Source organism: Agelaius phoeniceus, chromosome 2 (assembly GCF_051311805.1).
Source record: "Agelaius phoeniceus isolate bAgePho1 chromosome 2, bAgePho1.hap1, whole genome shotgun sequence".
In the NCBI taxonomy this organism is placed as follows: domain Eukaryota; kingdom Metazoa; phylum Chordata; class Aves; order Passeriformes; family Icteridae; genus Agelaius; species Agelaius phoeniceus.
Window position 1 is genome coordinate 37,087,354 of NC_135266.1, and position 72,089 is coordinate 37,159,442.

The 72,089-nt window shown below is 35.0% G+C and overlaps 1 long non-coding RNA gene across 1 annotated transcript; it reads left to right on the forward strand.

The window, feature by feature from the left end:
• The first annotated feature begins 16,618 nt into the window (after positions 1-16,618).
• LOC143693457 (uncharacterized) lies at positions 16,619-41,435 on the forward strand. Its single transcript, XR_013181152.1, has 3 exons — positions 16,619-16,715; positions 41,123-41,256; positions 41,344-41,435. It is a non-coding gene; the product is annotated as an uncharacterized LOC143693457 (long non-coding RNA).
• Positions 41,436-72,089: the final 30,654 nt, after the last annotated feature.

A 72,089-nucleotide genomic window follows, 5' to 3' on the forward strand; every position in this document is an offset into this window, starting at 1 on the left:
ATTTAGGCATTGATGGATCCCAGTTGCTGTATTTCCTATCGCATTAACCTCAGTTATATGGCTGAAAATTTATGGCTAGAATTTAAGTAATTTATTTTGAGCAGCTAAGTAACCACTATCACTTTTTGGCTTCATTTCAATGATAATGATGTATAAATAGAGAGTGGAAACTTGTGTTTTGTTAGCAAATTAGTCAGACTAGGTTAGTTTTATAGGAACTGTATCTTGCAATCTTCCCAAAACATTATTTAAAATAATTCAAGAGTTGAAGAAGAGCCACAGCCTCAGGGAGAAAAAAGCTGAAAAGAAAAAAATGGGTATTCTTGTTGTATGCTTTATTTTTCTTTTTAATAACAAATATACTGACTATAATCCACTTCCAAAAAGAGGTTGAAGTAGGAAGGAAATGGGATTTATTTGGATCTTCTGTGTCTCATATACAAAAAGACTGTGAGAATTAGACAGAGTATCCAAAGTCACTCAAAAGACAACCATATACTAATAGCCTGTTCAGCAGTTCCCTTGAAGTTAAGAGGTACCACTGTCATCCAGCAGGGATGAACATCTGTGTACTTGCAGATCATGAATTGAGCCAACTGAAACTCAAGAGCAGATCATATAAATATGTGCTGGGATTATAGTTGGTTGCATGAAAGCAGCTGATTCTGATATGGATAGAAAGTTTTGAGACTCTATGGCACAATATGGGTTCTTGCACAATTTCTTATCTGAGCATGAGCTAAGGAAAAAATGCATCTGGAAACTGAAACAGTGAACACTGCTAGCAAGACGCAATTGGGTTTTGGTTTTCTGATAAGAGAAAATAATTTGGATTTTTTTGCTTTAAAAATATGATTTTTTTTTCTTTGCATGCTTTAAAGGTTTTCAGGAGAGACATGATACAGTATACACCATGTAACCATTTAAGTACTGAAAGATCAAAGGAGAAAGTGTGGTCTTACATACATGCATTGAGATAAAGTATGCATACACTATGTCAAACTATATTTTCAAAGCCTGAATTATTGTCCAAAGTTTATTCTCATTATGTTAGGTAGTAATAACACTGTATTCCAAAATTCCTGGTTAGGGAGGAAGAAGTAGAAAAATCTAAAAAAACCAACCTTAAAAAAAATTATTCATTAGCTTTAGCATTTCTTTTGGGTTATTTAAAGACACTGCATAGGTACTCCACATTATTATTAAATTTTATTTTTAGCAAACATCTGTGTACTGTTTATGTAATGCTGGTCAGAATGTATTGCTAATATTACTGTTTCAATTATAGGTTTTGAAGCCTGTAACAACAATTTCTTAGAAATTTCTTTGAGAGTGGAATTTTGTTCTTTTCTTAAACTCACTTAAAAGAACTATAAAAAGTAGAATAGTTTCATAATACTATGATTATCAACAATTGTATAAGAATGCTAAAAGAAAACAAAATCTGCTTAGGGACATAAAAGAACATTTACAATAAAACTAGTTCCAAAACTAAAAATAGAATTTTGACTAATATCAGGTCTTGACCTTGAATCTCCTGAGTCTGAGCTCTGATCTCAAGTCAGGACCATGTCTTTGTAAAAAAAAATATTGTCTAGACCACAAGCAGTGGAAAATTCTTCAAGCTTACAGTTAACTATGTCGAGGAGAAATGAACCCTGAAAACTACTTAAGGTGTTTGCAACTGTCAGACAAAGTAATTTGTATTTTAGTAAGGTTTAAATGTCTCTTAGTGAAATAAATTTCACCAGTAATTTTAGTTGAAACATTCTTTTGGGTTACAGACTTTCCCTTTTGGTCTGTGTCTCATGTAATATCTGATGAATAAGTGAACAATATATAGTGAAGTCTTCTATTTTAGGGCAAAAAATAGCTTTATATGCTCAAGAAAACTTGTAGACCCAAGAAGAGAAATCAGAAAGAAGTCATTTAACTGGACAGAAAACTTAAAACTACTATTTAACAAACAAAACAAAATTTGTCTCTGAAAATGGGCATGAATGCAATTCACTACATGAATTGCTGATGCTGCAGAAGCAGTGGTCAAGATCTCTACAGCTTACTAAATTTCATTGGGGTTTTATGTAAGAAAGCATGCAACAGCCATTGAATTGACATTGTTGAGATCAATTTCAAGTCAACTGTATATTAAAAAAAAAAAAAAAGAAACCAAACCAAAAACTGGAAAAGTTTGTAGAAGAGAGAGGAATAAGATAAAGACGTATCTGTGCTGGAGTTTGTCAAGAAGGTAGATTGCAGGGGATTTCTTTTGGTTTATGAAGGAATAGTAAGAGGAGGGTATGACAATAGGTAAAGAATATTGTTGGGATGAAAAAGTTCTAAATTCACTTTAGGTCTTTCAAAAATTTAGTTGCCTTCTTAGAATTAGCTCTGATAAATCTGCCTTTGCTATTCAGAATGAAGACATTGAATAACATTCAAAACCTTTAGGTCAAGTTAGGAATATATTATTTCTTTTATCCTTTTCAGACTTTTACTGAAATATCTTAACAACTTCTGAAGTAATTGCCATTCAAAGTGCATCCATGGAGAGAAGGTCTTGATTTGGTCCTATTTAAAAAAGATATTTGTTCATTTCTTATCTTTTACTTATTACCCCAGCCAGAGAGTTGACATCATTGCCTGCACAATAAAGATATATCCTGTCCTTTGTAATTTTATAAGAGCATATGATCTGCAATTAACTTAGCTTATTCTGAAAAATCAAGAGTCACTGAATCATGAAACCTTCTACCATGACCTAGAGCTGAAAGAATACCCACTGTGAAAGAATTATATAAGCTGACTATCCAGAACAGCTGGAATTGCTTAATTGGTTGCAATTCTATTTTAAATACTCTCCTTCATGTCTGTCTCTTTGAAACACACTCATCTTAAGGAAACTTCCCAGTCTGACCATTCATGACATTCTCTGGTAGTCACACTCCCAAGGCCAGAGACTTCTGCTGCTGGGATTGAAGCCCCTTCAGAACAGGCAGCTCCAGGGAGTGATGGGAGCCCTCCCACACATCACACTCTCACACAGTCAGACCAGGTTTCCTCACCATTTTGAGCCCAGGTTTGCCATAGTGGAGTCTGAGACGTCTCATTCCATAAGGACATTTATTCACAGTGCATAAACACAAACAGCCTGAGCTGGTGCCTCCAAGGATGACAAAAGAAGTTTGCCTGCACACAAGTCTTGCTCTTCCTCCCGTCTTTTGCTCCAGAGGTGTCTCTCAGTGTCCACTCATCTGGCTGGTGCCACTGGGCTTCGTGACCTTTCTTAGCCAAAGGATTTTCAGTCACAGCCTCTTGTCTATCTGGGCTCCACCCAGAGCTCAGTCTGCATCTCTAGCTTGCAAATTGAGCAACCTTCATCAGATGTATTCTCCAACACCAAATCTCAGAGAAGCTCAAATAAGCAGTCACAACTTCAGCAAAAAGCAAAATTAATCTTTTATTTGTATTATCAGAATTATAATTTGCTGTTTGCTGTCTAAGTTCCTCTCTAAATTTTTCATCTTTGTGCTATTAAATCATAATATAACAATTCTGGTTGGTGAAAGCTATACTCCTTTCTTAAGTTTTATTTTTTGTTTTCTTGCAATTGCTCTGGTACACAAGGAAAAAGATGTTTCCACCTCTTTGCTTTGCAATTTTATTGCATACTTAGATAATTTTTTTAGGAAAACAGAAGGAGACAACCAGATGATGCAGACAAGAGCACAGTGTAGATGCTTGATGCAAACAACATTCTTCTGAGAGGTGGTAAATGTGAATTTTGAATTCTCTGGGCTTTATGAGATTTTAAATATGGGACTGGTCTTTTAAAATAAACTGCTCCTTTTCTTTAATTTCAAAAGAAAGTAACTAGGTTTTGTGTTATCTGAGAATCCCAGGCTAGTCTTTATGAGTTAAGTTTTCTATAAAATTTCTCATAGGGGCAAGAGTCCTCTCTCATCTCTCTAAGAACACTAATATTGAATTAACAGGCTTGAATTGTCACACTTGGTGTCAGTTTAGGTTGCTCAGGATGGCAGGAATTGCCAATATGACACAATACTCATGCTCTTCTGAAGCAGCCATTAGAATGCCAACAGGATACAGCAAATCCTCAGAAATACCAGAAGGCAATAGTCAGGCATATGAATCCTATGCTCGGGCTTAAATAGTTGTAATAAACTGTAGTAAACTTGCTTAGCCAAACTTTAGACCGCATGATTAAAAAATATCTGATGAGGTAGTATTTTGTCTTGGCTAAATAGAAAGAAGCAATATGTTAAATTAATAGTTAAAACTAATTTTTGGATGCCTAGTAATAAAAATCTATTGGGTAGTACATACCCAAAATTGCCTATTTCTTAGTATGTCAGAGCTGATCTGGTGTCAGATGCATCTACATTATGGACTATTATTGCATGTAAAGGAAGGACCATAACTTATTTTTGTATGGTTCTTTGTGGTTCTTGGAGTACACATCCATATTGTGTTTTCACAGTTAAGTCAACGAAGCTAATGACAGCTGTGGGTTCTAGGCATGAATTGCACATATATAGAGTGCTAACTGCTGGAGGATCTTGCTTTCAATTTGCAAGGAGAGATCTACAGATGGCTCCCTGTTGGATGTCTTTGCTTCTGCTTCACCAGGAGGGAAACTGCTTTGAGGAAAACAGCAGCACAGCTCAAGTGTGTATTGTAAGATTTCAACTGCAAACTAAATTTGCACTGAAAAGAAACCCTTCAAAGAAACCCTGCAACACACTAAGAAAATAATGCATCCACTGTTTGAGTTCACAAATGAGCAAGTAAATGTGCCTCTGTACTTTGTATATCCCAGTTCTTAGACACTCACTTTGGAACATTGTCTCTGCTTTTGCTATTTATTCAGACAAATCTTGAATGACAAAGAATACTAAGCTTCTAGTTCCTAAGCAAGACAGTTATTAGTTCAGATAGTCTAGATTCCTCTTTCCATTTTATGGATTTTAAGTCTGGTGTTATTGTGTTCCATTTCAACAGAAGTAATAGATATTGCCCTCCTTCTTCCATTGAAAAATACTATTTATTTTTCAAATGTGCACATGCTGCCACGCCTGAAAAGCAATCTTTTTGCAGCGTTCAAAAAATGTGTTTGATTCTTTCTTCCTTCTGGGATGGGTTTGTTCCAAATCCTTAATGGGTATAATAAAACATCCTGCAGGCTTCCATGCTTCAGCTCTGTACAAATGCTGCATTTCATTTGCACCCTGAAGACAGTATTGCTTGCTGGCTACCTGCTTGCTGGTTGTTGTACATCCTAAAATTTTCTTTCTTTAGTTTGAACTCTAACATGGACACATTTAAATCTCTTTATTCATTTCAGAAACAGATCTAACAGATTGGAAAGCACGTGAAAAATAATAACCATTTCCTTTATAGGTTATAGTTCTTCATACTTACTTTGAATCTATAGAGCTAGATGGTTCCCTCTGTTACTTAAAATTTAATGACCTTTTAGATCTCATGATAACATCACTCAAAACAATAAGACCCTTCTATATTTAAGAAGGGTCTTATTCCTAGCAGTCAGTTTATTATCTTAGAAGAAAATAATTGTTTTCTAGCTTGTCAGAGGTGTTAATTGCAAACTGTATATTTAAATTGTTATTGGCATGCATTAGTGTGGTACATCTGGTAGAAAAGAGATGATATCATTCTCAGCCATTTCTGTAGCACAATTTTTTCCTAATTACTCTCTCATTAATCTGAATAGCTAAATAGTTGGTATTCATACCAATAAAAAAGAATCTTGGTTGCTACCCTGGGGAAGTTGTTTCTTTCTTTACATGATCTTTTTTACTTAGTATCAACACTAGCACCAAAATTAGTTGCGCGCCTCTTAAATATGTGTAACCAGCTGTGAATGTATTTTTTTAGTATGCTGCATGAAAAAGTTTTTCCTTTTCTTGAGCTATAGGTGTTAATTGGTATCTTTGTATCTTGCTAATTAAGTTCTAGCAACACCTTTTCCTTCTTCCTTACTCTGAATTTAATGAGCTCCCTTGTTGTAATAATTTATTAGATAATTAGATAAAACACAACCAAAAGTTTTTTAGAGAAACTTTGAACAAGGAGGTTCAATAGATTTTAGAAAGACAATGTGCACTCACTAGCTTTTGGCTGATTCAGATTGTAAGTCTTCAGGAATGAGCATGAAATACTCTTAAATCATACTCTTCATGCATAAAGTTATTTTTTCTGTTCAGTCTCAGTTACAGGTTCCCAGGCACTGCTCTCCCTCTTTCCCGTTTATTCCCATAATTTGTAAGCATGAACATTCAAAAGCCAGCTTTTGAGCCCATATTCAACCCTAAGACAGGAAGGTGGCTATGAACCAAAATTGAGGGGTTTTCCATAGAATGTGTAGATTGTATGTCTTCTGTCAACTCAGGATGTTCCTTCTCTGCATAGTTTATCCAAGCAGATTAGTTTTGTGGTGATCATCCACCCTAATGGTCAGACACACTTGGTGACCTCCTTGTGGGCAAAAAAGCTCCTCCTTTCTTTTTTACTTGTTGGTCTAACCTTTGAGTCTGTTCAAAACAAACCAAACCAAACCCCCAGGGCAACAACAAAAAAAAATAAATATAAATCATGTATTTTCTGTTTCAGTGAGAATTGTTTCAGACCCTAATGTGAAAAAAACTGCATAAAAGAGAGCAACAAAGGATTGTGCCTGAATTAAACAAACAAATAAATCTAGTATTACAGTTCACTCTTTATCACATATAATTGATTTATAAGGTCTCTAAAGATTATAAGGAGTTATAGAAAATATTTGAAATAGTATGTTTGGCTTCCAAAGTTCAAAGAAATTGAGAAATGCGTACATATAACAACTTTTATTTATAAAAATTCAATTATTATCTTCTCATTTTAAATGTCGTGATTTCTCACCATGTCCTATATGTGATAGCACATATAAGAGAAAAAAAAAAAAAAAGAACAAGAAGAAAAAGAAAATCAAAATCTTAGAAAGACTGCATCAATTAAAACTCCCCAAACTCCAGTAAGGCCACTTTGGGAAAAATATGTGCCAAGCGTGGTTATTTTCCAAGTTCCATGGATACTTTCAACTGGACAAGGTTGCTCAAAGTCCCATCTAGCTTGTTCTGTTCAGGGTTGGGGATGGTGAATCCAAAAATTCTCTAGGTAACTTGTTTCAATGCCTCACTACCGTCACAGTACAGAATTTCTTCCTAATATCTAAACTAAACCCACCATTTTTCAGTTTAAAGCCATTGCCCCTTGTCCTATCACTGCATGCCCTTATAAAAAGTACCATTCCTTCTTGCTTGAAGGCCCCTACTGGGAGGCTGCTAAGAGGTCTCCACAGAGCCTTCTCTTTTCCAGGCTGGATAACCCCAAGTGTCTCAGCTTGACTTCCTAGGAGCAATGCTCAGCCCCCGATTGTCTTCATGGCCCTCATCTGGACTCGTTCCAATTGGTCCATGTCCTTATGCTGGGGGCCACAGAGCTGGACACAGCACCCCAGGCAGGGTTTCATGACAGCAGAGTAGAGGAGCTGAGACTTCCCTCAAACTGTTGGTCATGCTGCTCTGGATGCTGACCAAGTTGGCTTTCTGGGCTGCAAACATACACTTCTGTCCTGTGTTGATCTCTCTGTCCACCAACACCACCACTTCTTTCTCCCCAGGGCTCAATCCATTCTTTTCCCAGCCTGTATTTGTGCTTGGGATTGCCCTGACACAGGTAAAGGATCTTGCACTTGGCTTTGTTGGACTACCTGTGTTCTGCACAAACCCACCTATCCCTCTGGGTGATATTCAGTCCTTCCAGAGAGTGAATTGTACCACACACCTTGGGATTGCCAGAAAACTTGCTGAGGTGCATTCAGTGCCCAGGGATATAGAGGATGACCAAACAGTTCTCCTTTCCTTAAGAAATAAGGCAAACACAGTAGAGTTGCTTTCTTCTTCAACTACTTAGAAAGCATTTTAATATTTTATGCAGTGACAAGGAATTGTAAGATAGTCTTTAAGGCATTAAGTTTATTAGTTTCTTCTCTCTATTATTGCTGATTAGTTTTGTTTGTATTTGTTGATTTTTAAGTTTATTTATAAACAAGCATTTAGGAAGCAGTCAGTGTCTAGACACCTTTGGTTGCTATTCGGGTTTGTATCTTAACATAGATTCATCCCACACAGATCCAAAAAAAAATTTGGACTCTTTTGCTCTCCTCTAGCTTGGACTACTTCCTAGAATTTTCACAAGGCTTACTTGAATCAGTAAGTCTCTTAAGACTGCTCTATCACATATGTTCCACATTATGGGGCACACATTTGCAAAAGATTGTCCACTTTTGTTCTTTTTTGGGATTTTATGTCTCAGACTTCCTGATTTTCCATATTTCTTTGAGTGTCACTTTTTAAGTGACTTTTTTACAGTCTATGTGAACAACAGTAGTACAATTTAATCTTCTCTACATGATTTTGTGAATGCAAAACTAGTCTATCTATTCTCTAAGTCTCTATAAGATTATTAGTTTATGTTGCAATTGATGTATTAGTAAGTTAAGCATGAAATTTGCTCATGTGTTTATTTGCAACTTCTTTCTCCTGCCTTCATGACTATTACATGTTTAGTTTTACTTTCAAGTTTTAATGCAAATTGCTTTATCAGGAACTAGCAGAAAATATTTTGTTTAGTGCTTAGGCTGAAAGTACTGCTGCTTTCTTATATATGACATCCTCAGTATTAGCATAAATTTGAATTTAAATGCAAAAAAAAAAAAGAAAGTTAAGATTCAGATCCGTTTCACTCAACTTTGCTAAATTAATAGTAGATAACTAATTCAAGATTTAAACCAATCTAATTAGTAATTTGTGGATGTCTTGAACTAATATTTAGGAAATATCTTTCAGTCTTATATCCTGTGTCATTTATTCGTTTTCTTGCTTATGATTGTCTTTCCAAAAAGGTTTGCATGCCTTTACTGGATCTAATATCTGCACCTACAGTTACTGGCACAGATAAGATTTAATTCCTCAGCATCCCATTAGTATCCCTTCTAGAGAACCAATTGCCTACTCTGCAGGAGACTACCAATAGTAGAAAATTATCATATCATCTCTTAGGAAGATGCAGAAGTTTGAAACATACAATATGCTGAAAGAAACAAATGTGCTTGCAGCCCAGAAAGTCAACCTTGTCTTGGGCTACATAAAAAAGAAGAGTGGCCAGAAGATCAAGTGAAGTAATTTCTGTTGCTCTTGTCTGCTCTGCTGAGTCTCCACCTGGAGTATTACCTCCATCTCTGGGGTCCCCAGTGCTAGAAAGTTCTGGGCTTGTTATAGTGAGTCCCAAGGAGGGCCATGAAAATGATCAGAAGGCTCATCAGAATGCTAATGATCAGAAGGCTATGTAAAAAGGATGAGAGTTGGGGTTAAACGTGGAGAAGAGAAGGCTCTGGAAGACCTTGTTTTTGCCTTTCAATGTATGAAAAGGGGTTTATAAGAAAGATGGAGAGAGATACTTTTCCAGGCCCTATAGCGAGAGAAAGAGGATTATTGGTTTTAGACTTAAAGATGATGGGTTAAAATTAGGTGTAAGGAAGAAATTCTTTATGGTTAGGGTGGTGAGGCACAGGGACAGGCTGCCCAGAGAAGCTATGGATGCCTCATCTCTGGCAGTGTTTCAGATAAGGTTGGATGAGGCTTTGGGCAACTTGATCAAGTGAAAGATGTCTCTGCACATGGCAGAAGGGGCATAAGGATTTGACCTTTGAAGGTCTCTCCCAGCTGTAGCTTTTCTATGATGAATCTGAAATTGTGGTTTGTCCCAGTTTTCTTATCTGTAAAAAATTAAATATTTTTGATACTGTTATGATGGTGATCTCATCCTTGTATGTTATAACTAGTATGGTTGCCTAGGTTACTGGCCTTAAAAAATTTTGCTCTCCAGAAGGTTTCCCAGTGTTCCCCCTCAACTTCATACAAAATTGAGTCACTTTTCAAGTAACTCCCCCTTACCCACTCATGATATTCAGCTTTTCCTTGTGATGCTAACAACTACCTCTGGGTGTTTTTTAGAATCCCAGAATCCTTTAGGTAGGAAAAGACCTTTAAGATCGTGTCCAACCACAAGCCTAAAACTGCCAAGTTCCACTATGCCACATGACCATCCACCAATTTATGTTCAGTATTTCCTCACATCTTGCTTCACAGAGCAATCTAAGGCCAGGGATGAGTCAGCAGTCTAGTCATATTTTCCCAAATATCCTTGTGACTTACTGTTGCTATGGCAGAAGCCTGAAAAAAACCTGTGTCATAGTCACCTCTGAGTGCTTGTAAGGCTGGGATTGTGTGGATACTTGTAGTATCAGTGTTTGTTCTTTGGTCTAGCCACAAATCTTAACCTTCATGGCCATTTGTTTTGGGTTTCAGTTTTTGACTGCAAAAGTAACCTCTAACTTAACTTTCCTGTGTTATGTGAAGGAAAAAAAAGTTAGATTATTTCAATTCCACTTTTCCTGTGTGTGAAAATGGATGATGTTTCTCAAAGCTCTGAAGTATCAGCTTGACATGATCAGTGCTGTATTCGAGGCTTACACAAATGCTGCACAGATCTGTATTACTTTATTTGCTTGACTCAGAAAGACAGCCTTTGACTCATCAAACACAAAGACTGAGCTTATTCTCTGTGTTTGCTAAAGCATTTTTCATGTTCCTTAGATTCATGGTGCTTTCTATTAACTTCTATCTGCTCAGATATGGCCAAAATAGTTGATGTCACAGTTATAAGTCTGCCAAAGTTACAGTCCCTATGAAGCATTATGTTTATAGAAAGATATCTGAATGCATTAAAGCAGTAATAAATTAATAAAATGCTGTTAAGAGTTGTGACAGATAAACTGGAGTTTTAAAGAAGAAAAATAGATTTTTAAAAAATACCACCCTACCCCATAACTTGTCCCAAGTAAAAAAAAACCAAAAGAAACCCACCCAAAATCAATAAAACCCTTCAAAACCACAGTTTCACTCTAACCAATTAAAATAAAAAAGTAAGGTTAGAAACTTACTAATAGTGGCTTGAAATCTTATATTTGTCTTTTTCATGTGCTTTTTTCTTTATTATTTTCATTGTCATATTTTTCTTAGGATTGCAAAAATTTTGTACCATTTTCAGCTTTCATTAAAACACAAAGATTGCTTTGAGAATAGCTTAATTTTGTACAATTTTTTCATTTATTTTTTTTTTTCCACTGAAATGTATTTATTCTGAGACACTTTTTGAAGATACTTCACTATTTTGAGGGGAATTCTAACATGATAGATTAGGTTTCAAAAATACGGAATCTTATTCTAACAACAAAGAACATGACCAGAACAAGTACTGGTAGCTGAATACAGTCACTAGCAACACAGTGTTAAGAGAATCATGAGAACAGAAAGATGCATACCTGCATACATATGTGGTAGATATTTAATGATACTGGGAAATTTCCTAAAATTATTTTCTTACTATTATATTTTGAAGATAGTTTGAATATGTACTTAGATTTCTACAGGGTTTATGGTGGTTTTTTGGTGGTTTTTTTTTTTAAATATAAAAATAAGTCCTGGTTCTGCAATCATGTACAATAGCAGGTGATCTTGTAAACATCCACAGGATTAGCCACGTGAATAAAAGATGTTGGTTTGGATCTGGTAAAAAATATCAATGTAAGAAGAGGTTCCAGTGAGATTTCCATACAGGTGATTTGTTCATAGAAGCAGTATTGTACCTTTAAGTGTCTTTATATATGTTTTATATGTATGATTGTCCTGCTACTGGACAGTATGAATTATGAGAGGAATGTTATTTTGGAGAAGAAAACTCTTGTTATCTTTATAGCTCTGTATTGTAGTGATAACTGCAGTTCGTATTGAGAATTTAAAAATTGACAGGTTTCATATTTCTAATAATTAGAGCTGTATAACACAATGAAAATTCTACTTCTTCTATGATTTATTTGCATTATTATGTACTGTGATACACTCCATACCCCTTACAAATTACATTTGATACTGAAAACTTTGCATATATTTCTGTGCTAGATTGCAAACTTCATTTTGAATCCTTGTTTCAGTTTATTCTGTACCTGAATATTGGACTAAAATAAACAAATAGAAAATATATGAGAGCAATCTTACAGTAGAAGAGTAGGAAATGAATAAAGAAAGGATTATGGGCTCTCACCTAACAATTTTGTTTGACTAAACAAAAAAATAAATTCGGGCTGGAGCATAATCACAATTCTACATTATTGCACTGCTTCAAACATAGCTTAAACATACAAACAAAATGCAGGATTAAAGTAGTAGAAATTAAAATTTACTATTTAGTTGTGGGATTTGTTTAATTCCTCTGTCTTTTATTGGAGGTGTGAGTGGTGGAGGCTTATGATTTTTATGAAGACACATGGAATGATATTAGTTGAGCTGAAAGGTCTTGGTATCATGGGTGAGTACCCAGTATGCTTGACAAACATCTCACTGAGCATCACTTGCTCTTTAGATTTGTTACTGCTTCATTACTTCAGTTTCTCTCACAGGCTTCTGTCCCACCAGTTGTTTATTTTTCTTCTCAAATAGAGGTTTTCCTTTGTTCTGTCTCTTACCATTTTTCTTTCTACTTCCTTAAGCTCTACTGTTAATAATGTGTCATTTTGCTCTTAAGTTCTCATTTCCTCTAGATCTCTTTTGCTCAAACTCCTTAAAGTCCATCTTTCTACTTACTCAGCTCCAGCCATGGTGAAAAATTAGAAAGAGGCAGTTACTTTGACTCTGTTCCTTTTTTGTTTAGTGAACCTGACAAAGATTTTGCTATTTGAAGACTAATTCCATTCCTGTGGCCAGGGCTAACAGATGCTGGCAGTAGTTCCAATTAAGAGGAAGAGTCTGTGAATTTTGAGAGGGGAAGATTTTACTAAGAGACTTTAAAAAATCTGTAAGCATCAAAAATAAATAAATACTGCCACAAAACTTGTTAATCTTTTCTGATTTTTTTTTCTATCCTCAACTCAAATATGGTTTGTTAGTCCAAAACTAGACTGTTAGCCAGCAAATCTATTGAGGCATTTTATATGATAGATAAAATTTGCAGGCTCTGTAAGCAATGAAGTCTCAATGAAAAACTGAATCAAAATGCTTCATCGTAATAATATTTTTATATTAAAAATACTTAATGGAACTATTAATTTTTGATAAATAGCTAGTAGATTGTAATAAGTAAAAAGATGAAATGTTTTTGTCCTGCATTTTTTCTTTTTAAAAAGATTTTGCCTTGCACCTAGGTTACATATAATCTGAAACATAGCATTGTTACTTTAATTTATCTTTAAATATTTAAGAATTTAGATTACATAAATATTTTTAGGGGCATTTTTGTTGGGTCTTTTAAATTTTTCTTTTTGGGACAAGGAGAAAAAATTAAATTATTTTAGACATTGCAGATTTCAAGCCACTGAACAAATTAAAAAGAAAAACACAGACTTGGTCTAACACAGAAGTAAATTTCATCCATCCGCTCCTTTTTTAAATTCTACTTCCATATAGACATTTTAAAAAAGCTTAGCAAAATTTTTACACAGTCTTTAACTATCATCTATTTCTTTCACTTCATTTGCCTCCATATACAGAGACTTAGCTGAAATGTTACCACAAACTGTCTATTTGTCCCCTCCTTCCAGTTCAGTAGTCAACAAATTACAAAGAAAAAACAACATCTTCATATTTGAATTATTAATAAACAGTATATATACACTAATTTGTACAGTTTATGTTTTTCAGAGAGTTAGTCTTTGGCACATGTGTATTGGAAAAATTGTTTCAGATTTTATGTCCTTTGCACACCATATCAATAGTATTAAAAGTGTTTATTATCCTGAGTAGAGAGTCATGGCTTGTTAGACCTTTTAATCTTCTAGTGTAAGTAATGTTACAGAAAAAAAGTAGACAATACTATATTGTGAAATCTAACATCTGATACTTACTTCAGAAGACACTTACTACCAAAATATTTTTTGATAATTCATTCACATCTCTTCTCCTAGCCACAAGAAAAAAACCCAGTATTTTTAAAATCAAGCCATTTATATTATCTGTCTGCATATTCTCCCTTCAGAGTGCTGCTAGAAATTAGTTTACTGTGTCTAGCCTCTAGAGACAGCCAGCAGGCAGTTTTGCTTTAACTATTTTTAATGTGTGTAAATACACCCCTCAGTTACTCATTGGATCATGTGGAATTTTTATTGCCCCTAGGAAGATACTGCACAGCAAAAAGCTGAGCACTGGATTTGTCTGGGAGTGGAAGCTTTCCTCCCACAGGCATCAGCCTGTGCACTTGGTGCAGTTAACCCACATTTTGTGACTGAAAAGCAGCACTGCTTGTTTGAGATTGCAACATCACCATGAAGCCACACCATATCACAGCATTCAGCCCCCACCCTTGAGACTAAATGGGTGTTCAGACCATCAGTGACTGTCATGATATATAATTTTTGAAAGATTGTACTTTAAAATGGTTAGTCTCTGGGCTGTTGTGAAGTTCATGATATAATTTTACATTATTAGTTGTCCTTGAATAGCTGCTGATAGAAATGAGATGTGAAATAGGGTCCTTTTCACTGGTGATTATTTCAATTCCCCGATGATTTGTACTGGGATGCTCTGTAAGCTGTGGTACACAAAGCAAGCTATTGAAATTCTGGTTACTAAATCCTTCCTTTCCTCTTGACATTGTGCACCAGGATTGCATATTGTAGAAGAGAAAGTATTACTGAAAGTTTATCAGGTTAGGTGAAGGGATTTCTTCCTAAACTGAACAGTTTTACAGACTTTTCTCATGCATGAATAAAGATATGGAAGTTTTAGATCAAAGACCAAACAAAAGCATCTTGTGACTGATTTATTTTTTTCTTTACTGAAATGAAGGCTTTGACAAAATAATGTTATTTCTTTCCTTTTCTCCCAACTTGTCAGAGGCTGTCCAACTATTTCCTTAATAGTTTCAAGAAATTCTTTCCATTCCTATTTCATGTCGTCTTAGACGTACATTCAGGCACGATGGGTTTACCTTCAAGATAAAGCACATTAAAACATATCTACTTACTTTTCTCTTACACGATCAGCAGTTCCCACAGTTAAATAGTTCAGTGCACCATTGGGTGACCAGAATCATGAAAATCCTCTCGTGAGTTTTTTTCTTCAGGTTAACAAAAATATATTTCAATGAAGTGTGAAGTAGAAGCTTGTTCCTTTAGCTGGATGAATACTGTATGAAATTACTTATTAGCCACTCTCCTGGTGAACCACTCAGACTTTATCTGAATATCTTGCCAAATAGATGTCAGATCATGATGTGCAGCAATTTCAGGCAATAAAAAAAATAAATATTTTCCCTAGTTAACTGCAACATCCCATTTTAATTTTGCATGACTTTGACATAAAAAAAATAAAAAAAAGAAAGGTAGAGTTGCTGCAAAAGCAACATTCATACCAATAAATAAACTATGATTTAGTCTTATTCCATCAGGCATTTCATCATCTAACATTTCAAGCACTATATTGGGAGAGGTGAGATATGGTTGGGAGGGATAAAAGTTGATTTTTAGAACTTTCAAGATAGATAATTTTAACTCTTCATTTACTACAGGGAATAGAGAAGGCACAATTATTTCTGAATAAAATAAAGGTAATAAACCAACTGAATTAAAGGTAACATCAGTACATAAAAAAAAACAACCAAAAAAAACCAAGCCAAAACCCACACCAAATCGAACCCATAAAAATCACTGCCCTATTTTTTGTTTGAAATACTGCAGATATTTACTTTCAGCACAAAAAAGTTTTGTATTTTTGCTGTAGGGAATGTATTTATGGTTGACTAAAATTCATTAGTCTAAAAGTTCTAAGACACAATTTGGTTTTGGTGTTTCTTTATTGACACATTCTCTTCTATGGAGGTCTTGCAGATTTGAATCTCATACAACCATATATAATCTATTTCACGTCCTACATAGGAAATTCCTCTGAAAACATATTTGATGAATATATTTGAATTAGTGTTTTGCTCTGTACCTGCAAGGAGAGGAGGAAAACAGATTTGGGGAAAGATGTGCAATTTTACCTGAGGGGATTGCAGGCATGGTAGAACTAGGTAGTAGAACCTCAGCAGATAGAAGATCTCCAGCAGGTGGACTTACTGTGCATAGTCAGCATGGAAGCAGGCATTCCTGGGAGTCCCTGATGGCCTAAGAATCATGAAAGAAGACAGCTCATAGTATTTTGAATATTACTACATATCTGCCTGTTAAAAATTAGGGGAGTTCAAGTTAGGGAAGCAGAAACAAACCAAGGTAAGTTCCCTAAAAGCGGTGTAACCCTAGTCTCACTTCTGAAGCAGAAATCCCTGTTAAAAAACAAGATTTTCCATACCATTTTACCTTTTTTTTTTCTTCCTCTCATGGGAAACAAGAGCAGAAACAGCAATAAAAGCCTTCTACTGGCATACACATGCAGAGTTTTATTGCTACTGCTGCTCATGCTCTGTGAGAGAAGAGAATGAAATAAGGAACTACACACTGGAACAGCACAGGGTAAGCAGGCTCTACTGCTAAGCAAGTTTACCCTCACCTTCAGATATGGCAAATTACAGTACTGGATTTAAAGGTATTTGCACTGCATGATCCCTAAATAATAATGATAAGCTACAATTCTGTTATTTAATATTATATATAACCACATCCTTTCTGATGGATTCATTAATGTATAAACATAGTGATTATAACCCAGACATTTGATGTGGTGTTTGATACTTTAATTTTAAATTGGACAATAATCTTACGTGAATTAATCCCCAGATTTTTCTACTCCTTATACATGTCTCAATAATTTCAAAAGAGTAATAGTAAAAAGAAATTGTACCCTGTTAGGATAGAATTAATCATGAATGTTATGAAGAAATATGTTCATTCTGCAGGGGTTAGTTGCTATTAGTTACTGGAGATAAAATTCCAATGAACAAAGGTCTGTTGGTTTTAACATATGTGCAATGAAGGCTTCCCAGAAGGTTACATGGCTTTTTATTACTACTCAGGGTTTATTCATTTTTAAAAATATTTTACATGCTGCACTTTGGGTTTTGTTTTTATTTTCTTCTGATTTACAACTTAGAGCTTGCAAGAAAATCAAATTGACATTTCATACTTTTCAATTTTATTGAGATACTTTTCTGGCCTTCTCAATAAGGCCAAACCAAAGAAAATACATTCTGAATATGTATTTAAATGATAATTTAATCTTCTGAAAGCTGTTGAATTTTCTTTTTAAAAACTTTTTTTTTCTTGTAACTTTAGAAGTAAATGTGAATTATGATGTCTTATGTTTATATAGATACAGTGTTTATCTGAAAACAGGAAGTAATTTTGCCATAGGTCTGAGTTGGAGATGTAAATTCATAGTTGCTTCTTGTCAAAAGATTAGCAAGAGTATATGAAGAAAAAATGAAACTGGCACAAGCCAATTGATGAAGTTGCCTTCACTTTTATTTTAAATGACTCAATCTAATGAAGTTTTTTGTAATTATGGGACATGGTCATGGTCAGATTTCTGGAACTTGCTGTGCTTGATATGAGAAGTTCCAATGACAAGCAGAACACATTCTTTCTGAAAGACAGGAAATTGAGGATGAAAAATAAGTACTTAAAATAAGGACACAGTGTTTCCTGCTTTAACTTTCCCACAACTGCTCGAGTTTATTTATAATATTTCTATTTAAACTTCAGTTAAAATTTGTATATCTGGATAGAGTTTTGAAGTCTGACAATCATTAATTGAATTGTCTGAATGTGTTCTCAGCAACAGCCCTGTGTAGAATTTGACTGGTTTTCACCTTTTCAAAACATATTGACAAAGAAGTTTTAACTGGAAATCTCATGCATTCTATTTTTGTGGAACTTGACAGAAATATGAATTTTGGTGTTCTTCTGAGTGGTATGAATAACTCTGCACATCTCTGGAAGGTAATTTAGCATGAATGAATTCTTTGCCTTGATATTTATGAGTGCAGCTGTAGGCCATAACCTAAAGTCTGGAATAAATTTTCTGTGAAAGTGAAATACAACAACGGTTTTATGAGCCCCAGATCATATAAAGTGTTTGCAAAATTAGAATGATTAAAGGATGATAAAGCACCAGGCTCAGATAAATTGTTCTGTGACATGTTTGGGAAAACAGAAAAGTCAGTGTCAGATATTTCTGATAACTCACTGAGGTTAATGAAGTAGCAGAGGTGGCAAAATGTGTTTCTCTTTAAAAGTTTAAGAAAGAGTCTATGAAAGTTTTAAAAAACGACATGAAAAGCATACAACAGTTAGAAGAATAGTGTGAATGGAGCACATAAGACAGTATTATGAGCCATTTAAAGCAATGGCATATAAGGGATATTACTAATTTGCTTTATTTCTTTAAAATACACATATATTTGCTAAATTTGTGAACAAAGTGGTAGTAGTGGAAATAATTAATGTGGATTTCAGAAACATTTTTATATGCCATTATACAAAAGTGCATTTCTATGCTAGCAGTGTTTTGGCATAAGAACTGCAGGAAAGGGATTTTGTGCAATAGCTAAAAACTGGGCCAGGGTTACTAACTAACTCTCCATTTTTTATGGAAACATAGGAATTTGGCACCTGAAGTAGAGTGAAAGTTGGCTCCCCAAATATTTCTGAGCTTGCATATTCAGTCAAAAGTTCCAGTCACATGTCTTACTATAGTATGACATGCAGATTTTAGTTAAACTGCATTTTATTCTTGAATATGAAATTCTGTATGGCTATGCAGATTGGAGTTTTTTGCTACATCTGTATTCAGAAATTAAAAGGGTTAAGAGCTCATTCTCTTGCCTTGATTGCTACTGATGCAGAAAATCTCTCCATTCCTTTAAACTGTTTCCTTAACCCAAGCAAAATGGTCAGCATAAATCTACCTAGGAAAAGATTTCAGAATTTTCATGGGATTTTAATTCACAGATTAATAAATTATGGGTGCCCATTAGATAAATATATATATGTGAATGGAAGATAAGGAAGAATGAAGAACTGTACAAGGATATCTGTTTGTCATATCAGAAAGTTTTTTAAGAGAATATTATCTCTGAAGTTGCATTCTCAGGAACTGAGATTATTAATACAAAATTCCTCCTAACTGGGTATGTAAATCTTACTGTGATTAGATTTCTGAAAATATCTGATTCACACAGAATAGTTCAAAAAGTTATGAAATCCCTATATATAATTTTAAAACAAGATATTTTATAATTAAAATAATTCTGTTGTTTCTCTGCACACAGTGTGTGGTACTCATCAAGCTGTAGGGATGCATTCCATGGATTGTAGCATGGTAGAGATGCAATTTTTTTTATATGTGCTAATTCTTGTTTCCATGACAGTTGAAATACTGTAGCAAATAATAATAAAAGAGTATATCAGGTAGCATTCCAGTGACTTGAGAGAGTGTATCATCTAGTGATTAGAAAGATCCTGTCTAATCTTGATGACTAGGGAAGAAGTAGGAGGATTGGGAATTCAATGAGGTATGTCAAATCTTATTAGTCTACATAATTTCCCCTTGCTGAATTCTGACAAGGCAGCACTGTCATTGAAACTGAGCAAATATTCCTAGTAAATAATAATTCAATTACATTTTTAAAACTATGTCAGCAAACAATAATTTTCTTTCAAAAATTTATTTTATTTTTCTTACAAATATGTAGCTTGTTACTCAATATTTAACTGTCGTTGCTTAGCAATTATTAGTAAAACAAAAGATAGTGTGTCAGTTCTGTTACATCATTGGGTAAGGATATTTCAAGTTTATGGCAATATTTAATAAAACAAATATCTCATTTAGGTTTCTGTTGACTTTTCTCAAACAATATCACAGTGAATCATGACACTGAGGGAGAGCATAAACTTGGTTTTATTTAAATAATTAAAATTATATAAAAAAATCCATATCTTATTATAATTAATTTTCTTCTTTATTTGAGACTGATCATTTAAGTTTTTTGTTTTCCCTATAGGGAACACAAAAAATAGGAAATAAGCAATTCAAGAAAGACAGGAAATAAGCAATTCAATATACTCTCTCCTTTCTTCAAAGCATTTCTCTACAGTTTATTTCAATTCCAATGTATTTGCTTTGAAAAAAGAAAAGAATTTACTAGAATTTCAATGTAGTAACATATTAGGCTTAAAATTCTATTTCTTGCTTTTGCCATATTCCTACTGCAATCAGATATACTGTGGTGGCACATTCTATTTGACACTTCTTCCTCTCAGCTGAAATTTGTCTCTTGAAATTCAAAATCTCTGTCATCTGACCCCAGTGATCTGTTATTCATCTATGAACAGGCAATCTGTGAATAAACATTATCTGTTCTTAAATCACCTCTCAAGAGGTGGGCGGATTGACATTATGTTTTTGTTACCTGCTGAAGCTTTGTTTCATTTAATTTTGGGAGTTTCTTCCCTTTACTGGGTACTGAAAGATGTTTGCCAGTGAGGGCATGTAAAGGATCAAGAGCCCAGACGACTGATCCCAAATGAAGCGGAAACAAATTGATATCAGCAAGCAGCAGAGATAGCAACTCGTTGCAAAACAAGAGGTCACGGTCTGAGGTTAAAGGGGGTGGTAGCTGAGAGGCAACTCAAACAGTTTGCCTTTATACAAGGAAAAATTCAAATATAGAGCAAAGCAGCAAGAAACTGTAAAATACACAATGGGAGCTATGAAATGGGGAGAAGAAAAAAGGCATATTTCATAGATGGAATTATAATTAGAGGAAAGTCTGTGAATTTTGTTCGGATCAGAGTTAAATCTCAGAATCATAAGGGGGAATTAGAAACAAAATTAACTATCAAAAATATATTCTTTCCCCCTGCTTAAATTGTAATCTAGGTAACTCCTGCTTTACTTTTATTCTTAATATTTTTGTGGAGTTTGAATTTTATGAGAATAATTTCTCCTACTCATTTTAAATTAGCTTTTAGACTACACCGTATTTCAGACTGATTTAACTTCTTCCTGTTTATATGTGCTCTAAGTCTGATCTTAGGATTAGTCTTTCATCTGCACAATCTCTTTTGACAATAGTTTCTCAGTTTTATTGTAAGGTTCCATGCTCTAAGTGGAAATCTCATGTATTTCCAGATAGCCTATGGACAGATACAGGTACTCAGAAAAAAGAAACAGAAACACATGAAAATATTATGTGTAGTAGGTGGGATGTTAGCTTTTTGCATTTTTTCTTGATTTTATATCTGGGGAAGCATATTTCTATGCAAAGTGATGGTGGCTACAATTGATTTTGTAAGGAATTTTGTAATTGTTGTCAAAAAACTGAAATCTTCTCTGGCTTCCAAGTACTTGTGGACTAATATTTATATAAAATAAAGCCTATGTGGTCTAGTGAGATTAGATGGAATTTATTGCATTTCCCCAGACAAGTTTTTATATATGGCACAAAAATTAATGTCCATACAACTTTTCTCAAATATTCTTCAACATTTTACTAGAAACAATATGATCAGTCAACTAGATGGGTTGAATCATATGTGAATCAGCTGCAAGTGAAGGAAGTAAGGAAAACATGTAAACTGAAATATGTGATACAGCATTACATTATTGTCATGGAAACAGTAATGACAATAGAAGAAAAAGACATAAATCAAAGAAGTTTACATTTAATTTTTCTTTTCAATTTTGTGGCAGACTGACCAAAAATGAGGAGAAAAATTCTCATTGTAACTTTGGTTGTATTCATAACAGGATAAATAATGTTATGCATACTACCAGTATTAACACAGTATTACTTCAGTGCTACCAGTGCTAACACAGTGCTGCTGGAGTTCTGGTGTCAGGTGCTTGTAAAGCTAATATGTGGCATGTTAAGAGATCCATACAGTAGATTACAGACTCACTCATCTGTCTGGCTTGTGTCTCTTCTGCATGACTACAGAATACTGAGTGCAATACAGGATTTGGTTCTTCCTTCCACCTTAACTTTCTCTCAGGAAATTAGTAAAAGAGAATAGCAATGGCTTTTGTGGTATTTGGAATGTATTTACCTAGAAGTAGAGATATAATGTTCAAAGAAGTCCTTGGACAGCCATTTCCAATGAATGCCAATAAATTAATTATGCTATTTTAATTCCTCTTGTTCTCATCAGAGTCTAAGGATCTAAGTAAGACATAGGAGAATCTTAATTTCAACAGACTAGGAAAAAAGGGTGAAAGAAAACACACGGTATGAGAAGAAAGAAGTAGAGCTAAAAAAATTACTAGTTTTAACATAGAATAATTACCTTCAAGTAATTACATTCCTGTAATGTATCTATACTTAAGAGCTGAGAGAAAAACAACAACAGCAACAACAAACTAAAAAACCAACAAAACTACAAAAACATTTCCATGTCAAATGATGAAAATTTTAAGTATCTCTATATTTATATTAGATTCATCATGTAGAAACAGTAGAGAAAACTCCAGCTGAGAAAACATTAAACCAATTATTAGAAATCTTCATTATCATGTTCATTAGTGAAATCAGGGTATTTTATTTGCTCTGTTTAGTTATTTGCTAGCTTTTTTTCCTATTTGTCTATATATAAAGTTCATAATGTTTGTATTTAGAATGCATGTCATTACTCTAGATATTACTAAGAAATATTTTAATCAGGAAGATCTTTTCAAAATATGTTTTTCGATTTGAAAGTTTTAGTTATCCAATCACAGGAAAAAAGAATGTTGAATAATTCAGAGGACCAATCAAGTGCATGGAATGGTAAATCAATTATATCCAGTGAAAAGAGGGAATCTGCAATATAAACACAAAAATTGAATTGATTAGCAGAACGCATTCAGAGATTTAGATACTTTTTAATGCGTAAAAACTTTGGTATGATTGAGGGTGTTTTGAGAAGAATAAAGGACTGAATTTACAGCCAACATTAGTAAGCATATCATTTTACTTTTAATGTTTGAGTTGATGGATTTATATGTCTCATTTATAAAATTTTGTTTTAGAAGAGTGTGACTATGTGAACAAGATTGTGGGATGACATTCTGACAGTACTTATTACTCAGGCAAAATGAATTTGCATTGAAGTAAAGACAGTAAGACTGTAAGGGGGTTTCCATGTCTCAGCTCTGGGTTCCAATTAAATATGCACTCCTACATTCATTGGGTTTTTTTTTTTAAATTTGCTTTTCTTGTGAATTAATTTTGTTTCCCTGAAGTGTCTATATTCATCTGTCTCTTCCTTCTTCTAGATGCCTACTCAGTCTTTTGCTTAATCATAGAATCATTTAGGTTGGAAAAGATCTTTAAGATCTCTGAGCCCAACTGTTGCTAAGGCCATCATTAAACCATGTCCCTAAATGTCATATCTATATATCTTTTTAATTCCTCTAGGGACAGCGACCACCACTTCCCTGGACAGCCTGTTCTGATGCTTGACCACCCTTTCCATAAAGAATTTTTCCTAATATCCAATCAAAACCTCCCTTGATGTCACTTGAAGTCTTTTCCTCATCCTGTTGCATGTTAGCTGTGAAAAAAGACCAACCCCTAAATGGCTACAACTTCCTTACAGGTGGCTGTAGGAAGCAATAAAGTCCCCTTTGAGCGTTCTTTCATCTGGACTAAACAACCCCAGATCCCTCAGCCACTCCTCATAGGGCTTGTGTCCAGACCCTTCATCAGCTCCATTGCTCTTCCCCGGACACACTGCAGAACCTGAGCATCATTCTTGTAGTGAGGGGCCCAGAACTGAGCACAGGATTCAACGTGTGGCCTCACAAGGGCCAAGTACAGGGGCACAGTCCCTGCCCTGGGCTTACTGGCCACACCGTTACTGATAACAGGCCAGGATGCCTTTGGCCTTCTTGGCTACTTGGGCACACACTGGCTTGTGCTGTTTAGCCACTGCTGACCAGCACCAGGTCCTTTTCTTCCAGGCAGACTTTCAGCCACTTTTCCCCCAGCTTGTAGCCATGTATTGAGGCTGTTATTATTTAAGTGCAGGACTTGACTTGTTCAGCTTCATACCACTGCAATGGAGTCCAGCCTGCCCAGGTCCTTCTGTAGATCCTTCCTACCTTCAAGCAGATCAAAACTACAGACTAAGAAGCTGAATAAATAAGTGAAAGACCTCTGAGAAAGAATACTTGTGAAAGCAAACAAACAAACATAAAAGATAATTAATTGTAAGAAATTATCCTTCTGCCACAATTAGACTCCTGGCACACAGAATTCTCATAGAGGAACAATTACAAAATATTCTGTTTTGAAAGGTTTTAATCAAGAAATTAGTATGGGCTTGATATGGTCTAAATGTTTTGTGTTTGCATCACGGTAAAAATAACTAATTTAAAAATACCTCTTGCTTTCTCTCAAGTAGTTATTTGGACTACTGAGTGTTGATACATGGGATCACGCTATTTATAGTTCATGTAAAGAAAGGCTGAGAGTGAAACGTTATAAGAAATAAATTTTTAATTTAAGTTTTCATTTTAATGTCTTAATTGATTAAAACAAAATCTCTGCATATTTCTGCAAATGAGGATATTAAGCTAAATAAATGAACTATAAAGTGTCTTAGCAAAAAACTTTGTTCATTAATTTGAATGGATAAAATAAATCTAACATACATTAACAAATGATGGCTTTATGGCTCATTTTCTAATGTCTGAATTAGAAAGTGAAGCAACCATGAATTGCCTGCTCCTCTGGTGAACAAGATCCACAGTATTTTTACAATTAATTCCTGGCAGGCTTACCCTTCATCATGACCCAGAATGTGTCCTGAAGTCCCAGGATGAAAGCTGAGATGTCTCTGCCCTTGACCCCTAGTCCCCAACACTTCATTTTCAAAAAAGCTGAATATCATTCAACAGAGTTGGTGGGAAACATAAGCTTTCCATGTGAGGGAGCTGACAGTACTGCTGAACCGAACATAACATTCAGCATGAGATCAATAACTCATGGTCTCCTTCTGAATGGGATTGCTTTTCTTTTGTGCATGTAAAGGGAGCCTGGGGCTGAGCTAGTTACTGCCTTGGAGTGATTGAATGCAGAGAAATGAATGAGCAGTAAAGCAGAGCTTGCCCGCCCTCCCCCTTCCCTCTCCCCTTTCTCTTTTCCTTTCTTTTCTTTGCTTTTTTGTTGTGTTTCAGGCCCAGTGTCAGCAGAGGAGGAGAGAGACAGGTTCAGGCAGTAGAGGTGCCCTGGTGTGCCCGTGACTGAGGCAGTGAATGCCATTAAGTGGAGTGGCTGTGCCCTGGGTGCCTGCCCCACTGCAGGGATCCTGCAGCACCGCCCTGACCTGCTGCCCTGGCAAGGTCAGCACTCAAAGGCAGCCTGGGAAGACAAGTTAGAGTTACTAACCTCTCCTCAGGGCACTCTATCAGCATATGACACTGACCTAAACACCTCCTTAACCTAGAAATTAGGATCTTATGCTAGGGAGGTAAAATGGTGGCCAGCGGAGAAGTTTAAATTCTACAGAGGCTTTTGATAGCTGAGTAGGTGTAACTTGTATGACAAAGGAGATACAATAGAAACAAGTAGAGTAGGGCAGAATTAATGCAGGCTTTCCAATTTCTCATTTGTTAATGTATGTTCACTTTAATCAACATTAGTTTTAAGCATTCAGTGGATGAAAATAGTAATAAGTACATATGCTTCTCCTTCCTTTACAAGGTGTCAAAGCATTAAGGATATTTCTGGACTTCCTACAGGATGCTAATGATGGGGAAAGCAACTTCTTTTGGAGAGACCACTGTATTTCTGTAACAGGGATGAGAGTGTTTCTGTTCTGTCACATGCTGAATGCAGAACTTCCATGAATTTCAAATGAGATTTTGCATTTTTCTCAGCTTTACCTGATTTTAATTTGTCTAAAACATTAATGAAAAAGAAAATTAGATTTTACTATAACATAGAATCTTAATAATTTCTGACAGGATCTTTTATTTTATCACCACTTCAAGTGTCAATTTTTAGCATGTTTTTCAAATTGTCTATTTTACTATTGCCACCTAATTCCCCTATAAACAGATTGACCTCTGCTCTGAAGTAAAGGGTTTGGTTTTCTTCTTCCTTTGCCATTGATTTTTGTAATTCTTCCTCTGCCTAATAGAAGTGACAAAGGAAAAGAGTGCTTTGACATCATACATCTTTGCTCAGCAGGCTTTCTTAAGCTTGCCTAACTAGTTAATTAAAAACATTTGACATTGGTCACAGAGTAATGGTCACCTAAGTACATTGATTGGTTACTAGTTCATACACTTGAAGTTAAAAGTACTAGAACTTTTACAACAAAAAACAACCTTTTGGTATTACTATCTGTCAGTTTCAAGCAATGATTATTTCATGTTCACGGTCTTTAATTGTTACATTTTTTTTAAAGTGCAGTACCCTATGTACCAATAAGTATTAAAAGATTTTTGCATGCTGGCTTTAGAGCAAATCTGGAACAATACTAATCTTGTTATAGTTGTATTTTTATTACCTTGGACATAAAAATCTTCCAAAGGTATATTACTAGAAGGAATGGAAAAGAAAGTAAAATACAGTTATATGAATTATAAAGACCATTCAAACAAACTAAACTACACAATGTTTGAAAATAGCTGAATGTCTTTTTTGCCCTCTTTTTCTTCTTTCTGTACAGTAAAAGAGAGTAAGATTGAAAATTAGAATTAGCAAAGTTATTTTTTTATGAAAAAAAACAGTGAAAGAATGCAAGAAAGAAGTTTATAGATTTTTCAGTGTCTAGAAAATCTGGGCTTTTACAGAATCCCAGCCTCAATCTAAGTCTTTTAGAGGGGAAGGAGAAAGACTTTAGGGAAAAATGTTGAGAATAATTAAAACTATTGTTTTCACCCAAAGACATCTATTTTTATGGATACATTATGTTCATAGAATTATCTTTATTGAAATAAATACTCCTCTCTCTTTTTTGCTACTGAATTCTAACCATAGAAACCCCAAACTAACGAGGAAAAACCCTCCAATTCAAAATGCATCTCACTTTTGCAGTGACCAAAATTTAGCTGGTGAAAAAAGATTCTTAGTAGACTTTCTGCAGAACAGATACGGCATATTTATTTTATAATAACTGAGGGAAGGGCTACCAATTCTTAAGGGAGGAATGAAGAAATCCCCATTAATGAAAAATGTATATTCCAAAACTGTCTATAAAAGACAGATGTAAAATTAATTCTTGTGGATACCTAGATTCTTCGGCAAAACACATCTGAGGACCAAAAATACTTTAGGCTTTCTCTTTACAGAGCTTTCAAGGATGATCAAATCATTAGCAAGAGCCAATCAGCAGAGACTGCATCTTCTGCTCCTAAGCTGAACAGAATATTGCAACTGATGTGTGGCAGGGAGAGCAGAGAGGGAGAAGATGCTGAAGTGGCCAGGTCACTCCATCTAATCCATATTCGCACTGAGGACAGCAGAAGCTACAAATGTGCAACCCAAAATTTGTATAACACTAGGGATTCTAGAAAGTAGATGATGAGAGGATATACCTCTTTCAACTTAGTTTTAGAAAGGACTTCTTACCCTATTTGGTGGTGGTAAAAATGTTTAGCTACAGATGGAATCTGGACTTCAGCACTTCCTTCCAAAACAAGGACAGCTTCACAGTCTTCATTCTCCTCTTGTGTTTAATCCTGTATATCATAATGGGCAGGGGGTGGGGTGTGGTGGCAGTTGTTTGTTTATTTGTTTGTATTGTTTACTCCTTTTAAGAGAGGAACAAAAAATAGAGGCCTATTACTGTTAAATGACAATAACAAATTAGGTTTTCATTGCACTTAATCAATCTCCTTATCAACAAACCCAGACTAAGCACTTCTACCAAACAAATTTAACATAAAATATATAGAGCAAGCAAACAAAACCCCTACAGAATATCAGTGGATAGAATAGCTCCAGAGAAACACAAGATATTTGATTTTTCTTTTAATGAATTTTCATGTGCTTTTTGTTCCTGGTATCTGATCTCAATATTCTGAGAAGGGAAACTTTATTAAGAAGGTGTGATTTTGGAAAATCTGCTAAAACATGTTCAAATCAATGTTTCTCTTTCAGGAAAAAAAAAACCAAAAACCCAACCAAACAAAAAATCCCACAAAAAACTCCAAAAACCCTGGGGAGAGAATTAACAGGAATTACTCTATGGGTTGGTCTGCTACTTGTTTTGTATGCTTGACTGCTTGTCAGTTGGCAGAAATCAATGGTTCCCTTTTCATACAGAGAAGAGAAGGAAATGGGGGTCAAATTTTTCCTTATGGATAGTTTCAGTATAGATTGAGTATTGTACCTGTGTGTCTCCAGTGTATCCCCTAAAAATGAAATTTGCTATAGCATTTCAAAAATACACATTTATGCATGCATTCACAGTTGACTTATTTATGGTACATTTCTCTTTCTTAATTTGCTGTAACAGTTATTGTAGGTTATAATAAATAACTATGAGGGCTAAGAAATAGTAATGTATGCTTTACATTTAATACTCTATTTTTTCCCAAAAAGTCAAAAGTTGATTTTATCTAAAATCAAGAGAGTTTGAATTCCTTTGTCTAGAATGCCTTTCTTTTGATCCCAAAATACAGAGCACAACAGATAGGAAGAAATGCTACCTGTCTAACAAGTAAAAGAAATTTCCCAAAGGAGTGTTCATCCAGCATACTCATAGTGCCATGTGGCAGTAACTTGTTTCAGTCATTGATAATAATAATTTAGTAAAGAATGTTTCAAAGTCATTCTATATCTCAAACAAAGAAACTGAATGGGATACTGCTCAAATTGCTAGAATGGCAAATTAAATTATTTTTGAAGATGCAGTAATTTTTGGCACTAAGGTAGGTTTTTAATGTTATTTTCCTGTGAATTTTGTATTAAATAATCATGTGAACATTGTCAGGCTGTGCTAACTATTCCTCCTCTTTCATTCATGATTATCCTGATTTTAAATAGGTGTTCACCTTAAGGTCAAGGGTGCAAAATCTGCTTTGATTGGACATTCATTTGTCTGTCAGGGTTTGTGATGTGGACAGCTGCATTTCCCACTATGGTGTATTCATTGCAGCACAGTCACAGCATCTGAATTATGTTATTGGTTCACAGGCATTCTTCAGGATGGCATATATTTTGAGGACAATTTTCTGTGTTTAACCACTGCTTAGCATGCTCTACTCTATACCCTTTACATTATACCAAATGTCAGGGAAACTATTATTGAAAAATGAATGCTTGCATGGCTGGCGAGGATTGCTGCATTACAAAGGCTTCAGCAAAGCCTGTTGCAATCTGTACTTTGGGCTGAGGTTATAGCCTTAACAATGCTGCAAGACAACCCATTCTTTTGCTGAAGATTATTGTTCTGACAATCCCTTACCCCATAAGAGAAAAGAGAGCTTTGATGGCAGCACTGAGGAATGGGACCAGGAAAAAAAACGTCCCTCAGTTTTATTTTAGTGCTGAAGCGAGAGATGTGGATGGCAAGTGTTGTGAGCTAACATCAAGTCCTGTTCAATTATGTGCTTCTGGAATGTAAATCATTTCAGCAATGTATTAATGTCAAAAGTCATAATTTTACTTCAAGTTATGTTTTCTTTCTTATATACTAATCTGTAGTTTTAGCCACACTGGATTTGAAATGCAATTGCCATAATCACATTTCAAATTTTCTTCCTGCTTGCATTTTGGTCTATAGCACTTATTTAACATTGCTCTCTTTATGAAGGTTTTTGCTAAGAAGTGAGCATATCTTTTTGAAAACTATGCAAACCCTTTTTACTGTAGTCTTCACTAGTTATAATTAGAAAGAATTTGGGGAGCATTGGAGCATCATCTGTTGCTTAAAAAACATGATAAATTATAATTACCCTCCTGATACAATTTCTTGATCTACTCTACTGAAATTTATGCAAGAACTAACTGATTAAGTTGCACCTCTGGTTTACACAGATGCACTGGAAGCAGTTTTAACACATTTAACACACACATTTTGACTCTTCATGTACATCTATAAGTAGTCTCTCTAAATTCCCAGTGAAATTATTTCAGAATCTAAGCTGACTAAATCCATGAAAACCAAAAGGAATAAAAAGGAGGTAATGATTAATAAATAATAAACAGAAGTCAAATTTGCCTTGAGTGTGATTTTTCCATCCTCTGCTAATCACCAAAGCTGTGCCTATTTTACTCCTTTTCCTGCAAATTTCCTCTGAACTATTTATCCAATATTGGAATCCTTAATACATATAATACAATAATATTATCCAATATTGGAATCCTTAATAATAAGCCTTAATACTTATCCAGTATTATGTACCTATTTAGAAGTGAAAGTTATTCTGCTAAATGTATTAAAATTTTTTCCAGTGTACCGTAAGTGCAAGAAAGATAAAAACTAAATCAAAACAAGTGAGTAGTATGGGTCTTGAACAAGAACAATTCATGGCTCTTGAACAAGAACAATTCATGTCTCTTTTTGAAACTGTACATGGATGTATTTACAAAGAGCTAGCTAATTAGTTGCCTTTTTCTTTCTGATTTGGGCTGGTTTGGGGATTTTTTTAGAGTCACATTTATCTTATTGTTTTTACTTTGCCAAAAATACTATTCTTCTTTTTTACTATTATTAAAAAATTACATGCATCTTAGTTTAATTATGAGTTGTAATTACACAAATCTTATGTTTTCTCACACAACTGAAATTCAAAAACTTAGAATTAAAAAAAATGTAACATATTTTCTGTTTACAGATTTATATGCAGGCTATTGGATTTATGTCAAGATACCACATTTTTGCTTTTATTTTTTCTAAACAGAAACTTGGGGGATTGATCACTTCTATGCTTATATCACAGAATTATAGAATCATAGAATGGTTTGAATTTGAAGGGATCTTAAAGCTCACTGAGCTCCAACTCCCCTACCATAGGCAGGGACACTTTCCACTAGACAAGGTTTCTCAGAGCCCCATCAATCTGGCCTTGAATACTTCCAGGGATGGAGTATCCACAACTCTGGACAACATGTTCCAGTGCCTCACCACACTTACAAAGACATCCACCACACTAAAAATACATTTATCCTTCACTCTTTTACAAAAACGCAAAAAAAACAGTTTAAGCTTTCAGTTTTGCAGGATGTAAGTCTTATACAATAGGGCATTTCTCTTCTGTCTTCATTTATTTTCATCACTGCTTTGTTGCCTTTAAATAGGTTAAAAAACCACTGTCATTAATATTGATATGATATTTTTATCCTATCATGTGATCCAGACTAGCATAGAAAATATTGTCTACCCAATCCTTACAGCTGGAATTACTCCAGGTTTCTTGAAATGTGAAATGATTTACCAACCAAGAATGACTGTCTCCAGAATTTTGTCAGGTAAATCATTCCCCAGGCTCTTTGGTTCTTCACTGTAAGTTAATCCAGTTTAGAAATAGTTGAAGTCTTAGTCTGATTTATGCAACGTTATTGGTGGTGTGTGCCAGTTTCTCTTCACATTTTACAGACCCATCTTTGGCAAAATTGAGTGTTTGCTATAATGTATTTGACAAAATCAGTTACAGTAAACATCATGATCTGACAAAGAGCTGGCCAGCTTTGAAAGGCTTAAAGCCTCTGGATAGATACAAATAAGATAAGAAAAAGCAGACACGTGTTAAATCATCCAGCAGCAAAGGGGATACTTTATGGAAATGAACTTGCAAGATAATAATTTGAATTTGACAAGGTGATAATTAAAGTCCCTAGATAGACTCTTTCCACATCTGTATGCCTTTCAGTGAAGTTGGTTAGCATATTAACTACAGTTGGAGAATGATAAAAAATATTCATTGGATGTTAAACTGCATATTGTTATTCATTTCAATTTGTATAATAAATGTAACAGAATGCAATGCATACAGTATTACACAAGAGGTACTTATTGACTTATTTTAAAGAACTCAGATACCATACTAGGCTCTCAGATGCTAGCTTTATCCAGAGAAATTCAAAAGATTTAATATTAATTAGTCTTTCTGGCAAGAACAGCAAGGTGATAAATTTCTTTTGAATGTGAAACACCGAGGCCAAGAGTTTTTCAGTACAGTAGCTGGAACTATTTATATTGTACTTACTGAATAATGACTATCAATAGGTACTTTTACTGGAAATACTTTAATAGCAACTGGCTTCATGGAAGAGCTTTGAAGCTTACATCTGTAATAAAAGGTTTGTTGTTAACTGCTGATAGCTTTTTGGACCAACTTTAAACAAATAGTCCCAAAGAACTATTGGTAGATCATTGAAAAGCCAGTATTCTCTCCCATGGATTTACTGCATCAATGGGAAAGCATTCATATACTTCTATAAAAGACATAATTTCTTTTCAGACAAAAAAAAGAAAAAAAAAAAAAGGGAAGGCAATTTTAAATGTAAACATTACATATCTATGTTCCCTAGCAGATTCAGGTGTCGTTTCCATTTTACCTTCTGTTAAAAGTACATTTTTAAAGTAAGACTTCTGCTTTTCCACACTTAGGTGGAGTCATGTAATGGAGTAGTCTCAGGGTGCTGGAATTGGATTCACTGCAGGTGAGACAGTGGAGGAATACATGTTGGGAGGCTCAGCTAGGACATTCTGTCTGCAGATGGATATTTGGACCCTTGGAGACAGATGAGGACTGATCTGAAGTAAAACCACTCCATATTATCTTCCTGTGGTCATCAGGTCCTTGGCACCAGCTGCTCTGCAAATCTATTCTATGGTTTACAATAATTGTTCCTGTAGGTGTAGTCTCTGTGTGATAGATAAAAGTGGAGTGCACGCACATTAAAAAGTGGGAGCCTTTGGGTCTGGAGAATGACTGGCAGCACCAGCTGGGGAGAGAGGGAAACTTTGCCACTTAAAGTAAAGATTGAGTGTGAAGAGCTCAAAACACTGAGAGAGCAAAGGATTATCAAGTCTGCCGTAGGAGTGATTGTCGTCTCTGAGTCACTGGAGTGAAAGACATAAAAAACACTGTGATATCAAAGTGCTGTAAAAGCCTATATGACCAAAAGGAATGTGTTTAATGTTCTTTTATTTTTCCTTTCTTAATATGCTATGTCCTAAATAAAGGAGAATTTTGCATTGACATAGCTCTTCTCAAAAGTTGATGTTAGTCTGTCATCTTTTACAGTAGCAACATAATTATCATATAGCCAAGAATTTATGAATCATTTTGAAATGCTACATGTTTTTGTTAGCATTTAATGCTGTAACTTAACACATGGTATTCATATTCTGTGGAGTGATTTCCAAGCATCATGATTTTCCCATTTAACTGTGCCAAAACTTATTTACAACTTGGAATATTTTCTCCTGACATTTTATTCTTCTTTTCCAGTCTTCATATCATCATGTCACTAGCTGTAGAGATCATGGATGCCACAATTAGAAAAAAGGCCAATTTATTTTTGCAACTAGATAGATTTTCCTACATCTCTCTTTTGCTTTTTGCTCCAAATCCTTCATTTAAAATAAAACAATGCAAAACATCAACTTCTGTAGCATGCTAAGTCAGTAGTTAGTGAAATACTAAATGACATTTCAGCTTGGTTTTGTTACAGTTTCCAAAAACATAAAACACATGCAATACTTCTTGATCTTGACAGATTTAATTTCATGCAGTTTAAGAGCGTGGTTTTAAAATCTCCATGACTGAGAAAACATCGATCTGATAATAGCTTTTTTTCCCTGGTTAGCTGCTACACAATTGTCCCTGCAGGAGGCTATATAGATGCAGATTTTAAAGAGCTAAAATTCACAGGAAGTAACTATTGTCTATTGCATTAACATCACAAAACATGCATTCATACATGCATTCATGTGTTCATATTTTTAAGGGAAATATATATATGTCAAGTTTACTTGCCATCAGTGAAGTAACTTCAGTATTGTATGTTAAAAAATTCAGTATTAAGTTAACATACATGCCCTCTTAACATTGTATTTCTTTGGTCTCAGTTACAAAGATATAAATAAGGTCTCCTCCTTTATCTCAATTCAGTAATCACCACTCTACTTCCTAACTCCTGAACTGCATTATACATTTAATTTCCAGCTGCTCTGGTGTAGCTGTGAACAGCTGAATTAAAGCTCTAATGCAGAGTCCCACTTTGTTAGAGAATGTCCTTTTGCTTTCTTTACATGTACAATATTTCTTTCAAATATTTTAAGGTAGAGGATGCCATGTCCTGGTTTTAAACCATGTTATTATCATACAATACTTAATACAAAGCATTATTATTAAAAGGAAATATCTCAATTAATTAAAGCAAATACATTTGTTATAAATTAAGAAAAACATAACTAGTTCTCAGAGAATTTTGATTTTCAAATTCTATGTTATCATTAATAAGAGAGAAAAATTATTTTTGCAAATACCCCAAAGTAGAGAATATAATTTTCTGATGTTGAAATTTACTAAACCAAAGTCTCTACAACAATAACCAAAATGGTAGGTCACAGAGGGGAATATAAACAAACAAACAAATAAATAAATAAATAGACACAGTGATATATTTTAATTGTAGATACCATGCAGAATATCATCTGGTGCAGTGTGACAAATCTGTCATTTCTGGTTTTGCTGTTGTTGCCACGGTGTTAATGAGAGAGCTCTCATTAAAATTGCAAAACTTAACACTTTCATTCACATTATTTCAAAACTTATTCAACATTGATAGGCAAGAGGTACCATTCAAATTTAAAATACTTTGCAAAGTACTGACCCTTTCAAGGAAGGAGATACCAATAGGATAGAAATCTAGTAGTTATGAAACAATAAAAATTTAGTAAAAACAGAAAAAAAGTGTTAGAAGAAGAGAGAAACAAATTGAAAATATCTTTATGGTAAGTAGAATTAGGCCACACACTTTCAAACAGACTCTGTTTAGGATCTTTTTGATTCATCTAGAATTTTGGACCTTTCTCAATATACATTCTTGGCTTTGTATTTTTGTTTGGGCATGATAACTGGTTAATGTAGCCTTAAAATGATGGAGGTAAAAATAGTCCACAGCCTCTTAATGTTGTGTCTAGCAACGAGGAAGTCTTGTTTATTAGTTTTAAGAAACCTTAAATGAATATAAATTTCACCTAATGGTGGGAAAAATGATAAGACCCAGGCCTAAAAGCAAAAGCTAGTCTAAGTTGCTTTAGTGGCTATTAATTCTGTATACTTCAATTTGATCTCACAAATAAGTGAAAGTGACTAATATTTTCCTTAATCTGAACCTCAGCTTGTAATGTTTGTAGTGCTGTCTGGGGGACACATTTAGATTAATGGGTTCAACAGCGAAGGTCAATAATAAGCCTGAGGGTCCACTGAAAATCCTGACAGTAACATTTGCCAGGTGTTTTCTGGACACGGCCTGCTATCACTAACTGACCAGTAACCCATAGATAACAGGAACAGTAAGCCTTTCACCACAAAACCTTGCTTATTTGATAAGAAAACTGACATTTCAGTCCTTTTGAATAGCACAATGTGCTCAGTGATTTCTGAGCATGGAAATGTATTTCTGTATATTTCATAAGTCCTGAAAGGTATGGGGCTGCTCTTTCTTAGGAGGGGATCCATTTCAATGTGTGTGTGAATGCATGTGCATATGTATGTGTGTCTGTCTCCCCATTTTTTGTCCCCAGCATGACATCTCACTTAGTCTCAGTGGGACTATTCTTGCTCTGAAGCATCCGTTCAGCAGGAGTGAAACAGCTTGCATCTACCCTTGGAGGGTTTGACTGAAAACAAGAAGAGAAAAAAGAAGCTTGACTTCCCATCCAGTGGTGCTCTGAGGAACAGAAAAATAGGTGTTGTTTATGAAATGGTAGGGGAAAAAAGCAAAAACTTAGGATTTGTGGAGAGTAGAAGTTGAAAGAGTATAAGGTCATCGTGTAACAGGAAACATTTCCAGTATAAGAACAGAAGCAATTCTGTGCTGTTTATTAATTTCTTTTTTTTACCCCTGAAAATTTAAACTCATACTTTTTTTTTTCATTCTTCTGACTTACTTCCCCATCATTCATCTGTTATACAGCCTTCTTAAAGTACTGGCTTTGCATGGAGGGGGGTGGCACTTTAGATTGCCCTCGGGGGAAACCAGCAGAGTACAGTAATAGCATGCACAGCACTTTGGGTTTCTCTGAGCATATCAGGACTTTAAGATGTAGAATTCAGAAACAGGGGACTGTTGGTGAGAAAAGCAGTTGGATATAGTCAACTTGAGCTTCAAAGATAAATCATTCAAGAGCAAGGTCATTATAGCCATGCTGTGAATCTGGGGCCTCTCAGCCTCTTACTTGCCACCCCGCAGGAAGATTTGAAGAGAGATTAGAAGTTTCTAGCAGGATGAGGAAACAAAAAGACACGCTATTCAGGGAAGCTCTGTGCAAACCCAGTTTGTCTTTTCCTTCCCAGTTGTGAGCTTGCAACCCTGATGTCTGCCTTCCCCTCTGTCCCCCGTCAGTGACTGACCGCTTTCAGCTGCAGCATCCAGGAATTCACTCATTTCTAGTGATTAAAATGTTCACTTTCTTCAGTAATCACTGAGGTAGGCTCAGCTGCCTGCTTCTGCATTCATGTGAATATTAACTCACCTGGAAAGCCTTTCTCTGGAGTTGGATGTGGGCTGTAATTAAAGAGTGTGTTGGGAAGGAGCTAGCATTGTATTTTCAACGCTGAAGGTAGTCATAAGGAATGTGTACACAGAGAAAGAAAATAGATGAGCTAATAAGCCAGTAGCAAACGATCCACTTCAAAGCACTATCTAAGTTATGACAGCCACAGGCAAAAAATAGTGGGAGAGGGCTGTAAATCAGGGCTCTGCTTTGTAAAACACACTTCAGCCTGAGGGCCTATAGAAAGAGTCTAGTCCAGGGAGTGCAGACAGGGAAATAAGGCTGCATCAGTTTCTGAAAATGGGATAGGGCAAGCCTATTTTAGCTGAGGTAAGAAAAAGGTTTTGAAAATGTCAATAAACATAATCCACTGACAAATACCTGCTAAATAATTAATTTGCATCCCAACTGCTCAGGTTTAAAAACTTACACTGAATGTGCCAGCATTAAAGCAAGAAGAAATTGCAACCTTTACTGAGCAGTTCGATTTCCCACAGAAGTTTCTGGAAAGTGCCTGCACTCGATGACAATCAAGCCTTAAAACACTGATAAAGAATCTCACCAACTGAGTTTTATAGCATGTAGAGATAATATATCATTGAATATTAGGGAGTTTGAATTTTTTTTCATCATATATTTTCCACTGACAATGCTGATTTGCCCAACCTTTTTTCATTATTTCTGTCAATTCTGAACATTAGGGAGATAAGATTAGAAAATTGTCAGTATGCCTTATTTTGACATTTTTATTGAAAGTATCAAGTTTTATAGTTCAAAATTGCTTTGTTTGGCAATTAAACTAGTTATAACTGTAAAAGTTTGGCATTTACTGAATCCTACTTTTTAGGGTTTTGGTCTTTTTCTGAATCTTAAAATATTTTGTCTGAAATATGGTTTGAGAAAGTTCTCACTATGTTAAGCATAATTAAGGTCATTTTAAAAAAATAACCCATCTAATTCTCAAGCCATCACAATTCTGATCTCTGTCAATATTTGTTTATAATACCTGAGTAAGAGCAAATACCAGATGAAAATATAACTTGAGTAATAACTATTATATTAGTAGATCAGAGTTTCCTTTTCACTTCATTCATGTAAGTCTTATGGAAAAAGCAGTCAAAGTATTGCTTAAGAAAAGCAATACAATATCTGATTCCTTCTGATGCAAAATATACAAGCCTTCAAACACATTCATGAGCACTCACCCAGCTCAACAATAATAGACTAGCTGTGCAAAAACTGTGTAAATATAATTGGATTCTTTGGTTCAGATCCCAAGGCTTCACTCAATTTTGTTCAGTTGTTATTGAAACAAGCTCCTATTGAATGAAAAAAACATTTTATCATAGTTGAAATTTAACTGGGACCTCTGAATTTGACCTGCTTATAAGGCTGTATGTGAAGTATTGCATGCAGTGCATGAGAAATTTTATGTGATAATCAATGCTGACAAAAGTGCTATCAGACCAAAAAGAGTCTGACCAAAACCTGATCATAGTTATCAGTGTCTGAAAAATACCTATTGACTTTTTTTTTTTGCCAAAGTACCTCTATTTCCTTCCCAAAATACAGTTGTTTTCTGTGATTGATAAGTTCACTAGCTTTTAAGCTCATTCACATCCATTAGTTCTGCCTTTTCTCCTCCCTGTTGAAAATCAGGAGCTGTCAGGCTGAAATGTTCTTGACAGACACAAATAGAGTCCCCAGGGGTAGCAAAAACCAGTCTGAATCAGTAAGAGATAGATCTTAATGCATTGCTTTGTTGACACTGGTCACTCCACTGACTTTACAGAAAATGTTGACATAAAGGACAATAATACAAATACTGTTTTTTAATGTCTTGCTAAATTTTGTTGTTGTTGGGCAAAGCAATACATTTGAGATATTTTAAATAAAATTCATGGTGCAACAGTGTAACCTATCTGTTGATCTTTTACAGATCCTTCACAGAATAATTCAGGTGTTGTGCATTTTCAGGCCTGATCCACAGCCCATTAAGGTTAACAACACTAATCTCTTTTTTTTTTTACTTTAATGAGCTTTGGGTCATATCCAGTATGTGAGCAGCAGTGAGCTATTTAAACTTGCAGAATGCATGATCCCATGTTACAGAGCCACGATTAGTCCTGGCTCTGCTGAAACTTATGTGAGTTGTGAAGCCTTCCAGACCAGGATTTTGAACTTTATCTCTGGGATATAAGAGCAAGCAGAGCTTTGGAGGAAAAATAATCTGAATTTACAACAGAATTATTGTTATTTGAGTGTCTTATGTGTGGTTAAGCTCAGAGTAATTGTCTATTTCCATACGTCTTCTACATAAAAGGAACAACTTACTCTCATGTAGGAGTATGCACAGTTCATTTAGTAAAGAATTGCATTTTTTTATTAGAAATGGTGACCCATTAAAAATTATTTCCCTAAGAATTTAAATTATTTTTGTTTTCAATGCTAACATATGTATAATTTCTCCCATTGCAAGAACATTGTAGTGGGAGAAATTACAAAACAAAGTGTAAATACTTATGATTGTGATGAACTCTTTCTATTTTCTCTTTAATATGTGAATTTAATACATTGACGGATCATAATGAAGAAGTCCAAAAGTACAAGAAGTTTGAGAAAAGTGACAAGTGGGCCCACAACCTTATTCATTCTAACAGTGTCCTTTATTCCTGCCCCATCCCCTGCCCCCTCAGCTGTTGGAGTTGCAGTCTGAAAGGCCAGATGCTGGTTTAACATGTTTTCTAAGCTCAGCTGCTTTGTCTCAGCCATGGCTTGGGGGAAATGGTGGCTGAAGAGGTGTAGGCTGGGTTTCCAGATACTTTTGTGACGTGGGTGATCTTCAGTGCTAATTGGGTTGTTGCTTTCTGATACCATTTGAGGTGGTTACCTACACCACAGGAGACAGCAGACGTGACTGGGATAAATATGTGAAAGATTAAGGGACATTAAATGCTGCAGGAATCAGGTTTTAATGTTGATTGGTTGATGGATCATAAATACTGTGGTGGGAAAAATCACTCAGGTTCTTTACAGATATGCAGAAGATAAAAATATGTGTTTCTTCTGTATGAAGAAAACCAATGCTGAAGACTCCACTCTAAATGAGAAAGGGCTAGTCTGGCTTCTCCCATGTATTTTTTAAAGCCACCTAACTGTGATCTATTAGTACTTGACATACACTAACTGCCATCTTCTTTATTAATACTGTTGCTGTCTCATCTGCAGTCATCATTATACTTGTCATTATTTTATAAAGTGAAATTGCTGTTTTCTGGTAACTGGATTGCCAAGACTAGGTCCCAGAGGACGCATGTAATCACATTTTTGGTCTTCAGTATGTGTGGTAGAGGAGAAAGGGGAAAAAATGTATTATTGGATAGGCTATGTTTTCTAAAGTGTCCCCTCAGCATTTTACACCATTCAGAGGGAAGATTTCAGAGCAGATGGATTTCAGGTCAGCTTCAGGGTGGGAAGTTCTGTAGTATGTTTCAATGCAAAAAATTATTATGAAAAACATGCTGAGGTTTAAACAGTATCTGAAAAAGCATAAAGATCAATCATATAATGGTAAAACCTCCAATAAGTAGGATGCTAATATTCACGTGGTATTTAAAAAAATATCTGAAATATTAATCTTAGTACATGTTTAGGAACTTTAATATAAAATATTACTTTACAGTTTACACTAATTTTTATTGTTATTTTCCTATATTTCTCACATGAGTTGGATCCTTAATAAAGTAAGATTAAAATCATCTTTCCTAACACTGTGCTGGAGATTTTCTCCCCAATGTCTGCTTTTGTTGGTCTATTGTTATTGCTAAACTAGTAGATTACCCATGTGTCAGGTAATTAAAATATTTCCTGACATATTTATTAGGTATTAAATATCTTGGGCAATGATTAAATAATACTAAACATTATATTTTTTACAAAATCCTTACTCTTTGACTGAGTTCTAGGAGTAGAGTTGGGGTAAAGAGAGGCACCTTAGTACCTAGTAAGGGGTAGTTACACATTATGTTGTTTTCCATATCTATCTCTTCCATTGTCTTCCCAGAGCCAAAATTTGTTTTGCATCTCTGAGTGAGGAAAAGCTATATTAGCTAGAAAACCTTTTCCCAGTGAGAGATGTCAGAGAGAATTTAAAAGTGGCCATCAGAATCAAACACATCCTGTTATCTATGATATTATCCCAGGATAATGCTTTACAATCCCTCCACCCTGACAGGGCCCTGATGCACAGAACAACAGGGAATCACACACAGAAAGAAGAAATAAAATGACCACCTCACATAGTAATGTTTCTGTCTGCTTTGCAAGGTGACTGGTTTGATGGAGTCAAATTTCTGCACATATTCCTCTCGACAATGAAAGAACTCTGGAGAGAAGAAACAAAAGTGAATGACACTGCCCAGCACTTGTGACTACTGCAGGACACCCCTACATCTCTCAAAGTACATGATGCCACATAGTATGTCTGTGTTTTCTGTGTTTAAAACATAAAAAAAAAAAAAATTGAAAATTTTATTTTTCTTTTCCAGAAAGCTTGGATTAACATAATGTTGCAGTTGAAAGAAAATGAAGAACATAATTCTGATGTACCTGGTCAAAAATAAAAATAAAGGTGGAAATACTCTTATGTCTAATGTCTGTGTTACTGCTTCCCCATCTTCATTAACTTTCTTGCTGCTGCATATTTGTTCATAATCCCCACTGACCAATAGCTTCTTTCCATACTTAAAGGGTGGAAATGGTTATCACATGGTCAAATACACTGTGACAAAATGGCCAAACACAGAGACATAAAACATGACTAAGAGCAGGGAATGGTGAATAAGCAAGCACAAAATTGTCATCAGTGTGTCTTGATTAAGTCAGAGAGCCCAAGAGAGAGATCCCAAGCACAAATACAGGCTGGAGATAAAATGGATTGAGAGCAGCCCTGAGGAGAGGGAATTTGAGAACTTAGAGGATTTGGCTAAGGAGAAGGTCAATATAGACAGCAATGTGCACTTGCAGCCCAGAAAGACAAACATATACTGGGCTGCACCAAAAGCAGCATGGCCAGCAGGGCAAGGGAAGGGATTCTGTGCCTTTCTACTCCACTCATGAGACCCCATCTGATTACTGCTCTGGGTACCCCAACATAAGACCAATGTGGACTTGTTGAACTAAGTTTAGAGGAGAGTGATGAAGCACCTCTCCTATGAGGACAGGCTGAGAGAGTTGGGGTTGTTTAACATGGAGAAGCAAAGGCTTTGTTGGAGACCTTATGACAATGTTCCATCACCTGCAGGGGGCTTACAGGAACAAAACGTTGGATGGGGCATTGAGCAACATGGTGTAGCAGAGGATGTCCCTGCCCAAGGAAGAGGAGTTGGGACTAGATAATGTTCCCTTCCAACCCAAATCATTCTATAATTCCATAATTCTATGATTTTATTATTTCAGTTATCATATGAAAATATAGCCTGAAGTACATTTTCCTCATGTTCAGGGTAACAAGCACACTAATTGACTTGTATAATTTGTTCTTCAGAAAGCATACTAATTTGTGTAACTTAGAAAAGCATAAAGAATTCCTTCTTCAAATAGATAAAAGAAAGATGTATTGTACTGTGTGGTGTGATTAAAGTCCATAAAAACAATCTTGTGTGATACATAACAAATACTGTACCATTTAAAGCACAGCATTTATAGGTCCTCAACTAATATAAATTTATGGAACTATATCACAAGTAAAGTTATGAAGGTGACAATGACTCTTACTGGACAAGTGAAATTTTTTTTTTTTCTTCTTTATGAAAAATTAGTTCAATCTGTGGTTTTTTTTAGGGTTCTAAGAGTTTGCAATCTTCTTCCGAAGGCAGATTTGGTGCATTCAAAAATAACACTATGCCCTGATAAGAAGAGTTAGGGCTCCTAGTGTAGTCAGACAATTGCTTGTAAAACGAAAGGGAGTCTTGGAGCATTAGTGGTTCTTGAAAACTAATTTATTGGCTAGTTTTCACTTTAAGGCAAATATGAGTTGTGCAATAAGATCCCAGGGGTGAGATAGTGCATGTAGTCTGTGTGCAGGCTGCATGTGTGTGCATCTGAGAAACCCACTTTGCCTGATTGACACTTCACTGCTTAACACTTGGCTCTTTGTAACTTGTTTATCCAAGTGGATGATATATTCTTGTGCAGCATGACTTTTTTTGAGGAATAAATTGTGATAGTCCAAGCCTATAATTTGATTCCAGCAGCAGGCCTTCAGGGACTAGAGTATTTGTTCTAACTTGACTTTGCTTCTCCCTTCTGAAGTACTTCACTCAGGATATGCACACCCACTTGCCTCTATGTTTAGCTAAGTGTGCTCCTTGTCCTGTATTGTAATCTCAAAGGTCAGGGCATTGAACCATTAAATATTAAATTTATTCATGTAGGTACTTTACATGTGTTTCAGTGTTGTCTTAAATGATTCGACATTAGCAAAAGAACACTGAGGCAAAAGAAACTGTGCAGAAGAGATAGGCCTTAGGCAATACACAACAACAAATCATAACAGATATTAAAACCAGATTTAATATACATATTGTTGTAAAACCCCTTCCTTCATTGCAGTAGTAATAGCTACTGATGGCTATTACAGCTCATGCAATTTGCTGTACATTAACTTACAAAATTCTATTAAACTTCTTGATAAAAATTCTGTTATAAATTAATTCATTGATGTCAAATCAATGTCTTTATATACATTCAGGCTAGAAATACATAAATTTTTCTTGTGTGATTCTATACCACCCTGATTCTGAGAGCTCTTACTAGAGCTGAACTAAAAGTGATGTGTTTTCCTTTTCTGCATTGAAAGCAGGCTTTCTTTCAGCTGTTTACTCATTTACTGTGTCTGCTTTTCATAAACATTGAAAAGTTAAAATTTATTGAGCCAAACATTCACTATTCGCTATCTTTCAGTTTCTAAGTTATAGATATGAGATTTTGGTTAATGGTATATTTGTAGCTGTGAGTATTCATGATAGAAATTTGTGATTTTCCCTCAAGGGAAAAAATATCACTCCAAAATCAAGACTATTAAAAAAATATAAGCATACATTGCATAATAAAAGCATATTTTAAAAAATGATAAAAGAATAAAAAAATGGACTATAAGATAAAAATTATTTGTAGATATCTTGTGAAAATCATATACCTCTCATCCTCTTCCCTTTCAGGATTCTGCTGGCGTGAAGAATACAAAGACATAAAATAACATTTTTCATAATGGATACATTCTAAAAGGATATAATTTTGCAATTAGAAATATATACTGCAAACTAATGTTCACAGTATTTACTGCTCTGAGAATTTAGCAAAGAAAAAATTTACTAATTATTTCTTTAAACATTTGGCAAGGAACAGTACTGACCTGTAGAAATAGAATGTAAGGAAGATGATAATTTAGAGACAAAATCTACCAACCTGCTTATATTGACCAGTTTTTTACTCTGAAGCTGTCCTAGTGAGATCAATAGGATTACTGGAACAGTAATGCCCTACTTACTGAGGGCATTACTGTGAGAAAGGCTTGCAGAATTTGGCCTTTAATGTGTCTTACTGGCAAAAATCTTCCTTTTTGTCCAATTCTTTTTTTTGTGTGTGCGTGAGTGTGCATCTGTGTGCATGTGTGCATAGATGTTAAACAGCTTCACTGTAGCTTTGGGAAATGTAGCTTTGGAACCTGGAAGTTTCTATACTTATTTCAAAGAGAAGACTTCAGGTTTGCTCATTCATTTTGAAAATGTTTTCTTCTTTTATTCTGCAATTAGATTTATGAAAACCATTTTTAGAAATAACACAATACCAGGACTACCAGGACATTTTTTTTTTCCTGTAAGTATATTTATCTTGCAACTCACAGTAGCATTCTCCACTTAGAAGGATAAGACCTCTTCCTCTCCTTGTGAAACCAGAAAAATATCATCTATGTTTGCTCTTCTTCACTCTTGAACCACTGAAAGCAAAGCAAAAAATGGCATTGATTCAGTAAGAGTAGAGCCTTGACCCTGACATTCTGAGCCCTCTTAGGGACAGTGTAGCCCTTTAGTGGTGCTTGACATAGGCCTGGATCATGCCCAAAGTACATATCATTTGCAAAAGGTGAGTCACTTCACAATTTTTTTCTCTTCAAGAACTGGGGAAGACTTTCTTGCAACAGCTTGGGAGGGAATAGAGACTTGGGTTGAAATAATCACGAAATCTTTTGCTAGACAATAAATTCCATTTTGAAGCTAACGTGTTTTTCCTTTCTCGTATTAGTTGCTGCTGCTGCTGCTGCTGCCATACACTTGTCTTTGTTACAAGTTCCATGTGCCTGAACACGATTGGTTGGCTCCATGTTCTCATGCTATTGTTCAAGATGTTTCTATGGAGAGTGATTTAATTTCACTAGATTTGTGGCTTTCTCCTGCTGTGCCTGTATAATGGCATTGAGGCAGATTGTTGAAAGGGAGCGTCTCAAGCCAGGTGGAGTTAATTAAGCTGAGGTAGGTACCCCCAGTCCTTCTCACATGCAAAAGAGTACAGAGGAAACCTGGCAGCTGATGATATAACAAATGTAAATATATTTTTGATGACAGATTATGTCATGTAAAAATAGTGAAAGCAACTGAAAACTAAGGCAATGTACTGTCTGCTTAAATTGCAATTTCCACTAAGAAAGAAGTAATTTATTTGCTGTGAATAAATGAACAGTCATAGGGCTTGAGAAAAACTCACTGAGTCTTAAAACGAGAGGACTTGATATACATGCAAGAAAGACAGAGGACCCCCCCTCTTCCCCTCCCTGCAAGGGTCCATGTTATGCTCACACACTGTTGATAATGAATTTGGAAATTCTTCTAGCCTCTGACATGATAAAAAGTTACAGAAATATATTAAACAGAAAAAAAAGCAGATGAAGTCCTATATTACTTGTGGCTCATTCTGTTGAGGAATAATTGTGTGAGGTTCAAGATTTTCCTGTAAACAGCTAAAATTTACAAGCTGCAGAAACATAGACTTGCTTAAACTGTATTTGCAATGACGAGCTGACATGAAACAAACAACATAGAGAGCAAAGTACATATAAGGAAATCTCATACTATTTTAAGTAAAATCAATGGAGGAAGTTCTTTAACTTTTGCTTATATGAGCATATTTATAAAATTAGTGTAACAGTACAAGATACTGTGACAGAAGCAGGTGAGAACAAGCAGAAACTTATCGATCATCTGTAGTAAAGAATGGTGCTAAGAGTGGTAAAGAAACTCTGTGGATCTGGAGCTTGAGTGGTTGAGAGGCAGTGAAAAGATGAAACTGGGAAACAGCTAATGGCCACAGCATGCTTTTTGTCTTGATGAACTAATTTCCCCGTGGAATGTGTTTTTTTGCAGGAGTATGTTTGGTATGAAAATTAAATGGAAGTATAAACAGTTTATCTAAGGTATTTTATCTAATCTCTGTGTATATTTTAAATCCATCAGTATAGATTCTCAGCACTAACAGTCTTTTATAGCAAAGCAGTCAGAGGACTGAAATTAACCACTCTGCTTACATAATCTGAAAATAACATATTTTTCCCTTGTTTTATACTCCAAGGGAATACTGTTGGGTCACTCAGAGGTGACTGCATCTATGCAAATGAAACGAGATGGATCTTCACTTTCACTTGTAAGGTCCCATGGTCCAGAACCTTTTCTAATTTTTGATGAAAAGAAATTTTCTGTCTGTAAAGCAGACAAAGGCAGTTGTCAAGATCTTAACCCTGGTCTCCGTCTGTCACAGTTACTAAGACTACAGCTGCCACACTGGGGCAGAGTAAGCAGCAGGTATGAAGGAGTCATGGCCTAGTTCTTTCAAAGCTTTGAAGAATAGGGCCAGCATTTGGCCTTGGAGTGGATTTGATGCCACCCAGGTAGAGAGAACAACAGAAAGATCATCAGAATGACGTGCTCTTTTTGTGCTGCTGAACTTAAGACATGCACTGAATAAGATGATTGCAGCCAAGTGTTTCTCACATTTCTGATTCCTTCTTAAGGGGAGAGAAAAGACACAGTTACTGAAACATGTTTCCTGGGTAATTGATTAGATAATGGACTTCACAGTGATGTGGCAGTGGTACATAGCAAGATATTAAATGTATTTCTAGTTTGAATTGTAGTTCTGGGCTTTCAACTTTCTCGGAGTTCTTATGATAAATACAGGGAAAAGAATCCTGGAGTTCCTGTGCCTCCTGTGTCTGTTGTAACACTAACACATTTCTTCGGTTCCCTCTGTTTAATCTATTGATAATAAACTTGTCAAAGGTAACAGAAGAAAAATTCTTTGGATCAAACAGACTCATGAGCTAGTTAAGCTAACTGCTGGGATTAAGGCCTACTATGAAGTGAGAGAAGTGCTAATAAGCACACAAAAATAAAATCAAGCAAAAATTTGGAGGTGAAAAGGAAGATAAGTATATGAAGCTCAAATAATGTCTTTCTAATGACAAATTTTCCTAGTTGAATTGCTAAATTCATTTTACAAGATAATTTCTAGCCTCCACAATAATTTCTTTGACCAAAATAGTTGAATTTATTATTTTTAAACTAGAGTTTCAATCCCACCCCAGCTATTTTTACATTTAAAATTAGTTTTAAACACATCACTCATTCTTGTTGTACTTAATTCCTGGTGTTCTGAATCTCTTGAAATACTAGGATTGCCCATGAATGCACTAAGTACATTAACATATTATTCAGTATTTCAGACACCTTCATTCCTAATGCAGAAATAACTCATTATGAGTGAAGAAGACAACTTTATGGACCTTCATCAGGACTGGAAATGAGAAGTTTAATTTTCTAGGAATGACAGTAGGTTTTGGAAGTTCTCTGCAGGAATTTTCAGAATCTCAAATAACTTCAAATACTATCAGGTATAAATACATTCTCTGTACCAAACTGCCATACACACAATTGTTTTCACACAGAAACAAGGTCATTTTTTTATATTTATCTGGCTCACACAACTTCTACTCTGTCATTCAGTGGTAGGCTCAATATTAAGAGAACCTTCCAGTTTCCAGAAAATAATTTTTCAAGATACTTTTTCCTCATAATCACGCTGCTGGCAAAAGTAGCCAGCTTGTAAAACTAAGGGTTGTTCTGCCAGAGGGTGAAAATTTACTACACTGAAGTCAATGATAAACACCTAGAGAGATAGTATTTCACTCATGATGTTTCACCATAATATATTATGACTCTAAAAGAAGTGGTGATTGTTCGTAATTGAATTGTGATTACAGATGAGAAGCAATGAGAAGAGACAGTGAAAATGCCACCTATGTTTAGAATAAGGTAAAAAACAATGAGTTAGATGAAAAATTAAAAAGGGAAATCAAATAAATTATTTCATTTTTCGGAGGCTAAGATACCATATTATTTGAAGGACCACATACTTGACCTTTTCTTTCTTTCATTTATCTATTTTCTTCTCTGCAGATTAAATCAAAAATGAAACCTTATTTTGGACATTCATGGGAAAAAAACCCCAGCAAAATGTAGCAATTAGTTTTTAGCAAATCCTGAACTATAAGAAAATTGTGCTATATCACAGTCATTTTTTCCTAAGTCATTTGGGGAAGAACACCTTTAAATTTGGGTGCATATCAGACTTAGAAAAATGAGATCTGCAAAGTGTTTTACTGCTAAAATTGTTGTAATATTATTAAGAACAATTCTAATAAAGTATATTAAAAAAAAAGCAGTCATCTCAGCACTTTCTATTTCCTGAAAATTTTTATTGTAAAGGAAATTGTGTTATCATGACCAGTCTCCCATCTAGAATGATTAGGCATGGAAAGCTATTTCAAAATATAAAAGCAGTAGGAAAAACAATAGAGTTGAAATATAGCATACCATAAAAAGCTGAAAGTATAGCGCATTAGAAAAAATTTGAAGGAAAGAAAGAAAAAATGTGCATCCCTTGAAGAGGCTTGAAAAACTGTCAGCTTTTAGCAGCAAGCTAATATTTCTGTTTGTGGGCTCAAGGGACTGTTAAATAACAAGCAATTATTTCAGGCAAGAGTAAATGTAAATGGCAGCATTCAAAAACCTATGAAAAGATACTGTTAAAACTGGTTTAGTACCTATTAGAATATTATGGCTGTGCAGTCCTACATATCACCAAGAAGATTTATTCCCTGGAGAAAGATCAAATAATAACAGGATATTCATCAGAGAGACAAAATTATGAAGCCAACCAAAGTGTGTTGCAGAATGACATATTCAATACTAAATGATATATTAATTCTCTCTAATGAGTTGAAGGCAACAAATAATTAAGACTCAGAACTTATTTTCTGCTTAAAATTGAACATTACATGAACGTTTAAATTGCATTTTTAGAGTCTTGTTTTAAAGTTGAGTTATGAGTTCGGGGTGTGGGGGTGAAACCAGTGATAATCCTAATACAGTAACTCTGCTTGTACAAAAAATGGAAAAGTTAAGTGCACTACTTATTTTTTGTAGGTCACATCAAAAAATGTAAAATCAGTAGTGAGAAGGAGGTATCAGATTTTGAAAGTTTCTTTTGACATTATATTTTTGGATGTGCATTAAAAAGCTGAAAGTCTTGTAATTTTGGGGACTTGAAACAATACATACAGTCTAGATAGTCAGTGATCCTCTGTTCTATTGACAAATGCAGTAAAGATTCATACAGGTGGAAGTAATTCTGAAAGTCTTGCCATAGTTATGTATATAATTTATTAATTACTTTTCCTTTCTTCTGGTATTTTAAAAATAATAATAGTGGGTCATTTGGGAAAAGAAAAGGTAAAAGTTAGTTGACCAGCTGTGTAAGAAAGTAACTAATGTCTGGGAGTCAATATAAAGTGAATGTGTGCACACAATTAAGTATTTTACTTACATTATGAATATTGGAAAACAGGAAAGGCACTCACAGAAAGAAGAAATATCTGGCAAATAAAATTATGTGGTTAAAAAAAAAAGGAAAAAAGGTAAGATTTAAGACCTTGGTAAATAATGTTAGATATATGTAAATAGAAGCAGTAAATAGCTGCACAATGAGTAGCCACCTGTATCCCAAATATACACAACAGAACTAGCTTCCCAGCTGTATCTGATGTGAATAAAGTATCCATTTGCAAACCTGCTTTAGTCATGAACAAACGTATCTTAAAGGTTGCCAATGTTTAAATTAACTCTTTGGGAAAAGGAATATATTTCCTTTGAGCATGCACAATGCCAAGGTAAATGGCACCCTAATCCCTAATGAAGGCTTATCTGCACTGCCAGAACACAAACGTGAGAGAAGGAATAAAAATCCCCCAATGCACAGCATAAAACTACTTTACTCTGTATTGTCTGTGTTCACAGCTGCAGACCTTGCAGTGAGTAGGAGCAGCTCTCCAGACCCTGTACGTACAGCAGTGCCAAGTGAAGAATTTTGCAACAGAAATCTATTCTCCTCATCAAGCATGTCCTTGCTCACATCCTTTTCCTTAGTGCACAAACAACACAGAGAGTGACTGTCTGGGCTCATATAACAAAAACAATTCAAAATATTGCAGCAATTTGAACTTCATGCTTTCAATCCCCTGTTGATTTGCAATCCTTAATCCCTGAATACTGAAGACCTCTGAGAATTTATAAATAAATCTGTTAATTATTATGTGTTAAAATTAATTTAAATTATTTTAAAATTAATTTAACACTTAGTATTAGACACTGACATTTCTGTCCCAAGTGGTCTTATCAACACCCTCGTGCTGCAATTTCCTATTTACTTAAAACTGGCTGAATTGTTATGCAGGTTATCACTTCTGATTTTTTAAGGATGCAAGGAAGTTTCTCATTTTGTGGAGATTGGAGAGAAAAAAAAAACAAAAAAACCCCACCAACTCAACAACAACAGATAAACAGCACTTATGAAAATGTCAATGAGTTGCCATATCTCACAATGAGTGCTGTCTAAATGCTCTAAATAGTATTGAAGCTTTACAATTTCCCCAGCAAAGGTTTATTTCTTGTATCTCTCTCCATCTTTCTTAATCTTTTAACAACATAAGTTTTCTGCCATTTTCATTTAGAATAAGAGAGGAAATGTATTGCTATTTTGCCTGGTTTTCTCAGTAAGAGGCAGTAAAGATAACCCCTAAAAAGAGATTTAGATGTCCAAGTTTAAAAGTTAGCTTCTTTTTCTTGTTTAAAGTAGTTATCTTCATTTTCTCTATGTAGTAAGAGGCTTTTTCAGAAATTTCTAGAATCATCTAGTTCACTACCTCTAGTTTACCCACTTTTAATTATATAAAACCATTTCTTAGAGTTTACTTTGTAACAATTAATTCCACTTTTGCTTATCTCAGCATTTTGGTATAGATTTCCCCAGACATGACTCAAGGCACTTGATATCTCACTTTAAGCTGTTCTCAGGAGAGAGACTCTTCTGTTATTTATATTGAGAGCCTAAAAGACAACCTTCCTGAAGATTCACTCACAATTAGGCTCTAAAAACCCTCCACCTTTGTCCATCAAGAGGGGAAGAGAGAGAGGGAGGGAGAAAGGACACTTCCATAAATATTTTTCTTTAAGATATACTAAGATCTCAAACTCAGAAACTTAAAAACAAGAAAAGTAGGCAAAGAGTGAAGAACTATAGCACAAACTAGTTATCTGCAGGATACACCTACTTGAATATGAATTCTTTACTGTCACGAAATGATAGATAATGGGACGTATGCCACAGATTTTATTTATAGAGAATCAAAGGATGGAAGAAGGTGGGGAAGGAGGGGGGCAGAAAGCGTAATAAAATATAAACCAAAATAAGGTAACATTATCTCTGGAATTTTGTATTAGTTTGACATTGTTAAATTGTTATACACTATAAATGAAGAAACATCTTCAGTAAAAAAATTAGTTTGAAGGATTAATGTAGTAATTTTGAGCATAATATATTACTGAGGTAAACATAAACAGTTTACTCTGGGACTAGATTTTAAAATTTATCATTTTATGTCCATGACATCCATTTCAGTTGGGTTGGTGATTTATGATGATACAATAATAATGCATAATAATAGTGTTAGGGCTAGAAAGTTTTTTAGAGAATTTCTGTAGTATCTTACATATTATAGTTCATAATAATAGTATGTGTAAGTTCAGGTGATTTATTGAGCATATCTGTATCAGAGACAGCACTTCTAGACATTTCAGAGATTAGGGTTTTTAAGAAATATTGTCACAATGAAAATTAAAAAATGTTAGGCACTATTATCTTTTTAAATTTCTTTAGGGTTGGACAAGTAATTAACTTTAATGAAACATTTTGTGTTTTACTGAAAGGACAAGAACTTTGTGGTGTTCACCCATTTATAATTAATGCAAGCAGTGAGCACTAAAAGCTTTCACTGAGATTTGCAGCGTGGCTTCTGTTTTCTTCTCTGTATCCCAGTGGCTGCTTTCTCTACCCCTGCATTTGACTGGATGATGTCCTTGGTGGTGTAGGGCTGGTTAGTCACTGTCTGAGACTATCTAGCAGACTCTCTCTCTTTATTCTCATGGAAACCATATCTAACAAAATTGCTTTGTCTCAAAAGACTGGAGCCTCCCAGGCAGTATCTGATAGTCTAACACAGCCGGCTAATGCATTATTTCAAAGTTTGTTGCTTACGCTTATGGGTGGTAACAAAGTAAATGAAAAGAGGTTTGCTGCATAATGCTGAAAGATAAGATTCCTTTCCTTTATTATTTATTTATTTTTTTAAATTTAATTCCTTTTTATTTTTGTTAGTCAGCACTGGAGATGCCTAACTCACATTAACAATTATATTGATACCAAGCATCTGAACAATAAGAGAGAGGAGGCATATGCTATGTCAATTTAGGCCATCAAATATCATATTGTATCATCAGTCATTTCTGAATAATCTGTTGAGAGTATATAATCTGTTTTGATATGCGTTCTTTTTTTTTAATATGAAATACAGATTGGAAAATATAGGTGTTATCTGTAGGAGGTAGGGAAAAAAAGGAAAACTGGCAATAAAGATTCAATTGTAAACCAAAATGGTCAAGAATATGAAAAAGCAATAAATTTTCACAGTCAAAAAACAAAGTATGAAAACAGCAAAATTTTTATTTCTGAAAATATGGAAAGATTCAAATTTAATTTATAGAAAGAGGAGTTGTAGGCTATGTTCAGAGTTGGAAATACTATTTTTATGCAAATTATTACGATGTGCCAGAAAAATGAAATCTCTCATCTCAGTACAAAACATGGAGAACTAGAATATCACCCTGAGTGTCTGAGCATAGCATAGTATATATCCAAATGGGATTTCAGATTTTAAAGTTATGCTCAGGGCAAAGAATGAACTTAATACAGCAAAGAATCCTCATTTTTAGCTACTTTCAATACTGAAAACCCCCCACTTTTCCAACATCATTGTTCAAGAAACTCTTAGAAATTATTTAAGGAATCAGTACTTTGAGATAAAAGGCTGTTTAATCAATGCTGTAGGTACATATCCTGGAGGACACTATTGACCAACACTTGTTTTTCATGTTCACATCTCATGAAAAACTTGAGCACAGAAGTACAAAACACTCATTACAAAGGTACTAACACTGCTCACTAATCCACAGGGAATTTTTACCAGCCTAATGAATGTATTTGGACTCCTGTTTATGGGAAAGGTATTTCCTTGATGAGAACTGAGCAGAGGCTTTCTGAAGGAAAATTCTGATCTGTACTGTCACATGCTCTAAAGACAAATGTAACGAAAAATCTGCTTCTTTAGAAAACTAAGCCAAGACAAACCAAAACAAAGCCCCACTTGTTTTAAAAAGTGTTTTTCTGACAACTTTACATAGTTTTCACCTTACTAGGTCTCAATGCAGTCTAATATGAATATAAACCCCAAGAATATGGATGTGTTATGACAAGAAAAAATATGTTGGCATATACACAGAGTCACAGAATAGCTGGGGCTGGAAGGAACCTCTGAAGTTGACCTAGTCCAACCCCTCTGGTAAAGTGTGTCCAGCACTCATGCCCAGAAAAGTTTTGAATATTTTCAGAGAAGTGGACTCCAAACCTCTCAGGGCAGCATATTCCAGCACTCTGTAACTCCCAAAGTAAAGCAGCTTTTCCTTACATTCAGATTGAACTTCCTCTGTTATGGTTTGTGCCTGTTTCCCCTTTCCTCACTGAAAATCACTGGAAAGAGGGACGTTGCTGGGCATATCCTTTTGACACCCACCCTCAAGATGTTTCTAAACATTGATAAGATCCTCTCTCCAGGCTAAAAACGTCCAGTTTCCTCAGCTTTTTATCATAGGAGAGAAGCTCCTGTCCCTAATAATTTTCATAGTCCTTCACTGGATCCCCTCCAGCAGTTTCTTGTCTTCCTAGAACTGGGGAATCCAGAACTGGACACAACACTCCAGTGGCTTCACCAGCAAAGAGCAGAGGGACAGGATCACCTCCCTCCGACTCCTGGCAATTCTGTTCCCAATGCACCCTAGGATACCATTGGCATTTTTGGCCAAAAGAGCACTGCTGCCTCATGGACAGCTTGCTGTCTGCAAGGACCCCCAGGTCCTTCTCTGCAGAGCTGCCTGCAGTGGTGCATGGGGTTGTTCCTCTCCAGGTGCAGGACCCTACAGTTTGTTGCTCTCTGCCCAGCTCTCCAGCCTGCTCCCATCTCACTGACTGCTAGAACACACTCTGAGGTGTCAGCCACTCGTTCCAGTCAGAAAACTTGCTGAGGATGCAGTGTGTCCCTTCACTCATGTTGTTGATGAATAGGATACCTGAAATATCAGCAAAGGTCTTTACCATAGTAAAAAATGCGTCTTTATATGGAATTGCTTTCAGATATGCAAGTGATCTGGAAATGTGTAATGAATGATCTGCCAAAACAATGGATCTTTAAACTCAGTTACAAAGGACTGTTGTTTTGCAGTGATGAGCAGAAACAGACAGGCCACCCATAAAAGGCTGGAAGTGCCAGACACCATGGATAGTACAACATAGGACAATTAACAATGACATGTTTATGCAATATGAAGTAAACCAAAAGTATTAAAATAAAAAATGTTTGTGTGTGCATGTATAAATATAGAATATAAATATAAATTATGTTTGTAACCCTACTATGGGGCTTTTCTGGCAGAAGCATGACCAAATTCAAGAGTCTCATTAAAAAAAGAAAAAAAAAAAAAGGAAAAAACCCAAAAGAGCAAACAAAAAAGAAAAATTCTGGTCAGAAGCCTCAAATTTTATATTCAACTTTTTGTTTTTCAGTGAGAAATTTGCCCATTCACACATATGAATCCAATCCCTAACATGACATTTGTATTAAAGAGAGAAAATAAAATTCTCTGTAGCTAGATCAGTGAGGGAACAGTAACTCATTCTTTAAATGTCAGGGTAAGAATTCATGATCTTTTTCTCGGAAGCGGACATCCTTAGGCAAAGTTCTTTGCACCTTGGTACAACACAGGGCCTCTCTTCTCCAGTAAGTCTCAATCAGAGGTTCCACTGGGTAGTCTGGCATGGTTTAAGTTGATCTGATCCATTTGATCATACCATTGATCCATTTGATCATCCATTGATCATACCATTTTTCATCAGCCAACTCAGCTGTCACCTGTTACTCCCCCAGGCTGCACCTGACCCTGTTAAAGACCTGCGAGTGATGCCATGTCCCAGCACTCACTTGCACATGCAACGCCAAATGACACAGCCATTCCCCAGTGCTGGGGTTTGTGGCATCAGCAGTAACAATTGATACTTTGCTGCTTGCGATTATTTATTTCTCAAGAAACCTTTTTGGTTGTCCTCCAACCATTTTATCTCTAATTTCTGTAATTTTTGTAAGACACACAGAAAAAAAAAAAAGAAAAAAATGGAAAAAAAGTAAAATCATACTTATGTTTTAAAGTTAAAATAAAGTGGTGGTTTTGCACAGTTTAGTTGTGTAGACATTGCAATAACATCAGCCATATATAAGTGAAGTAGCAACAGCCCAAGGGCCTGCCCAGATGTGTTTTCATCACAAAACCATGAAAAGTTTTTAGGCATATATGGCATTTAATACTTAATTATGTGGGTGATTTCATCCAAAGCTCTTTTAAACATTGTTACAATGGATTTCTTGGTTTCAGTTTCCTGTAACTTATTGTTGCTACTGACAGCTAGAGCTGTTAATGAGTAGTCTTTGAACTGCAAGTACTGCTATTTTCCTTCAATGAACGAGAAGCTCTGCTAAAAGAGGCCATGAGTTCCAAAAGCATATAAATGCCAATCAACACTACATATATTTTAATATTTCATGTCAAGTGATCAGACTGAAAATGCCTTTCTTCTATTGTACAGCGCTAAGTCATGACTATTTTCATTGAAACAAGTAAGAATTTTCCTGTGAGTAATCCTTTGCACAGAAGGCCAAGGGAAAAAGTAAGGTTTTCAAAGAATTGTCTAGAAAATTTTTGTGCCAATTAAATTCCATATGATATTGCATAGGGTTTCAAGATAAATATGGGAAAAACAAAGATTTATTTCCTTGATTAAGCTGCTGCACCTGTTCTTAAATGCTGGATCTGTCACTCAAGAGGGAAAATACTTTTCTAGTGGTCTCTGCTGCTTTATGAGTTATGACTACCAGTTTTATGTCCTTGTTTATTATCTCCTGGCTATAGTATTTAATAGGAGTACAGAGCTGCCCACATTCCATTCCGAATGTGGTAGGATTCACAGAAAAAGTCAAAAAAATTCAGTTTCATCTAAATTGATATGTTTACTTTTTGGACCACAAGGAGCTCTGTCTGGCTTTACAATACAGTAATGACACAGGTTTTGGTATCTTACCATGAAGTGACATGATATCCTGAAGCCAAAGAAAACCCCTTATTCCCTAGTATTTCTCAGTAGGCTTTCAATCTGAATGGTTTCTTGTGTTTCTTTGCAAGCTGTCATTTCCAAAGGACTCTAGCTAAAAGATCAAAGCAATCATACTTTAGCAGTTAGCTAAAAAAACCGAGTACTCACTCATTAAACAGTGTTGAAAAATAGATATTTTCTTTTATAACTATAATGAAGTTTCAGAGCCTGAAGAATCAATTCCACATCAAAGAATCACTGTCATGATAAATACGTATTTTTTCTCCTGTCTAACAAAACTTCATGGAAGGATTTGTGACGTATTAAAACATCAATTTGTGAGAAACATTTACTCTGAACTTTTAAGTAATTAGATTCAAATCACACACAAGAAATTTTTATATCAGACATTCCTAAAGGGATGAACCAAGTCAAAACCACACTGCTGCCATCAGTAGGCAGCACTTTAACAATAGAGAAAGGCACTCCTGAGTTTTATTATACATAGTCTACAAATGTGAAACATAATCTACAATAAACAGAGATTCATTTAATTCTGTTTCTGTGTGAGTGTCAAAATAACCAGCTGTACAGAAACATGTGGCTCAAATAGGTAGACAGATCACCTTGGTTAGACAAATTAATAAATTTCACCTCTGTGGTGGCACTCTTTGTGGTCACAGGCAAAGCAATTTAACATGGAAAATATTTTGTTTCCACCTCCCAGTTAAATTCTAATCTATATTTTAGGTAACCTTGTGCATATGGGCATGGGGTTTGTAGTCCTGAAGGTAAATTTTCACTGGAGTAATTTTCACCAGCATATAAATAAAAGGTCAAATACTCTGTTGCGTGTTTTGTGGTGAGCCAGACACATATATATAGCATACATCATATGAATAAAGTGAACAGAATTTGCTTTATAAATTTACATAATCTATTTTGGGAAAAATCCCAAATCAACAAGAAGAGAGTATTTCTTGATTCTGATGATACATTTCAAAATTTGCCTATGCAGACAAAGAAAATCTCTTGTCACTAACTATGAAGGTCATTGATTATAAATGAACATGAATTTTTTTTTCCAACTCATGTGTGGTTTATGCACTGTATTATCAGACACTAGACCTGAAGTACTGTGGGAAATAAAGCATCATCAACACTTAACATATATTGTTTCAGACTGCACATTTTGGAAAACACATAAACCATTACCTTGGATTTTCAAAGTGATCTTTAAAGCCTTACTACTAGTAAATAATTTCTTGAAAGAAAAATGTGTTATTCCGCTTCTCCCCCACCCCATGGAAAAAACCAGAGTTTTCAAAGAAAAATACCTGCTGTTTATTCTCTTCTTAATTGATCCAGTATAAATCCTACATCTGCTTGTGTACTGTTATAAAATCTGTCTGTTCTATTAATGACTGACATTGATTCCAAAATTTGGTATATTTGGTAAAATAGTATAGGATTACTTTAATGAGGAAAACTTTAACAGATTTTTGTAATCTTATTCTAGTTTCAAGGTATCACTAAGTCAAGGTGAGAGAGCCCTCAATCAACCTAACAGTTGCTCTACTTATTTTTGCCAAAAATACTAGAGTAAAGATGTTGTGGTGTATCTGATGAGTGACAGTGCGTGGGAGGAGACCCCAAACACAGATGAAATCACAAAAATACATCGTGATGTGGCCTTGTTACCTTTTAACTCTACTCATAAAAGGTAGTTTAGGACACACAAGAGTATAAGTGGGATAGCAATTTTTAGAGAGTTTACTGTCATCCTCCACAACCCTGAAGAAATGGCACTCCCTACTTCCTTAGGCTGTTGAGATCAGAAAATAATTGCTGTTATGACTATGAATCACAACCAAGTTACTGTCAGAGAAATGTAGTTTATTTAAGCCCCTTTTTAATATCCTTTCCCCCAGCTGCATGGATATATTAGTAACCACTTACATCATGAATACTGAAAATAACTCTTTTCCTGTTATGATTTAGATCACAATCTACAATTTGCTAATTTTGATTTTTTTTTTAATTCTTGAAAAATGAGTTGAAATTTTAAGTCTTGAAAATTGTGGTTTATATCTTTGATTTAAAAGACCACTGATTAAAACATTTTAATTTTTCTTAAGAAATGAAATAAATTATGACAACAATATTTATGATGAAATTAATGATTAATTTCTTGTAGAGCTCTTATAGAAATGCACATGTAAATATACATGTTGGTGCATGTATACAACTGTTATTTATATACAGTATAAAGCATATACTCTATACTTATAGCATTTTCTTTATTTTAGCATTATAAATTGAAAAACCATTCTGAACTCCATAGATAGTTCCTAGATTCTGACATGCTTTTTCATCTTCTTAGATAGATCTCTTTACCACAAGCCCATCTACTTTAGTTTAAATAAAGGGTTGGGTATTATGTTTTTAATGGTGAAGTTGCAACAGAAATTTACTAGAGATAGTGAAATCTAGCTAGTGTTTGGGATAAACTACTTGACACTGCATGTGATATCTGGATGACATAACCTGGCCATAGATGCAGCAGTCAGCACAGAACACACCTGGAAAGCTTTAAAACAACCCTGCCTCCAAAATGCTGACTAAATCAAGAGATATGTACATTAAACGTACATATTAAATTTATATAGGAAGTTACTTGAGTTATATAAGCATGCATTTAATTAATCACTTTATTTCTTGAATGCTATTTTGTACTTTTGAGTGAAAAAGATAAAATAATCTGATGACTCTGAAGCGTCTTCTTCTTAACTCTTTTTACATTTGATCCTGTACTGTTGACTGACAGATTAATAATTTTTAAATAGATTAAGCAATTGATCTCAACATTTTAAGAACCAGGTAAAAAGCTTTCTGATATTTTTAGCTATACACACTCTGTTAAATGTTAAGGGAGTTTGGGTTTAAATTTAAATATACTAACCTGAAAAAATTTTTGTTTCCTCCATAAAATAGCTGATCTGAATTTCTCAAGCATTATTATAATAAGGTATTTTCTTAGTGTCCTAAGAAACATATAGATATCTCAATTAAAGCATTATCTAACAATAATGCTGACACCCTATAAATGCCTCTCTCACAGAATTGGTTTGTTTAGACATTTTTATGCTCTTAGAAACCTTATCAGGTATGAACAGCTAGCCTTTTAGATGATGCAACTCCTGTTAGCAAGGATTTATCAAGACTGTGGGATACAAACTCTATTTTGTAATAAAAACCCTTAGCTAATCTGCTTTAACCACTGCTGAGCATTCCATCACCACAAAAAAACCCCTGCTATTTTAAGGGTAGATTTCAGATGCATGTTAAGGTTAAATAGTGATAGAAGGGTGCTAAATGAAGTCTTATCAGGTTACCATGCATCAGAACTGTGATAAGGCTTCCTCAGGATAGTATCAAATGGAACAAGGGTCTATTCAGAAATGTTTGACAGAAGACACACCGTTACAGTGGGACCTGTCTAATTGACAGCATGGCTTAAGTGCAGCATTCCTGATGCATAGAACCTGGTGACTGCCTCGACTGCAGAAGTCTGTGCTGTGTTCAGGCTATTTCAGGGTCAGTTTTATGAGTTAACCAAAACCAGGGATCTGTATAAGCCCACAGGAAATTTTGCAACAACAAGCTCCTCTTATCTTTTTGGGGGGTTTTTTGGCTATTTGTCACCATCAGAAAAATATGAAATGTTCATAAATAATGAAGTACCATGCATCTCTGAACCTCAGTAACTTTTTTTTTTTTTTTAAGTTATTTATGCTGGACTGATTTACTATCTTTTCCCCTAATTTTTAGGCAGGGCTTAGCTCTCTCACAAGTTCTCAGGATGACCTCATCTTCAAAGTAATTCATGGAAGGAGAAGACACAGACGACTGGACGCGTGCAGGAGTCATCTATTTAAATGAGTTTTAATTTTGGTGCTTTCTGTTTGGATGTCCCACTTCTGTTTCTATATGCCCTTACAAAGCTCTGTTGCTATTGAACAGAATTTTACTTTATCATAAGTTGACAGTGAAGTAAGTAAAGAAAAATTTAAATGAAGTTATATTGTTTGCTCTTAGTCCCATTCCATGGACATGGGAACTGTTTAATTTACAGAGATGACATACTCCCATATGTCATTCCACAATAATCTTTGTAAGAAAATGCTTATTTGAGAATTGCAGAGTGTAGGAAATAATGACTGGAAAGAAATGGCAAGACCAAAAACTAAGGTTTTGAGGTGTTTAGATAAAAAGCTGTACCACTGGTTATCACTTTCTGATCTTCCTTGAAAGATGAATATCAGATGTTTTAGGCATCTAAACACACAAAGGGTTGAAAGAGAATCAGAGCAGAATGTTGTTTTTTTTTTTTTTCCTTCCAGGCATGTGTTTACTATTTGCAGTAAAAAAAATTCTATAAAGAATGTTCAGTAGTGCCTATAACCTACTAGTGGCCCTCTTGAAAACATTTATGAACAGCAAAATATGTTGTATTTAATCAAGTAGTTAACATTAAATCAAGACACTATTTGTCTCAGAGAGTGCAAATTTGCTGTTGAGGCAGATTAACTAGAAGAAAGCACAAGTCATAAAAAACAAAGAGGAAAATCAGAGTCTCTGACCAAAGAACACTCCATGTAAAATGATGCTGGCTCAAAAGGCAAGCAAGATTTAAAAAGGGGAATATAGTTCTTAAGAGAAAAAAAAAAAAGAAAAAAAGTATGTGTTTGGTACAGGAGTAAGGGAACAGACAGTTGAAAGGGTACAGATAACAGGAATGTAAAGGCCATTTTGCAATGCATTGTTCTGGAATGGTGTTTAGCCAGTAAATTACAAATTGCTAAAGAATAGAAAGAAGGAAACTGAACTGAGGATTTCTGGACTGAGCTAGAAAGCCTCTTAAAAAATTCACTTTTGAAAAAATGATAATCACACACTATTGCACAAGTGTGGCTGTATAAATAATTGGTCCAGTACTTGTGCTTAGAATCTTCTTTCCATTGCATCATTTGAGATATGATGAAAACCAGATACAACTAAGAAACTAATGTGGTTAGGAATGTTTTTACCGCAGAAGGGAAAAAAGGTTTCAAACAGAAATTCTCTTTGGGGTTTTCTTGAATGCTTTTTGTGTTGTAAATTTTGGAGAGTCATGCCAGCTTTTATAGTCTACTACTTCTTGCTTTACAAATACTCTCTTATGCAATAGAAGACTTCAATAGATGTACCTGGACTTAGAATATCAGAGATCTTCTCTGGTTAATATTACATGTTCTATGTAAGTTGGAACAGTCTTCAGTGCTGTTAGTAGTACTTTAATTGCATAAAGAAGTACACAGTTCATTAGCTACTATAGTCAACTCCTTTAGTTTGATAAAATGGGAAACACTGAAATGGGAAGGTGCTTTATTTTCCATTGAAAAGTGGAATGACAAGTGGAATAAGTTGTTTGCTTTCATTATTAGGTGCTAGGAATTGTTTGACTCCACTCAAAATTCTGAGTGAGTTTATTTGAGTTTTCATCTTGATTTGGGTTTCATTTGTTGTCTTTGACCATAAGAAAAGAAATATATGCATTCTACTAAACAGTAGCAACTTAAACAAAAGCTCAGAATTTGTGTTCACATTTGCTCCAGACAGCATTTAAAACTCTCTTACCTCTACAGGCAAAGTGTAACAGACTGGAAAGGTGAAGTTCTTAATTTTTGCACAATTTTTTGTGTATTATAATGTACAAAAGTTCTTTTTTTCATTTATTTGATGTTTAGTTTCTTCTTGAAATACTAAAATAGCTATTTTTTTCTGCTGCTAGAACAGGAAGAAATTATAGCATAAATCTGGAAAAAAGAAAAGTTTGTATAAAGCAGCAAGATTAGAAGAAATTTTGTTATAACATTGTTTACAGACAGATATTTCTAGGGATTTTAATTGTTTATTTGAAGACCAAAGTATTTTTAAAAGCATGTAAATTTTATTGACCATCATCTTAAGTGTGCTCAACTGATATCAATATCTGCATGTGCAAAGAAAGAATGCTAGGAAGAAAATTTAGGATTATCCTGCCAATTTTCTCTCTGGATCTGAGCATTGAGGAAATTTTCTGAATGATAAACAGCTATGTATATTAATTATTTATAATATCAACATATTAAAGAAAACCAAAAAACAACAAATATTCTTTCTGTGGTATATTAGACATCAACACCCTAGTGGCAAAAAATGAAGAGAAATTAAAATTGACACTAGCCTCTAGAGTAAATTTGGGTAACATTGGATATTTAAAAGAAAACCAAAAATTTGATGAAAATATAATTGCAGGAATCTTTAGCATTCTTGTGATAAGGTTTTCTTATTTTTTATACTTCTTATGTTAGGATAACACTATTCTTAATAGGAGTAATTTTTTGTCATCCTGGTTTTTTTTGCCATACTGACCAAGAATTTTGTGCAACTTTGAGATAATTCAACAAAATTACTTGACTCATTCTGCCTTTAGAGGATTATCTGTTCCCCACTGATGTCAGCTTTTGACATCTGTGTGTTCTGTGTACACAACTTGGTACATATTTAATATAGCAACAGCAATGGGAGTCATGGGTATCTGGGGATCATTTCACTGACTGCCAAAGTGCACCCACCTCTTGGGGAAAAGTTATTCCAACATAAACAATTTTGGTATTGCCAACTTGCACAATATTTGATGATTTCTCTGTGGCCCAGATGTTCTCTAGTCTTAACATATGCAGATATAGCTTTTATTTGGCAAAAAAAAAAAAAGGATTTTTTACTACTCAGTGGAGGAGTCTGGGGCAGACTATAAAATTAAGCTTGAAGCATTAAAGGATTTTTGCCACAAAACCCCTACAACTACTTAATATAAAGTGATCATCCTTTATGTTTTTATTATTAGGCATGATCTGGAGGGGAGGAAAAACTGATGCAGGGAACTTGGGAGAGCTCTACTGTGTCTTTTAAGTGCTTAATATTGTGAATGCTATTCTTTAGGAAGAATAAGCAAACATGGCAGGTATTCAAACTCTACTCAGTGTAATTCTAGTTGCATAAGGACATTCAGTTTTATTTTCCTACAGACTTCTGGAGAGCAAGGCCACCTTTTTTTTTTTTCAAATGTAAGGACTTCCATGCCACAGAAATTCCTTGTTAAGTATTTTCTATACTTTAATGAACTTCAATTAATTAGAATATAAAATCTTGAAAGTTTTGCTGATGCTGGCACCCTTCACAGATAAGACATTGGTCTGATAACAGCATTATAAAGTTTACATTAATTATGTTGCTTTTCCACTTACATTTATAAGGTGATACATTACATATAAAAAAAGTTTCTTTAAAAACAATCAACATATTTTCCTAATACACTCAAAGGTGAAATCTTCACAGCTAAATTTCCTTGCTAATAACTTGAGACAGCATGTGTTCAAAATAAGTTATCACAATATAAATGGTTTAATGAAAGTTTCAAATGGTACTTCTGAATTGAACTTGGATTTAGCTGAGAAGGTTTTCTCACAACTCTGTATGCCTCCAAAGAGAGAGGTTAATCCTTAGGAATGCTAGAGAATCACTGGGTAAACTGATAATAGTACATTTTTATGATTCTGTCAAGTATAGCCACAATTAAAAAGTCCCTTTGTGGACCGAACACAAAGGCCTTGCAAGCCGCAAGTGGTCTGTGAGCTGTGATACAGAGAATCTTAAGCTGGTGGATATTGACGTGGCCCTATTAAAGTCAATGGCATTAACACCTCTTTTATACTAGCTAACAATCTGGCCTGTGATCTGCCCCCTACTCTCTCCATTATACACTGTGTTAACAGATTGTCAGACATCCCTCGAGAGAAAATGTATATCCTGCTAGACAAACTCCTTTTACATCTACACATGATTTTCAAACCAAAAGTTTGATCTGAAGCCCAGTAAAATAAAATAAACTTCTAGAAAAAGTGCTTACTTTCTAACATTTTCCCTTTTCTTTTTCCTTTTTTTAAAGTTCTAATCTAGGAACAGTACAACAAGGAAGTCAAAGACACAGCCTCAATAGAGCTATTATTTCCCCCTCCTGCACAGGTGGTAGACTCAGTTTTTCCCCTCCCAGTGTTACGGCCAGTGCAGCTGTATCAGAGCAGAGCATGTATAATTAATTAATTATACATGCCTTAGTATATAATTAAGTATAGGGGTGGTGTAGGGGGATACATCAATGACTTTATAGAAGAAGAGAAATAGGAGGCATATTGTAACTCTGATTCACAGTTTGTAGGTTTCTCCACCCCCTGGGGCAATGCAACTGCCCTCTGTAATTGAACCCTCAGCTTGTACCTTTTTTTTTTTTTTTTTTTTTTTTTTTTTTTTTTTTTAACAGCAGAACAACAACATCAATGAAGAAAGTGCTCTAGAGTTCAGCTTCAGCCAAGTTGCAAGGACAGGAGACTAAGATCTCAGCGGTAACAAAACTGAAGGCAGGGACTGCTGAATAAGCGTGGAGTGCAAAGCAAGACTTTACCAGTGCAATTAGAAGTGCAGCAGTGAAGTTCAGCACAGATGAGATCTAGTTGCAACACTGGATCACATGAACATGGTAGGGGTTTTTTCTATGTGATTGAACTCACCCTTACTACAATTTTAAAGCATGTAAAGAAAGAACAACCACCCTGGAAGAGAAACTCCAGGCTATGTGGTTATGTTGAAGTCTGACAGGATTCCAAACATCTATTTAGATGATAAACTGTAATTCACGTGATTTGGTTATTCTAGGGTGTATTTATCTACCTGCTCTCCCATATGTGCATCTTGAGCATCTCTTTGCTGTCATTATTCTGAAAGAGAAACAGAGAACGGGGTAATTTTTCTTCTGTCTGTTGTTGGAAGGCTAATGAATGTCATTAGCTTTTTGTATTTTTATTTCCATTGTGCGGGGAAAAATGTTAGTAAAAGTTAAAGTAAAGATTGCCTTTGCCATGAAAAAAAAAATTACATAAGCTTCATGTTCTTAGAAAAAAGTGAATAATCAGAAATAAGCTAAGTTGAAGCTGAATGACTCTGCCAGTTTTGTGGGACAGCAGTTGGCCTTGATTTTAATACCAGCTGTCAGACATCCATTTTAATATTTATCTTTGCCCTTCCATCATTGAAAGTGTAAAGACACCTCTTGGTTATTGCTCAGATGAGAAAATATATGTGTAAGATTTGTTGTAATTCATATGTGGCAGTCTTCTGTGTATCAGAAAGACTGTGCTGAAAAGCCTTGCAGACCATAGTTTTTGCAATAATTTACTTGGCTACAAAGGGATTTTCTTAAGACTTCAGAGGAAGGTAGGGTGTCTGGGAACTGATTTGTAGTCAAAATGATGTAAATGTGGATGAGTCCATCCTCTCAAGACACATCAGTCTCAACAGGGTTATTTATGGCTTCTGCAATTTCCTAAATGAGTGTATTTCGGAAAGATATGGGATACTAACATCCCAAATACTACTTCCTATATTCGTTCAGTAACAGTGTGATTTAAACTACCTACACACACACACACACACAGAGTGCTTTACCTCCAAACTCATTAAAATACAGTATGATTTCTGATATTTTCACAAGAAAAACACACTGCTATGCAGGGTCAAATGACTAGTTTCCATCCCAAAGCTGTTACAAAGTAAATTCTCAATAGCTAAATGTTGTGTTGGGTTTGGTTCCCTTTCTTAGACCACACTATCTAATGGAAGTCATTTCCATGTTTCTAGATTTTTTTCTCTCCTTTCAGGCTATTTTTTAATGTAGTAGAAACAGCTATCAGTTTAAGCTACCTTAACATCAAGGTAAAACATTGGTGGCTGTAAAGAGCCTGTTTTCTTTCTGTGTTAACAGTGCAGATGCTTCTTCTGCTCCTGCTGTTTGAACAGCAGCTGAGCCATGTAGGAGAAAGCACTGCTGCCCAGGAGTTCCAGGCAGAGACTGCAACAACATAGTTCCAATGACATTAACATGACTCAAATGATAATGAAAAAACTGATCTCTAGTGCATCTTTACATACTCTCTGTTATCATCCCAGGGTAAATAATGTGAGCCCAGTATGATGATGTAATGTTGAAGTGCTCTTCAATATTCACCATTTGATGGCTTACTGGTTTTGCTCATTGTGCCTGAGGAGCCCACGGGAGCTGCTCCTAAACTGTACAGCTGTCATGGCTTAACCCCTGCTGGCAACTCAACACTACTCAGCAATCCACTCAGTCTCCCCTCCCACATGGAATGGGGAGGAGAATTACGAAAAGGTAAAACCTGTGGGTTGAGATGAGAGCAGTTTAATAATTCAAACAAGGTGAAATATAATAATAATAAATTGAAATGAGAGGAGAGAAAAGAATAAGACCCAAGGAAAGAGGTGATGGAGGATACAATTACTCAATACCTGCTGGCTCACGCCCAGCCCATCCCTGAGCAGGGACTGGCAGATCCCAACCAACTCCCTGTGGAGTGCAACTCTCCTCAATTTATATACTGAGCATGACAGTCTATTTCATGGAATATCTTCTTGGCCAGTTTGGGTCAGCTATTCTGGCTATGCTCCTTCCTGGCTTCTTGTGCACCTGCTTGCTGTCAGAGTATAAGAGTCTGAAAAGTCCTTGATTTAGAGCAAACACTACTGGGCAAAAACCAAAACATCACTATGTTGTCAACATTACTCTCACACTAAATCAAAAACACAGCTCTGTACCAGCTACATGAAAGAAAATTAACTCTGTCCCAGCCAAAAATAGGATAACAGATGACCTAAAATTGCAGAACTTTATCAGCTACTTTCAATTTAAAAATATTTTTCTATCAAAATTTGTAAGTTTTTACAAAACCAAATAGAAATTGAAAACAGTTTTATCACTTCCCTTTCAATGTGGAGAACAGCTAGACACATACTTTTTTAATCTCCATCAACACCTGCTATGTGGATTTTTTCACAGCAAAGGCACTACTATTCACATCAGTAATTAGTTTTCTTGAGAACCTGTGAATCTACCTTTGAACAGACTGAACATTCATCATAAAAAGATAATGATGACAGAAAGTGGATACTTCTTTTAGATGGTCTGTGCTTCTGTAGCTTCTGTGGTATTTCATACTTCAGAACCAAACTCATAATCCAAAGTCTGTGACTCAAATCATGGATTTTGAAATACTCCTCAGTTTCAATTTACTTTTCTGTGCCTGTTAGTCTACAGAAGATTTTGTACAATGCTGACCCTCCTCTCTTTTGTTCTTGTACATTGCAGCATTTGTGCATCCAGTTAGTATAAGTTGTTCAGAAGGTCTGGAAAATATTATCATTATGGCAGTGAGTTTTAGGAAGTTCTGAAGAGAGCCAATTAATTTGAATTGCTGCAATTCTGTTAAACTACTTGGGGTTATGACTATTCATATTAGCAAATGATTGTGTTCCCATTGTGCCTAAGGAATGAATATGTATTTGGTAGCATTTCCCTACAGTCTTGTGTTCAGCTTTATTACATTTGCCTGGAAGCAATGTCAATTTTTTCTTTACCTGTACAACTAATAACAACAGTAGTCCATCTCTTCTACATTTTCTGCTTGTTCAGCAGCTGTTTTGTTTCATAGCTTGATCTCAGCATCTGATGCCACTCATCCATTAATTCATTCATTAAAAACCTCAGAAGATGGCAATGAGTATTAATAAAAATACTTGTTCTCTCTACCATCCATTTTGATGTTAGTTTTCTGGAAGGCATTCCAAGCTTACAGAAGCAGCAAGAAATATCAACAAAGGTAGGTATCCTAAGAGATATGAAATAGAAGTGGATCCTTTTCTTTGCTTGTGCAAAAATTAAAAAAAAAAAAAGAAAAAGAGAGAACTTGAAGGCTAACCTAAGGGAAAAATTAGAGACTGAGGCTGTGATTATTAAACACAAATTTCATGTAATTTTTTCTTTAATTTTAGTTTCTGCAGGCAGGATCTCACAGACAACACAAACAATTCCTCTTTGCTAAACTGCATGTGCTTTCTGGAATTGTTCTAACAACTTACATGTTTCTTTTTTTTTCTTATATGTAATGTATTTGGTAAGACCATGCCACAGTCAAAGAAAAAGATGGAAAAAGAATAAAAGAATTTTTTGTTTTCTTTTCTGAAGTCTGATGTACTTACGTAGACTTTGTACTCTTTAGCCAGAGAGAAGGACTGGACAAGAGCTAAAAGATTGTGTGAGAATATGACAATATGACAGTAGTCTGAAAAAGAGCATATCTTATATAGAAAGGCAGATAATCAAACACAAAATACAATTTAGGGTCCAAAGATTGCTATCTTACATGTTCCCTTAAAAATCTGTCATCTTTAAAAATTCATCTTCCGTTCCTATCAATCCAAGTATTCTATAACTATATATGATGCAGGGAGCTATATATGAGGTAAAAGGCTGCATGATTCCTAAAATTTAAAGATCCTTACATGTTCAGTGGCAACAAGCAAAACCAATTTGTTTTTTTTTCCAATTAGATCTCCTGTTGCTTTGGCTGCCTCCATTCCTATGGCACTCCAAGGGTCCACATGGGCTTGCTTTGTTTTAAAAAGGTTGATCTAGAATCTCAGGTAAATCTGCTTCTAGAGGAGAAAACGTACTACACTATTCCCTCATAATTCTAAAAAAGAATGCTGATACTGTATATCTCTAGGGATCCTGCATTACATTTTCTTTTTAAATTAGAATGAAGATTGAGAAATATATCATATGCATGATAAGACGGAGCTCATTCATACACATCAAACTACAACATCTCTGGCTGTTAAAGGCTTGAATCTTTTTTCTAGTGCCCATGCAAATCATTAACTTCACTGAGGTTACAGTGACATAAGTGAGACCACAATTTGACCTGCTGTGGAAGAAGGTTACAGCAGAAGGCAATTACCAACAATCTATATTGGTACATATTATTCCACAATGTGTTTCTCATTGGCACTTTAATCAACGGGGGGTTTATGACAGATTTCTGTATGGTATTTTTCAACAATCTAAGGAGTAAACTATTGGTAATTGCAGTTGAGTTATTCTTATTTACAGAAGCTGCACTTAGAGATTCAAGGGAAGAGGACCTTTGTTTTTTAAAGACTTGCAGTTATTGACTGTGCTGATTAACTCCATGCTTGCTGTTTTTTTCCAAGAAACAGAGAAAAGTTCTTAACAGAGCTATGATGAAAATAATCACTGCATTCTTTTGCCACTAATGATGTACTGATATAGTGATCTAAGCTTTCTGGTTATGGTTAAAAAATAAGTGCCATACTTCTGAGTTGTCTTTCTACATCTGTATGTGGATATTATGGATCTCTGCCATTTCATAAAGATCTAATTTAACTGTAATGAGTTATCACTTGATTTTATAAAATATTCTGATTTAATTCTTGTTCAATATACTAGAAAAACACTACTAAATTTAAAAGATTTTTTAATAAGGGAATAGCGATAATTGATATTTTCTTTTGGTTTTGGACAGTCCTTATTCATTACTTAATCACCATTTGTTTAATGGATTTTGAGTTTTGAGCATTTCTTCCTGCCTATAGAATTCAGATTTTCTGAGAATACGATGTATGCAAGTGCAACCAGGATAACTGTTGAATTACAAACATTTTTCATTGTTCTTCCTCTCTTTGTTAGTAAAAGAACTCAATGAAACACATAACTTCTGTTTCTCTGGAGTTTAGAGTAGTCTTTCAGCAAATCTATGCTTAATATTTAAGCTAAAACTAAAATAGTGGTGATAGTTTCATTACACTTGTAGAATTTTGGTTCTTTTATAGGCTTCTTCTCAAGGATTGAAATACACACATATTATTGAATTAATTACAAATGAATACTGTCTCTCAAAAGATTTATATCAGAAATTATCTATCCTTTTCAGATCTAGCTGAGCAAATGAAATCAGATTTCTTATTTTAAAATAATATTTCAACTGAAAGTAATTATCATTTCAGAATCTAAATCAAACCATCAAGGAACCTGAAAAAACTTGCTTGGTTTTGGTGGAGTTTTTTGGAAAGGGAGCATGTGCTTTGGGTTTTTTTTCCTAGATTACATCACTATGATCAAGTAAGCCTCTTGATCAAGTAAGCCTCTGGCAGTTTAATTTTAATTGCTTATTTGCATCCAGGTTTTGGAATGTGTGCTTGAGGCAGAGCCTATGTCTCCTTGGAAGACAAACATTCACTGATTTGGGGGCTGTTGCAATTTAAACAGTTAAATAGTTTAAATTTAAAAAGTTTCTTGAACCCTTCTTAGTAAAGATCACTTAATTTTGGAAGGATCCCTGTGTTTTTTGAGTTGTATATGTAAGTGTCAGATGGGATTTCCTAAAATGTGATAAAGCTGAGTTCTTCAGGTTTAAGAATTTGGTTTCTTTATTTAGCTGTGGAAGGAAACCCTCTCAAAAACAAACAAAAAGCAAAATCCTAAGCACATGTAAAGTCTATTTTGTAAAGAGTGTATTTAATTTTGTAGACTTATGGTAATTTCAGATTTCAATTATGTATCTGTCCTTCTATGTACAAATTACTTGATTTTTGCGCTTTTGAAAATTCTGTCTTTGCTGCTTAGGTCTTACTTTGATTCTCTGTTGGTGATGCTTAATGAAGCACAGTGGGCCAAAAAATAAATAAACAGAAATTTATTTTTTCTATTTGTCCTCATTTCAGTATATAGTAAGTTTGACTAGTCATGTTTAAAGTACTGAGTAAGTAATTAAGTTCTCTCTGTGTACATGTTAAAAGTCCATATGACACCCACATTCTAGCTAAATGTAGATTGAAATGTCATTGTTTCCTGCAATAGTTGCTGTGGCATGTGTTAGCTATTTAGTCCAAACTACCCAAGGAAAATGAGTTGAGAAAAGAGTGGGCAAAAAATTCTAGTGTTTTTGCATGTTAACATACAAATTCAACAACACCTGAAATGAACAGACACTCTTTTGGGCAAAGATGCTCTGACCTTTCTTTACAGAACACTTGAGTTTTGTGACTATTGAAAACTACTGATTACCTTCACAGTTTTTTTCCGTGGAACAAAATAGTGAAATTAAGCACAATTACAGCTAAAAAGATTATAGGATAGAGCATCCAATGTTTTTATTGCTCAGTGACTGTTTTCATAACACTTGACCTGAGAAAAACTTGTAAACCAGTTTTAGTTAGAGAGTTCACATTGTCACTGGTGCAGTAGACAAAAGAATTCTTTATACCTCACAGTATAGGAAGTTACTCATTTCATAGCATTTGTAACTTCCATGTCTTTTCCTGAGGAGAATGAAAATAAAGTACCGAACATTGTTTTCATTTT